The sequence below is a fragment of the Triticum urartu genome, chromosome 3A (assembly GCF_056163025.1).
Source record: "Triticum urartu cultivar PI428250 chromosome 3A, HENAU_Tu73, whole genome shotgun sequence".
NCBI lineage: Eukaryota > Viridiplantae > Streptophyta > Magnoliopsida > Poales > Poaceae > Triticum > Triticum urartu.
In genome coordinates, this window is record NC_141875.1 from 526,651,199 (window position 1) to 526,723,287 (window position 72,089).

Below are 72,089 nucleotides of genomic sequence, written 5' to 3' on the forward strand. Positions count from 1 at the left end.
TAGACACCGGATAGGGTTAGGGTTACATAGAGTCGGTTACAATGGTAAGATATCTACATATCCGTATCGCCAAGCTTTCCTTCTACGCCAAGGAAAGTCCCTTCCGGACACGGGACAGAGTCTTCAATCTTGTGTCTTCATAGTCCAGGAGTCCAGCTGAAGGTATAGTCCGGCTATCCGAACACCCCCTAATCTAGGACTCCCTCATAGGGGCTTATAGTTTCGCCTCCCAACATATTCACCTCAAGGGTGATGTCAACAATAATAACTCATGCTGCCCATATCCAACTGGATATATGTGCCTAGATCTTTCCTCACCACATGATGCTTGCCAAAAGAGAAAATAAAAAGGAATAGAGAGAATTTTTTTGACTCTTGCATGAAAGTAAATACATAAAAGTACAAGATAGGCCCTCCGTAGAGGGAAGCAGAGGTTGCCATGCGCTTTTTGTTTGTATGCTCAATCTCTTAGTGCAAAAGAATGTCACGTTATATTGCCCCTTATGATAGCAACCTTTATTATGCAGTCTGTCGCTTTTATTCTTTGCCATCACAAGTTCGTACAACGCTTGATTTTCCCTTACACTAAATGATCTAACACTTTTAGAAGCAATTTTTATTGCCTTATTGCACCGATGACAACTTAGTTGAAGGATCTTACTCAATCCATAGGTAGGTATGGTGGACTCTCAAAATGAGATTTGAGTTTAAGGGTTTTTGGATGCACAAGTAGTATCTCTCACTGGTGTAGAGACCTGCTATACAAATAGTTTTTAACCCCTTTCGGCGAGGCGCTTGGAACCGTCGCCAAGTGAGCATGGGAGATAGGGGGTCCTTCCCACACGACCCAGAAACCGTCGGGGATAGGACCTCCTGGCACACAAAATGAGCTCGTGTGTGATCTGGCGAGGCATCGAAACCCAATCGTTTCCGTTCGTATGTACATCCCACACGACGAATCCCAGAAAAATATTTCCTTTCATATGTATATCACACACAATTTTTTGTGTGGAAACGTTTGTGCAAGGTGGCCTAATGCAAACAGTTCTCTGCCGGAAGCCGTGTGTGATTGTTAATTGATCGAACACGCCTACTTTCTAGGAACCATGTGGGTTGTTTGAGTTCATCGCCCACGGTGTTGTCTGAGTAACCGTCTGCAATAGAAAACCCCAATAAGCAGGGTAATTAGTCTATTATTAATAATCCATGTAGTAAAAATTGATATTTCTTATAAAACACACCAGATATTTCATATCCATATAACGGCAACCAGGATTTCATAATCGAATTACATCAGATAGCTTCGGCACTCAGTTATGCCATTACACAACAACACAAAGTTTCACATGCAACATTGAAAACCTATGAAAAGTAGCATCATACACGGTAAATAGAGAGATGAATCTCATCTGGGAAACTGCAGAAGCGGAAGGCAGATATTGAGCCTTCAGTGATGTTGAATGTCCTTGCAACTCTAGGTCAGTGGCTATGGATAATTGCTCACCCAACCTTCATCCTCTTCAGGAAGACTTCAATATTGTACCATGGGCGTTGAATGAATACCTTCCTTGCCTCTTGACCATGCAGGTGGTTTGAGAGGTAATCATCAGTGAACTGCTTTGAAAAGTACTGAAAACAAATATATGCATAAATCGCTGTTATAAATTTTGGAATGGCGCAAGGGGTAAAAACAAGGTAAAAGAGTTAGTACCATCCTATAGTTGACTAATGTCTTCTTCATTGTGCAAACAAAGATCTTGCTGTTATTCCTCGCATGTTTCTTCATCTTAACAATCTTTCTGAGTTTCTAGACATGACTGATATTCATGGACATCTCATTTCCCCATATGCAAAATGGGTCGAATAGTGGGTCTAAGCCTCTGACAGCAGGACCTACATGTGCAAGGCAAAATTGTAAGAAACCTACATATTAGAATGATTCCTGCAACTGCACAATAATGTGCTATTAGCGAAAGGACCATGCATGAGCATACCTCGATGGTAAACCGTTGTGTCTCCCATTGTTTCCCTGCAACACACATAAGGAAGATCTTGATCAGGTTAACTGAGAGTTGCCATACTATTAGTAGAATATGTATTGAGTACAGGCAAATTCAATTTATTTCACATGCATAATTAACAATACAAAATTGTACCCACAACAAATGAAAATCAAATTGCGGAATTGAACCAAACAGTTAAATGGACAGCAGACCAAATGAACCAAAACAGTTAATTGAGCACGACATTGCAGAATAGAAACATGTACTAGAAGATAAGACAGTTAACAAAAAAATAATGCTTGAGAACGGTAATACGAAATGTAGCAATTGATGGAACAAACTGTTAACTGAACATTACATTTCAGAGGACCAAACTATTAACTGAACATTACATTTCAGAGGACCAAACTGTTAACTGAACATTACATTTCAGAGGACCAAACTATTAACTGAACATCAGATTGCATGTTAACATTACAAAGGACAAATCACTAGAAGGCACTGGCGGTGGCCTCGAGGAAACAACACGAACTCTGTTTTAAAGTAGACAACCGCGTGGCGGTGTCAACGGTGGCCTCGAAGACGAGGTGCTCCTCCAAGATCTGGCGGTCGGCACGCATGGCAGCCATAGTGACCTCGTGCGCGTGTGTGGCCACGATTTGCTTCTCCGCTGCCAGATGCTACTGAGCTCCATGTTATACTGCATGCAAAATGGTTGTGGGTGGCGCTTAACTGGAGGAGGGGGCACTGATTTTGGCGGAAGGTGTCGCATCGTCGGTCGGGGCATGTGTGACATGGAAGGAGGAGGATGGTGTGGGTGGGGTGTGGATTACCTGACCATATCGACGAGGCCACGCAGCAAGAAGAAGGGTTGGTGGCGAGGAGGCCACGCAGCAAGAAGAAGGGTCGCCGGTGAGGAGGCCGCATAGCAAGAAGAAGGGTCACCGGCGAGGAGGCGGCGCTACAAGAAGAAGGGTAGCCGGCGAGGAAGCGACACTGCAAGAAGAAGGGTCGCCGGCGAGGAGGCTGAGCTGCCAGTAAGCAACAATGAAGGTTTTAACTTGGAAAGCAAGGAGGAAAAGTGGAAATGTGGCTTTTGGTGGGAGGGAGGGGCGGGGAGATAGATATTTCCACGGTGGCAGAAAAATTTCGCTTGGTGCCACGAGAAACTGGCGCGTAAGTGTGGTTCAAGCGGGGACGGTGGACTGTAGATGATGAAACTTCCCGCGTAAGCCAGACAAGACGGTGCGCCAAGATATTTTATATCGCATCCCACATGATTCTTTCTAGTAAACCGTTTGTGGTATACCTGATTTTTTCATTATGTTTTAAAGACAAAATGGTGTTACAGAGGGAAAGCATGGTGAAGTGTATACTAGAACATTTATGTACAGTGAACATGCAACTACATGAGTGTCGTGTTTAAATTTGGAATTATTCCGGGTTCGTTTGGCATTTTATGCATTAATTGAGTTTCTAGGCATTTAATGTGCATAATTCAAATTTGAAATACAAGCACATGCTCGAGTGCACCAAAGTTTGTTGAAAAATCACATGTGTGTCTTTGGGTGAATTTATAGGTCCCATGCAAGAAATGAGAATGAAATTCAAACATCTGGGCATCGTGGCTCAGCCGGGAACATTGAGAAACTTGGTTTTTAAATTCCTGGAAATTCAAAACTAGCCTGAAAATCATGAAATTGGCATGGTGTTATTTCATGGCACCAACATGATGTGGTAAAAAATTGGCCACATTTGGACAACTTTTGGGGTATAAGCTTCTTGCAAACCGGAGCTTCTCTCGAGAAGACTCGTGGTTCTCGAGGGGGGACATGTCACCTTTGTGTGCGAAATGATATACGTTGCCTCCCCCACCCCTTGATTTTTTACAGAGGCAACATAGAACTATATGAGTATCATGCTAAATTTTGGAATTATTCCGGGTTCATTTGGACTTTCTTATACATTAATTGAATTTCTGGTCATTTAATGTGCATAATTCAAATTTGAACTATAAGCACATGCTGCAGTGCACCAAAGTTGGTTGAAAAATCACATGTGTGTCCTTGGGTGAATTTCTAGGTCCCATGCAAGAAATGAGAATGAAATTCAAACATCTGGGCATCGTGGCTCAGCTGGAAATATTGAGAAACTTGGTTTTTTAATTCCTGTAAATAAAAAACACGCCTGAAAATCATGAAACTCGGCATGGTGTCATGACATGGCACCAACATGCTATGGTAATTTTTCTATCCGATTTGCGAAGGTGCACACATTAACAATCAACAAAGTCATTTTGGAACAAGTGTTGTCACGTTACAAATCAGAAACACAAGTATTATTGAAACCGTGGGCGTTCTACTTACCAATTACGTGCCGCCATGTGTCCCCTTTTTTATTGGCTTGGAGGTGCCGTGCGGGGTAGCTATTTGAGTATGGGAGGTGTGCAATCAGACCCCTACACGTGCTCATAGGTAAGAGAGCCCTTTGACCTCTATCCGCCGCGCACCTCCCACCCAATGTCTCCATTAATGGCGCCAGAGCCCCTGTTTCACAATGTGGCTATGTCTCACTGGACTGAGATTGAAAATATGAAAAGAAAGTTTTGCACGGATCTTCATGTAAGATCCTACAGACCTATATAGCATCGAATGCGACTTTTAGCAAGACTGATGAATATAAGGACGATGACAGTGCATAATAACTGTCTTACATATTTAGGAACATAATTAAAAAAGACACATGCGGCAATGCCCGAAATGCACAAGGGCTAAAGAAGAAGGAAGACAATGATCTGGCTCGCTGATCTCTACTTTCTTGATGCATTGCTGCAGGCCGCGGGAACTAGTCAGCGCGGCGAGCGGCGATGAGCTCTTTCTTGTCCTCAAGATGCTACTTGAGAGCATCCACGAATTCCTCCATCAGCCTTCTGCGCTTGATGCGCAGCATGACATTCTCGTCCATAAGTTTCTCGACAATAACGCCGGTCCTCTTCAACAAGGCAGTGGTATCCTCCTGCTACTCAGCACTTTCGACAATCTTCGCCCTCAGCAGGTCGCGCTTGGTCCGGAGCTTCGTATTGCTGTCATTTAGTTGCCGGATGACGCCGGTAGCCTGTTCAAACGAGGCTTTCATGTCATCCTGCAACCTCACCCAACCGGAGATCCGATCCATCTGGCTATGGATGATCGCGTGCATGCGCCTGTAAGAGTCCTTGCCTGCCCGCGGGACATTTTCCCAGGCCGCTGTGGCGCGGGAGGACATCTCTGCTGCATTCGCAGCGCGGCGGGACATCTCTTTGCTGCCTATTGAGCTTGTGTTGGTTTTCCCTTGAAGAGGAAAGGGTGATGCAAAATAGTAGCGTAAGTATTTCCCTCAGTTTTGAGAACCAAGGTTCAATCCAGTAGGAGATAGCACACAAGTCACCTAGTACTTGCACAAACAAACAAGAACCTCGCAACCAACGCGATAAAGGGGTTGTCAATCCCTTCACAGTCACTTACGAGAGTGAGATCTGATAGAGATAATAAGAGAAATATTTTTGGTATTTTTGTTGTATAGATTGGAAAATAAATATTGCAAAATAGAAATAGCAAATTGATAGGAAAATAATATGATGGAAGATAGACCCGTGGGCCATAGGTTTCACTAGTGGCTTCTCTCAAGATAGCAATTTCTACGGTGGGTGAACAAATTACTGTCGAGCAATTGATAGAAAAGCGAATAGTTATGAGAATATCTAGACATGATCATGTATATAAGCATCACGTCCACGACAAGTAGACCGAAACGATTCTGCATCTACTACTATTACTCCACACATCGACCGCTATCCAACATTCATCTAGAGTATTAAGTTCATAAGAACAGAGTAATGCATTAGGCAAGATGACATGATGTAGAGGGATAAACTCAAGAAATATGATATAAACCCCATCTTTTTATCCTCGATGGCAACAATACAATACGTGCATTGCTGCCCCTGCTGTCACTGGGAAAGGGCACCGCAAAATTGAACCCAAAGCTAAGCACTTCTCCCATTGCAAGCACGATCAATCTAGTAGGCCAAACCAAACTGATAATTCAAAGAGACTTGCGAAGATATTTAAATCATGCATAAAAAATTTCGGAGAAGAATCAAATATTGTTCATAGATAATCTTGATCATAAACCCACAATTCATCGGATCTCGACAAACACACCGCAAAAAAGAATTACATCGAATAGATCTCCAAGATAATCGAGGAGAACTTTGTATTGAGATCCAAAGAGAGAGAAGAAGCCATCTAGCTAATAACTATGGACCCGAAGGTCTGTGGTAAACTACTCACACATCACCGGAGAGGCTATGGTGTTGATGTAGAAGCCCTCCGTGATTGATTGCCCCTCCAGCGGAGCACCGAAAAAGGCCCCAAGATGGGATCTCACGGGTACAAAAGGTTGCGGCGGTGGAAATAGGGTTTCATGGTGCTCCTGGATGTTTTTGGGGTATATGGGTATATATAGGAGGAAGAAGTACGTCGGTGGAGCTGCGAGGGGCCCACGAGGGTGGGGGGCGCGCCTGCCCCCCTGGGGCACCCCCTGCCTCGTGGCCTCCTCGCTTCTTTCTTGACGGCCACTCCAAGTCTCCTGGATCACGTTTGTTCCAAAAATAACTCTCCCGAAGGTTTCATTCCGTTTGGATTCCATTGGATATTCCTTTTCTGCAAAACAGTGAAATAGGCAAAAAACATCAATTTGCACTGGGCCTTTGGTTAGTAGGTTAGTCCCAAAAATAATATAAACAGGTAAATTAAAGCCCATTAAACATCCAAAAGAGATAATATAATAGCATGGAACAATAAAAAATTATAGATACGTTGGAGACACATCACTCTTCTGCTCCCGCGGCGCGGCCGGACCAGTCTGCTGCATCAGCGATGCTACAGGACCTCCGTGCTGCTTCGGCCGCACGGCGGGACCTCGGTGCTGTTACGGCCGCGCAGCGGGACATGATGGCTGCTTTTGCGGTGAGGCGGGACATCTCTTGTGCTTCTGCTTGCATGCTCGCCTCTCCCTGGTGGCAATCTCTCAACCCAGAACTCACGCTGGCCATGGCAGACGCAAGGGAACGATGATGAATGACTTGTTTGTTTTTGTGGATGAGGAGTTGAGGAGGAATGTGCAGTCATATTGGAGTAGTAGTATTTATAACAAAGTACTAATACACTCCTAAGTGGGAAACCATTTAGGTTTTGATCGATGTGAATAGGTTTGCAATTAAATATATCGTGGTAGTAATTTGGAATGTGATGGGACGCATGCTCAAAATTTATTGACGGTTCTAAGTGCGGCACTATTCCTGGAAGGCGTAACATGGGCATGCTTTCTCGGCCGCGTACGTGGCATTTGCACCATAGGGTGCACCGCAATAGGCAATATCAGCACACGTCTTGTTCCAACAATCGTGCGCGCTCGTTATTACCATCGTGCACGCTTCTTTTAATTAGAATGTGTGCCCATCTAGCGCACACACATTGATCTGTCTAATTGTTTCTGTTTGTTGTGGCTAATCGCAAACAGTTCATCTGTGTGAAGTGTATGCCATCAATCGCAGATACTTTGATCTGGCTGACCGTTTCTGTTCTGTTGCCTAATCACAAACAGTTAATCCTTCTGAAGCATATGCCCTCAATCTCACACACCTTTATCTAGCTGCCCGTTTCTGTTGTTCCTCCTCATCACTAACAGTTCATCCGAGTGAACCGTATGCTGTATATTGCACACACCTTCATCTGGCTGCCCGTTTCTTTTCTTCCTCCTCATCGCAAATAGTTAATTGAAATGAACCATATGTCCTGCATCGCACACGCAACTAAAATCTGAACTGTGTTTGATGCATCCGTCATCGCAAATGTTTTGCACCTTTTTTGATGGGTTTTTTACACCACCATTTGTGATTATTACATCGCACACAGTTTCGCCGAAGGGTCTCTGATTGTAGTGTCGCGTTAGCAGCATCCTGCAGTAGTGTCTACTTAGTGCAAAATTTTTAGCTAGCAAAGATAGGGGCAAGCACCACATGTTAAAGGATCTATGACAATATAACCTCTATTTGAATATGAATAAACATAAATCATTACATTGTCTTCCTTGTCCAACGTCAACAATTTTGGCACATAATAATTTGATGGGGGCTCACAATCACAAAAGATGTCCAAGATAGTGTATTTGCATGTGAATATTCTCTTCCTTATGCTATGAATTGCATCATTGACCAATGCTATGTTTGTAAATATCCAATAAATTTTTCTACTTATACTCTTCCTTATGTGATGTCATTACTTACAATAAGATTATCATATGATCTTTTTCATTTATTTCATTTCTTTTTATTGAAACATGAAAGTAAAGGAAACAAAACTCAAACTAAAATTTATTATATATCTCGAACACAATTACAAGGATAGATCACTAAGAAAACTCTCAAAAAGAAAGGATCAAACTATACTTTTATTCATCTAAAGCAAAAGATAACCATTGATCAAACTAAGATAAGTAAAGGCAAAAGATAGTGGAGGTGATACGATACCACGGCACCTCCCCCAAGCTTGGCACAAGCCAAGGGGAGTGCCCATACCTGATACTCAAGTTTCTTTTGGTGATGAAGAAGGAGGTGGTGGTGATGAAGTAGTGATCTTATCCTCGGGTTTCCATGGCAGAGGCTCACCGTCATAAGAGGAGGAGTGAATCTCACGAGTCCTGCAACTGGCAGCCAAACTCATACCTTTAAACGTCGCCTCATATTCAAAGACTTGATTTTGGAGATCGTACGTAGATCTGGCTTTGGAGGAAGTTGATTTGCTCGTTGAAGGTGAAGACGATTTCCTTCATGGACTTGCCATCCACCTTGAGATCACGGATGTAGTCTACAATCATGAGGTGATTGGCATTGAGTCCACGTTCCACCATCCCCTTGCACCGGAAGACCTCCTGCTCCATAGCTTCAAGCCTGGCCTCCAGGATTCCCATCCCTTTGGGACCTTGCACATCGCAGATGTGAATCACCCGCCTCATGCATCTAGATAGCCAGAGGGTGCTGCATCACCTCCCGCAAATATGGTTGAAGAAGTTCTCGAAGAACTTGTCCTTCAAGGAGCATGAAGCGGCCATGGTAGATGGGATCTGTCAGAAGACATCAAGGAAAAGAAAATGGGAGATTTCTCTGCCATACAGTGGTCAATGGGTTGGGGGGGTATATAAAGATTTTTATCTTGGGAAACAAGCAAACGGAAGAAAAACGGAGTTTGGAAGGTACCGAGGTGGGCACAAGACACCAGGGCGCGCCCAGGCGTGCCCTGGTGTCTTGTGCCCTCTAGGGTCACCTTCCTGGTAGTTTCTTATTTTTCTAAATTTTTATATATTCCAAAACTGACAAAAAATAGTTTTTGCAGATTTTTTGGAGTCTGTTTACTTACCATATCACGTACCTCCTCTATTTTCATGATTTTGGAGTGTTCCCGAAGGTTTCCTTTATGTGCTCTTCCAGTGTCATAGTTTGGATAATATTTCTTTCAACATTAATGGGCATACTTGAGATATAGTGTTTTATTCTTTGCCCATTGACGACCTTTGGGTTAGTACCTTCGGCATTATTTATTTTGATGGCACCCGATCGATAAACCTCCTCGATAACATAGGGTCCTTCCTTTGGAGAGAAGTTCTCCTGCAAAGAATCTGAAACGAGAGTTGCACAAAAGAACATATTCTCCAACTTTGAACTCACGCCTTTGGATTCTTTTATCGTGCCATCTTTTAAATTTTTCTTTATATAACTTGGCATTTTCATAAGCTTGGGTTCTCCATTCATCTAGTGAGCTAATATCAAATAACCTCTTTTCACCAACAAGTTTGAAATCATAGTTGAGTTCTTTAATTGCCCAATATGCTTTATGTTCTAACTCAAGAGGCAAATGACAAGCTTTTCCAATAAACCATTTTATAAGGAGACATACCCATACGATTTTTATATGCTGTTCTATAAGCCCAAAGTACATCATCTAATTTCTTAGACCAATTCTTCCGGGACCTATTGACAGTCTTTTGTAAAATTAATTTTATTTCTCTATTGCTAAGTTCAACTTGACCAGTAGACTGAGGATGGTAAGGTGATGCAATTCTATGGTTAACATCATACTTAGCACGCATTTTACAGAAAGCACCATGAATAAAGTGTGAACCACCATCAGTCATTAAATATCTAGGGACTCCAAACCTCGGGAAAATAACTTCCTTAAGCATTTTAATAGAGGTGTTGTGATCAGCACTACTAGTTGGAATAGCTTCTACTCACTAGTAACATAATCAACCGCAACCAAAATATGTGTATACCCATTAGAGGAAGGAAAAGGTCCCATATAATCAAAACCCCAAACATCGAATGGCTCAACAGCAAGAGAATAAATCATGGGAATTTCCTGACGCTTACCAATATTACCAATTTTTTGACATTCATCACAAGATAAAAGAAACTTACGGGCATCCTTGAAGAGAGTAGGCCAATAAAATCTAGATTGCAATACCTTGTGAGTAGTTATGTCTCTCGCATGATGCCCTCCACAAGCTTCAGAGTAACATTTTCATAGGATTCATCCCTGTTCATGCTCAGGTACATGATGTCTGCTTGAACTACGTCGGTATTTCCCCAAAGAGGAAGGGATGATGCAGCACAACAACGGTAGGTATTTCCCTAGTGATGAGACAAAGGTTATCGAACCAGTAGGAGAACCACACAACACTACGTGAACGGCACATGCACACAAATAACAAATACTCGCAACCTGATGAATTAAAGGGGTTGTCAATCCCTTTCGGGCAACAGCACCAGAAAATGGCAAATGGACGTGAGAAAGTTGTAATAAATTGATAGATAGATCACGCGGGAATGCGAGATAAAATAAATAAGAATAAATTGCAGCAAGGTATTTTTGTATTTTTGGTTTAATAGATCTGAAAATAAAAGCAAATAAAAATAGATCGCAAAGGCAAATATAATAAAGAAGAGACCCAGGGGCCGTAGGTTTCACTAGTGGCTTCTCTCGAGAAAAATAGCAAACAGTGCGTAAATGAATTACTATTGGGCTATTGATAGAACTTCAAATAATCATGATGATACCCAGGCAATGATCATATAGGCATCACGTCGGGCCGTAGGTTTCACTAGTGGCTTCTCTCGAGAAAAATAGCAAACAGTGCGTAAATGAATTACTATTGGGCTATTGATAGAACTTCAAAAAATCATGATGATACCCAGGCAATGATCATATAGGCATCACGTCCAAGATTAGTAGACAGACTCCTACCTGCATCTACTACTATTACTCCACACATCGACCGCTATCCAGCATGTATCTAGTGTATTAAGTTCATGGAGAAACGGAGTAATGCAATAAGAACGATGACATGATGTAGACAAGATCTATTTATGTAGAAATAGACCCCATCTTGTTATCCTTAATAGCAATGATACATACGTGTCGGTTCCCCTTCTGTCACTGGGATCAAGCACCGTAAGATCCAACCCATCACAAAGCACCTCTTCCCATTGCAAGATAAATAGATCAAGTTGGCCAAACAAAACCCAAATATCAGAGAAGAAATATGAGGCTATAAGCAATCATGCATATAAGAGATCAAAGAAGACTCAAATAACTTTCATGCATAAAAACATAGATCTGATCATAAACTCAAAATTCATCAGAATCCAACAAACACACCGCAAAAAAGAATTACATCATATGGATCTCCAAGAGACCATTGTATTGAGAATCAAACGAGAGAGGGGAAGCCATCTAGCTACTAACTACAGACCCGAAGGTGTACAAAAGACTACTCACGGATCATCAGAGAGGCACCAATGGAAATGATGAACCCCTCTGTGATGGTGTCTAGATTGGATCTGGTGGTTCCGGAACTTGCGGCGGCTGGAATTGATTTTCTTCGACTCCCCTAGGGTTTCTGGAATATTGGGGTATTTATAGAGCAAAGAGGCGGTGCAATAGGCCACCAAGGTGGGCCCAACCCAGCTGGGTGCTTGGGGGCCCAGGCGCGCCCTGGTGGGTTGTGCCCCCCTCAGGGCACCCCAGGTGCTTCTCCGGCCCATTGGGTGTCTTCTCATCCATAAAAAATCCACAAAAAGTTTCATTGCGTTTGGACTTCGTTTGGTATTGATTTCCTGTGATGTAAAAAAACATGCAAATACAACAACTAGCACTTGGCACTATGTCGATAGGTTAGTACCAAAAACTGATATAAAATGACTATAAAATGATTGTAAAACATCCAAGAATGATAATATAACAACATGGAACAATAAAAAATTATTGATACATTAGAGACATATCAGCATACCCAAGTTCCTGCTCGTCCTCGAGTAGGTAAATGATAAAAACAGAATTTTTGGTGTGGAATCCTGCCTAACATATTCATCTCATATTCTTTTCTTTATAGCATGGACATTTTGACTTTTATATGGTTCGAAGCAATAGTCTAGTTTTGACATGAGACTTAAATACTCAAGCATATCAACAAGCAACCATGTCTTTCAAAATATGAACGCTAAAATAAGTTATCCCTAGCCCATTATGCTCAATCATTGATCCATTCATGAAACACACTCCCATATTAGCTACACCCAATGCTCAAGTACGATCATCGTGCCCCTTAGTTGGTGCTTTATAAGAGAAGATGGAGACTCAAATTAAAAATAAAAATTACATAAAGTAAAAGAAAGGCCCTTCGCAGAGGGAAGTAGGGATTTTTATAGGTGCCAGAGCTCAAAGCGAAAAAGATAGAGATAAAACATTTTGGGAGGCATGCTTTTCCTGTCAACGAACGATCGAGTAGTTCCGAATACTTTCCATGCTAGATATATCATAGGCGGTTCCCAAACATAAATTAAAGTTTATTCCTTTTTCAACCATACTTTCACTTTCCATGGCTAGCCATATCCACGGATGCCTTCCATACCAAAACTTTCCAAGGAATTTATTATTTGATAACATAAAGTAAATTCATTTTTCATTTCGGGACTGGGCATCCCTAATACCTTTAGCTTACTCTCGTGCAATGAAAAGTGAATAAACACTCATCGTGAGAATAAGATATCTAGAATGGAAACATATTAGCCACCCCCTACCATTTCATAAGCGGTACGAGCACACAAAAGAGAAATTTATTTTGAAAATTAGACATGGCACATACAAATTTGCTTAGAATGGCACAGAAATACCGCATATAGGTAGGTATGATGGACTCATGTGGCAAAACTGGTTTAAGGATTTTGGGTGCACAAGTAGTGATCGTACTTAGTGCAAAATGAAGGCTAGCAAAAGATTGAGAAGCGACCAACCAAGAAACAAAAAACCACATAAGTGATCATCAAGCATAATTAACACCGAATAATGCAACACAAGTAGGATGTAATTTCATCGCATAACTATTGACTTCCGTGCTTGCATAGGGAATCACAAACCTTAACACCAATATTCTTACTAAAGCATAATTACTCATCAATATAACTCACATATCACATCATCATATCTCAAAACTATTACAAGGAATCAAGTTTATTTTGTCCAATGATCTTCATGAAAGTTTTTATTACATCCTCCTTGGATATCTATCACTTTGGAACTAATTTTCATGTGTTGCTTTTGATAAGCTCAAACAAATATAAGTGAAGATCATGAGCATAATATTTCTTTCTCTCAAATTAATTTAAGTGAAGCAAGAGATAATTTCTTCAAAAATACTAAAACACATCATGCTCAAAAAGATACAAGTGAAGCACTAGAGCAATTCCATAGCTCATAAAGATTTAAGTGAAGCATAGAGATCAATTCTAACAAGTCATGGCATAATTTTGGCTCTCTCAAATAGGTGTGTACAACAAGGATTCATGACTAAAAATACAAAGCAAAACAAGCAAAGACTCAAGTCATACAAGACGCTCCAAGAAAAACTCATAGTATGTGACGAATTAAAATATAGCTTCGAGTAAAATACCCATGGTCGTTAGAAGAAAGAGGGGATGCCACTCGGGCATCCCCAAGATTAGTTGCTTGCTTCTCTTTGGATAATAGCTTGGGATGCCATGGGCATCCCCAATCTTAGGCTCTTCTTACTCCTTATTCCTTCATCCATCGTAACATCACCCAAAACTCGAAAACTTCAATCACGCAAAACTCAACAAAACCTTCGCCAGATCCGTTAGTATGAGAAAACAAATAATTACTATAAGTACTGTTGCAAACCCATTCATATTTTATTCTTGCATTATATCTACTGTATTCCAACTTCTATATGGCAAAAACTCTTCAAAGGAAACCATAGAATCATCAAAACAAGCACACAACGCAAAGAAAACAAAATCTGTCAAAAACAGAACATTCTGTAACAATCTGGGTATTTCGAATACTTCTGTAACTCCAAAAATTCTGAAAAACTAGGAAAGCCTGAGCAATTTGTGTATAAAACTTCTGCAAAAATAATTGGTATTTTATTGGCTTTTGTTAATAATGAAAATTATTTCGTGAGTGCATAAGTTTCTGTTTTTCAGCAAGATCAAAGTGACTATCACCCAAGAAGATCCTAAAGGCTTTGCTTGGCACAAACACTAACTAAAACACAAAAAACACAATAATAATAGTAGCATAATTGTGCAAACACTCAAGAACAGAAAGCAAAAGACAAAAATAAATTTTATTCATCGGGCTGCCTCCCAACAAGCGCTATAGTTTTACACCCCTAGCTAGGCATAAAGCAAGGATCTAAGTTTTGTCATCTTTGTTTCTATATCAATAAGATGCCCTCATGATTGATTCATATGGTGGCCTAATTCTTGTTCTAGGGAAGTGTTCCATACCCTTCCTTAGTGGAAATTGAAATTTAATATTGCCTTCTTTCATATCAATCACGACACCAATAGTGCGTAAAAACGGCCTACCAAGAATAATTAGACAAGACGGATTGCAATCAATATCAAGAATAATAAAATCTATCGGAACATAATTCCTATTTTCAGGAATAAGAACATCATTAATTCTTCCCATAGGATTTTTAATAGTAGAATCCGCCAAGTGCAAATTTAAAGAACATTCTTCAATATCGGTAAGACCAAGCACATCACATAAAGATTTCGGAATTGTAGAAACACTAGCACCCAAGTCACACAAAGCAAAACACTCATAATTTTTAATCTTGACTTTTATTGTAGGTTCCTACTCATCATATAATTTTCTAGAAATTGAAACGTCTAATTCCAACTTTTCTTCAAAACCTTTTATCAAAGCATCAACAATATGTTTAGTAAAAGCTTTATTTTGTTCATCAGCATGGGGTCAATTTATCATGGATTGCAACAAAGAAATACAATCAATCAAAGAGCAAATATCATAATTACAGTGTTTGTAATATAAAAGAGTGGGCACATCACTAGTTAAAGTTTTGACCTCTTCAAACCCACTTTTATCAATTTTCTCAACAAGATTTTCACCCTCCAAATTATCGGGACGCCTTCTAGCTAAAGTTGACTCTTCTCCAGTCCCTTTATCATCAATTTTAATTTTACTAAACAGGGGATCAATAGAAGAAACACTAATCATCTTAAGATCTTCATCACTTCTATGAAAGCAATCACTAGAAAATGCTTTTTTCTAAAAATTCTCTTCTAGCTCTAAGCATAGCGGTTCTTTTCTTACTTTCATCCATATAAACATAAAGAGATTTAATTGATTCCTCAACCTTAGGCACAAAAATTTTCATCTTGAGATTTTCCACATCATGAGAAATTCTATCAACACTTCTAGACAAATCATCAATGTTAATCAGCTTTTCTTCCATTGTAGCATTGAAAACTTTTTGAGTGTTGATAAATTCTTTAATATTATTCTCAAGATAAGAGGTGTTCCTATTATTATTATTATTATTATTATTATTATAAGAAGGATTACCATAGGAATTACCATAATTATTATAGGTATTACTAGGAAAAGGCCTAGGATTAAAATTACCTCTATAAGCATTGTTATTGAAATTGTTTCCAGAGATAAAATTGCAAGGAGATGAGATTTGTGATTAGGAACCTTGTAGATGTTTATGATGTCTCCCTGGAAACGGCGCCAGATATTCCTTTTGATGTCTTCTTGAACTACATCGGTATTTCCCCAAAGAGGAAGGGATGGTGCATCACAACAACGGTAGGTATTTCCCTCAGTGATGAGTCCAAGATTATCGAACCAGTAGGAGAACCACGCAATACTACATGAATGACACCTCCACACAAATAACAAATACTCGCAACCCAGTGTATTAAAGGGGTTGTCAATCCCTTTCGGGAAACGGCGCCAGAAATTGGCAAATGGACGTGAGAAAGTTGTAATAAATTGATAGATAGATCACGCGGGAACGCGAGATAAAATAAATAAGAATAAATTGCAGCAAGGTATTTTTGTCTTTTTGGTTTAATAGATATTAAAATAAAAGCAAATAAAAATAGATCGCAAAGGCAAATATAATAAAGAAGAGACCCGGGGGCCGTAGGTTTCACTAGTGGATTCTCTTGAGAAAAATAGCAAATTGTGGGTAAACGAATTACTATTGGGCAATTGATGGAACTTCAAATAATCATGACGATATCCAGGTAATGATCATTATATAGGCATCACGTCCAAGATTAGTAGACCGACTCCTGCCTGCATCTACTACTATTAGTCCACACATTGACCGCTATCTAGCATGCATCTAGTGCATTAAGTTCATGGAGAAACGGAGTAATGCAATAAGAATGATGACATGATGTAGAAAAGATCTATTTATGTAGAAATGGACCCCATATTGTTATCCTTAATAGCAAAAATACATATGTGTTGGTTCCCCTTCTGTCACTGGCATCAAGCACCTTAAGATCGAACCCATCACAAAGCACCTCTTCCCATTGCAAGATAAATAGATCAAGTTGGCCAAAAAAACCCAAATATCGGAGAAGAAATACGAGGCTATAAGCAATCATGCATATAAGAGATCAAAGAAGACTCAAATAAATTTCATGGATAAAAACATAGATCTGATCATAAACTCAAAGTTCATCGGATCCCAACAAACTCACAACAAAAAGAATTACATCATATGGATCTCCAGGAGACCATTGTATTGAGAATCAAACGATTGAGGGGAAGCCATCTAGCTATTAACTATGGACCCAAAGGTCTACAAAAGACTACTCACGCATCATCAGAGAGGCACTAATGGAGATGATGAACCCCTCTGCGATGGTTTCTAGATCGGATCTGGTGGTTCTGGAACTTGCGGCAGCTGGAATTGATTTTCGTCAACTCCCCCAGGGATTCTAGAATATTGGGGTATTTATAGAGCAAAGAGGCGGTGCGGGAGGCCACCGAGGTGTGCACAACCCACCTAGGCGCACTTGGGGGCCCAAGCGTGCCCTGGTGGGTTGTGCCCCCCTCAAGGCACCCCCTAGGTGCTTCTACGGCCCATTGGGTGTCTTCTAGTCCATAAAAAAATCCACAAAAAGTTTCACTGCGTTTGGATTCTGTTTGGTATATATTTCATGCGATGTAAAAAACCTGCAAAAAAGCAGCAGCTGGCACTTGGCACTATGTCAATAGGTTAGTACCAAAAATGATATAAAATGACTATAAAATGATTGTAAAACATCCAAGAATGATAATATAACAGGATGGAACAATAAAAAATTATAGATACGTTGGAGACGTATCAGTATACAACTTCTAATAATACCATCTACTCCTTCTTTATAAAGATGTGGGTCATCCCAAAAGTAATGTATTAAATCATAGAAGAATTTTCTCTTTTGTTGGTATGTGAATCTAGGTGGTATATATTTAGCAACAATGTAAGTAGCATAGTCAACATACCAAGGAGTGTTATGAGAAACATTTATTGCAGCTAATTGCTCATCAGGAAAACTATCATTAATAGGTTGTGGGTCATCAGGAATATTTTCTAGCCTAGACAAGTTATCAGCCACGAGGTTCTCAGGTCCTTTTCTATTAGTGATATGTAAGTCAAATTCTTGAAGCAACAAAACCCACCTAATGAGTCTAGGTTTAACATCTTTCTTTTCCATAAGATATTTTATAGCAGCATGATCGGTGTGAATAATTACTTTAGAATCAACAATGTAAGATCTGAATTTATAACAAGCAAACACCTATGCTAAGAATCCTTTTTTAGTAGTAGCATAATTTCGTTGAGCATTGTCTAGAGTTTTACTAGCATAATGAATAACATTTAATTTCTTATCAACTCTTTGTCCTAGAATAGTACCAACAACATAATCACTAGCATCACACATAATTTCAAAAGGCAAGTTCCAATCAGGTGGTTGAACAATAGGTGCAGAAATCAAGGCTTTCTTAAGTGTTTAAGGCTTCCACACAATCATCATCAAAAACAAATGGAACGTACTTTTGTAAAATATTTGTAAGAGGCCTAGAAATTTGAGAGAAGTCTTTAATCAACCTCCTATAGAAACCAGCATGACCAGGGAAACTACGAATACCTTGATATCTTTAGGACATGTCATTTTCTCAATTGCATCAACTTTATCTTTATCCACCTCAACACCTCGTTCAGAAATTTTATGTCCCAAGACAATACCTTCATTAACCATAAAGTGGCACTTCTCCCAATTCAAGACAAGATTAGTTTGCTCACATCTCTGCAAAAATCGATCAAGGTTGCCTATGCAATCATCAAAAGAAGTTCCATAAACAGAAAAATCATCCATGAAAACCTCAACAATCTTTTCACAAAAATCAGAGAATATAGCAGTCATACATCTTTGAAAGGTAGCAGGTGCATTGCATAAATCAAAAGGCATACATCTATAAGCATAATTTCCAAAAGGACAACTAAAGGTGGTTTTCTCTTGATCAGGTTGTGAGACAGGTATTTGAGAAAAATCAGAATATCCATCAAGGAAACAAAAATGTGTGTGTTTTGACAATCTTTCTAGCATTTGATCAATAAAAGGGAGAGGTTAGTGATCTTTTCTAGTAGCTTTATTTAATTTTCTAAAATTAGTTACCATTCTATAGCCAGTGACAATTCTTCGCGGAATAAGTTTATTCTTATCATTAGGAACAACAATAATACCTCCCTTCCTAGGGACACAATGAACATGACTTACCCATCTACTATCAGCTATAGGATAGATTATACCTGCCTCCAGAAGCTTCAGTATTTCAGTTCTTACCACTTCTTTCATCTTAAGATTTAAACATCGTTGGTGATCAACGACGGGTTTAGCATCGGGTTCCATGTTAATTTTGTGCTGACAGAGAGTGGGACTAATTCCCTTTAAATCATCAAGAGTATACCAAATAGTAGCTCGGTGCTTCTTTAGAACCAATAATAATATTTCTTCTTCATGTTCTAAAAGGTTAGCACTAATAGTAAGAGGATATATCTTTTTCTCATCAAGATAGGCATATTTCAAAGTGTCTGGCAATTGTTTTAATTCAAACACAAGATTACCTTTAGGTGGAGGAGGACCTCCAAGAGTTTCAATAGGCAAATTGTGTTTAAGCAGAGGACGTTGTTCAAAGAAAATCTTATCTATTTCATTTCTTTCATGCATATGCATATCATTCTCATGGTCTAGCAAATATTGTTATAGTGGATTAGTAGGAGGTACAACAATAGAAGCAAGACCAATTATTTCATCCTTACTAGGCAATTCTTCCTTATGATGCTTTCTACTAAACTTAAAAAAAATTTAACTCATGAGACTCATCACCAAAACTAACACCGACATTTTGTTTGTCACAATCTATTTTAGCATTAACGGTGTTCAATAAAGGTCTACCAAAGATAATGGGACAAAAGTCATCTTGTGGGGAACCAAGAATAAGAAAATTAGTAGGATATTTTGTTTTCCCACAGAAGACTTCAACATCTCTAACAATCCCAAGTGGTGGGATGGTGTCTCTATTAGCATGTTTAATAGTAACATCTATGTCTTCTATTTCAGCGGGTGCTATATCGTTCCTAATTTCTTGATATAAGGTAAAAGAAACAACACTCACGCTAGCACCTAAATCACATAAACCATGATAACAGTGATCTTCTATCTTAACTGAGACAACAGGCATGCCAACAATGGGTCTATGTTTATCCTTTTCATCGGGTTTGGCAATTCTAGTAGCTTCATCATAGAAGTAAATAACATGTCCATCTATATTTTCTACCAGGAGATCTTTAACCATAGCAACACTTGGTTCTACCTTGATTGGTTTAGCTGGTTTAGGTGTTCTAATATAGCTTTTATTGACCATGGTTGAAACTTCAGCATGTTCCTTTATCCTAACAAGAAAAGGTGGTTTTTCAATATAAGCAGTAGGAACAACTGGAACAACATTATAGATAACAGTTTCATCTTTAGCTATTACCGGTTCTTTAATTTCTTCTTTAATAGGTGGGTGATATTTAAACCACTTCTCCTTAGGGAGATCAACATTAGTAGCAAATGATTCACAAAAGGAGGCTACTATCTCAGAGTCAAATCCATATTTAGTGCTAAACTTTTGAAAAGCATCGGTATTCATAATTTTTTAACACAATCATACTTAAGATTAATACCTGATTCTTTACCTTCACCGAGTTCCCAATATTCAGAGTTGAATTTAATTCTTTCTAGAAGATCCCACCGGAATTCAATAGTCCTCTTCATAAAGGAAGTAGTACAAGAAGTATCGAGTATGGATCGATCATCATGAGAAATCCGAGCATAGAAATTTTGAATGGTAGTTTATTTTGAGAGCTCATGATTGGGGCATGAATATAACATTGAATTAAGCCTCCCCCAAGCTAGAGCGATACTTTCTCCATCACGAGGCCAAAAAATATATGTGTAATTCCGATCACGATGAACTAGATGCATAGGATATTTTTTTGGTGAAACTCCAATTTCAATCGATTCTAATTCCAAGATCCAATATCATCACATAGCCTATACCATGCAAATGCTTTTCTCTTCAAAGATAAAGGGAAAACCTGCAAGCATAAATAATCCACAAATTTCCTCCACATACATCAAGTGCATATCAGGATGTTCGGTTCCATTTCCTGCATAAGGATTAGCTAGCAGTCGTTCTATCATACTCGAAGGAATTTCATAACTAATATTTTCAATAGGTGTAGTAGGTTGAGGGGTAACTAATTGTGGTTTTGGTCGAGGTGAAGATACCCCGAACAAAACCCTCAAAGGATTGTTTTCCGTAGTAACAAGTGACAATAAATTTCAGCATGCAGTAATAATATTTCCTTACCAATGTCCACTTACCAAGAGTGCTTCACTCCTCGGCAACGGCAACAGAAAAGAGCCTTGATGACCCACAAGTGTAGGGGATCAGTCGTAGTCTTTTCGATTGAAGGAAATATGCCCTAGAGGCAATAATAAAGTTGTTATTTTATATTTCCTTATTCATGATAAATGTTTATTAGTCATGCTAGAATTGTATTGATCGGAAACCTAAATACATGTGTGAATACATAGACAAACACCATGTCCCTAGCGAGCCTCTAGTTGAGTAGCTTGTTAATCAAAGATGGTTAAGGTTTCCTAACCATGGATATGAGTTGTCATTTGATAACGGGATCACATCATTAGGAGAATGATGTGATGGACAAGACCCATCCGTTAGCTTAGCATATTGATCATTCATTTTTATTGCTATTGCTTTCTTCATGTCAAATACATATTCCTTTGACTATGAGATTATGCAACTCCAGGGTACCGGAGGAATCCTTGTGCGCTATCAAACGTCACAACGTAACTGGGTGATCATAAAGATGCTCTATAGGTATCTTCGAAGGTGTTTGTTGGGTTGTCATAGATCGAGATTAGGATTTGTCACCCCGAGTATCGGAGAGGTATCTCTGGGCCCTCTCGGTAATGCACATCATAAGAAGCCTTGCAAGCAAAGTGACTAATGAGTTAGTTACATGATGATGTATTGCGGGACGAGTAAAGAGACTTACCGTTAATGAGATTAAACTAGGTATGTGGATACCGACGATCGAATCTTGGGCAAGTAACATACCGATGGACAAAGGGAATAAGGTATGTTGTCATAATGGTTCGACCAATAAAGATCTTCGTAGAATATGTAGGAGCCAATATGAGCACCCAGGTTCAGCTATTGGTTATTGACCGGAGAGGTGTCTCGCTCATGTGTACATAGTTCTCGAACCCGTAGGGTCTGCACGCTTAACGTTCGATGACGATTTAGTATTATATGAGTTATGTGATTTGGTGACCGAATGTTGTTCGGAGTCCTAGATGAGATCACGGACATGACAAGGAGTCTCAAAATGGTCGAGAGGTAAAGATTGATATATAGGACGATAGTATTCGGACACCAGAAGTGTTCCAGAGGGTACCAGGTACATATCGGGTCACCGGAAGGGGTTCCGGGCACCCCCGACAAAAGATATAGGCCTTATGGGTGAAGAGGGGAAACACACCAGCCACAAGGGGCTGGTGTGCCCACATCTGGGCCAGCCAGGGATGGAGAAGCAAAGGGGAAGGGAGAAAGGCAAGTGTGGATTAGGATTCCCACTTGCTTCTCTCTCTCCCCCTCTTTCCTCCCCTCTCCGTCAAATATGGCAGGGGGTGCAGGGCAAGAAAACCCCAAGGGGGCCGATGGCCAGCCTTTGGGCGCCACCTGGCCTCTCCCCTTCCCCTCCCACCTATATATATGTGGGGAAGGGGGCTCCTAGAACACACAACATCAATTGTTAGCCGTGTGCGGCGCCCCCCTCCACAGTTTACACCCCCGGTCATAGTTTTGCGGTGCTTAGGCGAAGCCCTACGAGAATCACTTCACCGTCACTGTCACCATGCTGTCGTGCTAACAGAACTCATCTACTACCTCGACACCTTGCTGGATCAAGAAGGTGAGGGACGTCACCGAGCTGAACATGTGCAGAACTCGGAGGTGTCGTCATTCGGTGCTTGACCGGTCGGAGCTAGAAGAAGTTCGACTACATCAACCGTGTAGTCAAACACTTTCGCTTTCGGTCTATGAGGGTACGTAGACACACTCTCCCCCTCTTTGCTATGAATCTCCATGGATAGATCTTTGCACGAGCATAGAGTTTTTTGTTTTTCCATGCTACGTTTCCCAACAGTGGCATGCGAGCCAGGTCTACGCGTATATGATATGCACGAGTAGAACACAAAGAGTTGTGGGCGGTGGTAGTCATACTGCTTACCTCCAACGTCTTATTTTGATTCGGCGGTATTGTGGGATGAAGCGGCCTGGACCAACCTTACATGTCCATGCACATGAGACCGGTTCCACCGACAGACAAGCAACTAGTTTTGCATAAAGGTGGCTAGTGGGTGTCTGTTTCTCCTACTTTAGTTGAATCAAATTTGACTGCGGCTGGTCATTGAAGAAGGTTAAAATAGCAAACTTGACGAAACACCATTGTGGTTTTGATGCGTAGGTAAGAACAATTCTTGCTAGAAGCCCGTAGCAGCCATGTAAATCTTGCAACAACAAAGTAGAGGACGTCTAACTTGTTTTTGCTGGGCATGTTGTGATGTGATATGGTCAAGACATGATGTGATAAACGTTATTGTATGAGATGATCATGTTTTGTAAGATATCTGACAACCGACAGGAGCCTTATGGTTGTCTATTTATTGTATGAAATGCAAACGCCATGTAATTGCTTTACTTTATCACTATGCATTAGTGATAGTTGTAGAAGCAATAGTTGGCGAGACAACCAGGACGCTATGATGGAGATCAAGGTGTCGAGCCGGTGACGATGGAGATCAAAAGCACAAGATGACGATGGCCATATCATGTCACATATTTTGATTGCATGTGATATTTATCTTTTATGCATCTTATTTTGCTTAGTACGATGGTAGCATTATAAGATGATCCCTTAACTAAAATTTCAAGGTATAAGTGTTCTCCCCGAGTATGCACCGTTGCGATAGTTCGTCATGTTGAGACACCACGTGATGATCGGGTATGATAGACTCTACGTTCACATACAACTGGTGCAAGACAGTTTTGCACATGCGGAATACTCGGGTTAAACTTGACGAGCCTGGCATGTACAGACATGGCCTCGGAACACTGGAGACCGCAAGGTCGAACGTGAATCATATAGTAGATATGATCAACATAGAGATGTTTATCATTGATGACTACTCCATCTCACATGATGATCGGACATGGTTTAGTTGATTTGGATCACGTATCATTTAGATGACATGAGGGTTGTCTATCTAAGTGGGAGTTCTTAAGTAATTTGATTGAATTAATTTATCATGAACTTAGTATGATAGTTTTTGCATATCTATGTTGTAGATCAATAGCTCGCGACATAGCTCCTATATATTTTTGATATATTCCTAGAGGAAACTAAGTTGAAAGATGTAGTAGCAATGATGTAGACTGGGTTCGTGATCTGAGGATTATCCTCATTGCTTCACAAAAGAATTATGTCCTTGATGCACCGCTAGGTGACAAACCTATTGCAAGAGCAGATGTAGACGTTATGAATGTTTTGCATGCTCGATATGATGACTACTTGATAGTTTAGTGCGCCATGCTTTACGGCTTAGAACTGGGACTTCAAAAACGGTTTGAACGCCATGGAGCATATGAGATGTTCCAAGAGCTAAAAATTGGTATTTCAGATTCATGCCCGTGTCCAGAGGTATGAGACCTCTGACAAGTACTTTGCCTACAAGATGGAGGAAAATAGCTCAGCCAGTGAGCATGTACTCAGAATATCTGGGTACTACAATCTCTTGAATCAAGTGGGAGTTAATCTTTCAGATAAGATAGTGATTTACGGAGTTCTATAGTCAGTATCACCAAGCTACTAGAACTTTGTGATGAACTATAATATGCAAGGGATAACAAAAATGATTCCCAAGCTCTTCGCGATGCTGAAATCGGCGAAGATAGAAATCAAGAAAGTGCATCAAGTGTTGATGGTTAACAAGACCACTAGTTTTAAGAAAAAGGGCAAGGGAAAAAGGCAACTTCAAGAATAATGGTAAGCAAGTTGCCACTCCTGTCAAGAATCCCAAAGCTGGACCTAAGCCTGAAACCGAGTGCTTCTACTGCAAAGGAAATGGTCATTAGAAGCGGAACTACCCCAAATACTTGGCGGATAAGAAGGATGGCAAAGTGAGATATGTATATTTGATATACATGTTATTGATGTGTACTATACTAGTGTTCGAAGTAATCCTTGGGTATTTGATACCGGTCTAATTGCTAAGATTAGTAATTGGAAACAGGAGTTGCACAGACTAGTTAAAAGCGAGGTGACGATGTGTGTTAGAAATGATTCCAAAATTGATATGATCACCATCGCACACTCCCTCTACCTTCGGGATTAGTGTTGAAACTAAATAAATTGTTATTTGGTGTTTGTGTTGAGCATGAATATGATTAGATCATGTTTATTGCAATACAGTTATTCATTTAAGTTAGAGAATAATTGTTATTCTGTTTACATGAATAAAACCTTCTATGGTCATACACCCAATGTTAATGGTTTATTGAATCTTGATTGTAGTAATACACATATTCATAATATTGATGCCAAAAGATGCAAAGTTGATAATGATAGTGCAACATACTTGTGGCACTGCCGTTTAGGTCATATTGGTGTAAAGCGCATGAAGAAACTCCATGCAGATGGACTTTTGGAATCACTTGATTATGAATCATTTGATACTTGCGAGCCATGCCTCATGGGCAAGATGACTAAAACTCCGTTCTCCGAAACAATGGAGCGAGCCAATGACTTATTGAAAATAATGCATACCGATGTATGCGGTCCGATGAGTGTTAAGGCACGCGGCGAGTATCGTTATTTTCTGACCTTCACAGATGATTTGAGTAGATATGGGTATATCTACTTAATGAAACACAAGTCTAAAACATTTGAAAAGTTCGAAGACTTTCAGAGTGAAGTGGAGAATCATCGTAACTAGAAAATAAAGTTTCTATGATCTGATTGCGGAGGAGAATATTTGAGTTACGAGTTTGGCCTTCATTTAAAACAATGTGGAATAGTTTCACAACTCATGCCACCTGAAACACCACAGCGTAATAGTATATCTGAATGTCGTAACCGTACTTTATCAGATATGGTGTGTTCTATGATGTCTCCTACTCAATCCCTCGCTCGCTCGGTGAGATCCAAGGCGGCCGCGTCGGCTGGGAGCGGACCCACGCGGGAGGAGGAGTTCGGCGAGCGTGAGCTGGAGGTGGCAGCCATTCTCGCGGACCTGTCGTCCATCGTGGGCGCGGCCGGAGATCCCCTCGTGGAGCCGGCGCCGGCCGAGGAAGGCCCTAGCGGCTCTGCCGGCCAAGAAGCCCGCGGCCGATAGCCCGGACACCCCGCTCGCCTTCCTCGACGACGACGAGGCGGCGGCAGCGCAGGACAAGGTGAGCCGCCGGGCGCGAGATCTGCACCCGCCCGCCTCCCTCCGCCAATTCGGCCTGCTTCGATTACAATTTCTTGCTGCTCGTTGACGTGTTCCTCCTCTCCCTCTGCCTCCGCTCAGTCGGCGTAGGAGCAGCGTGGCGATTTTGATGAGTAGGAGATGGAGCGCGTCACAAGCACCTTGGCTGCACCCTGAGGTTATCCATCAGGCAAACTGTCATCGCACTGTCGTTCACGATGCTACTCCCAAGCCTCCTGACGAGATTGTGCGAGTTGCAACTTACATGACGCAGATTCTTTTGCTATACTTCGGAAGCCGGCAATAGCAGCGGCAACGTCGACGCAGCCACGGGCTGGACAAAACTTGATTAGCTTATTACTGCATCAATAATTTGTGCCTGTAGGACTCTTTCACAAATCATGTCAACGAGACTAGCAATTTGAAGAGGCTGCTGCACATGATATGAAGATATTGGCATATACAGTCCCAAACATAAGTTTCAAAATAGCAGGTCCGTTGTAGCAGTGAATTTTCCTAATGTACTGTAACCTCATTTGCATCTACCTAACCTTTCATCTTCAATTTTTGTATGCATCTGGGCCCAAGTAGTTAAATAGTACATTAGTGTAGACAAAGAAGAGTTGAGCTTCCAGTACGCCATTATAACCACCTTTCCTAACTAGCTCTCTCTGGTTGGTTGAAGGTGTGGAGTTTAGCCCTGTTTCGCTGTATGGAACGCCATGACCTCCACACAGATGATGCAAGAGGAAACAAGCTAGACTCACAACTTTGGTTTTCAGGCATCTTCACCAACAAATATTACCCTGGTACTGACAGGTTGTTAGTATTATATAAGTATACTTGTTCAGCCTTTCCATGTGCTGGTCTGAATATCTAAACAAGGAAGCAGGCTCAGTTGCTCACCAACCTACTATTGCTGCCAACAAGTAGCCAGAAGCCCATAGAAGACATTTGCATTGATCACAAAAAAATGAAGTATTGAATTTGTAGGACATTGTCATCCTAATCTGGTTCCCACATATTCAAGACGTGGAGATTAGATCTTTGCTCCAACAAAGCCATGACCTTCAATTTTGTTGTTAATTTAACAGCTATTTTGATTTTGCCGATCGATCGGCTTATAAGAGCCAATTTGATTTCTTGTGAACTAGAGCATCCTATTTTTCATGATTATATTAAGAGCTTCCTATTTTTCATGATTATATTAAGAACTCACAGATCTCCTTCACAGCCACACCTAACCTGCACATCATCTAGATTCAAGAGAGCCCTACTACTGCACCCACCCTAAAATCAATGTAAAAACAAGGGAAGTTCTAACCCGATATCTCCGTCTCCCGTGAACAAATTTTAAGCCCGATTGATGGCAAGTGCATTGCATGTGTAAGTAATCTGGGTTGAACGTACTTGAGGTCTTCCATCACTTTTATTACTTGAATAGAAATTGTGCACATTGCACGAACTACCCATTAATGGGCAGCTGATATATATGATGCTTGGTTCATAATAACTACTTCAGGTTATCCCTTCTGCTATATTTTTCGTACTCCCTACTTTTGTGAGATCTGAACTGGTAGAGAAAACAGACCGGGATATTCGGTTCCTACCTAGAGATGCAGTGAGGACTTACTATATTGATTAGTCATTTGAAGAGTTAACTAGAAAGCATTTAGTATGTCTTCAGTTATGTTGTCGTGGGCTGTGCACACGATTCACAGACAAAAAAATAGCACCGTGCATTGTTTTTTTACATGCATGCAGCATGTGCAACAAATTTGCTACTATGGACTAAAAACAATCACCAACTAGCTGAATCAACGGACACTCTGTGGGAAGGAGAACAAGCATACTAAATAACGCGAAGCAGAGTAATTCCAAGATATTTTGAGAATTCATTGCAGTGGACTGTGTTGTGATTCGATTTTTCTTAACCTTGATAATATTATCTTGGATTTGAAATGATGGTATACATTTATTCTTCTTCTTTTGTATAGTTGTGAAGACCAAACTTAGAAAATTGTACCGGTTGTGATTTCAATCGAGTTTGAGGCTTCTGTCAAATATAATTATGTTCCCTGCTGATTATAATTTTGTTCACGTAGATGCATGAAGTTTCTTGTTCGTTTTATTTGGAAATAATCTTGATTTATTCTACCGTCTTGATCGTAAAGCGACATTTTTCTCCTGACACTGTTCGCTGGTCACTGTGGTGAACCGAACAGCAAATCAAGGACTTTAGAGCCCGGCCGCAGACCTCACGGAGCACCAACGATAGCCTCAAGGTGATTCAGCAGAGCAAGGTGATGAGTACTCAGCTGGCTGGTCAATATCAATGATCTTATCGGCCGGCAAAGCAGAGACGGACGGCCACTGTCCCGACCTTGCCAACAGGCGGTGAGTCTTCTCCCTCTAAAACTTGATCGTGGATGCCCGACTAAGTCCGCTGAAACCTTTTTCACTTTGTCGCCGTGGATATGAGACAATAGATGGGATCAAGGGAAATTGGTCGGGCTCCAGGGCACATGCTTAGCACTGCTGACTGTTGCCGGGAAAGGTATGTTGGTTTGATTCTTTCAAGATCCCAAACTAAAACAAGTCACCTATGACATTTGAATGATGCAAAGGTTTGTTGTCTCTTCCCAAGAAATTGTGTGCAGAGAAGCTGCCTTGATTTTACATGCTGAACCTATTTTTGCATAATCAAACACTGACGATAAGAGAGATGAATGTGCAGTATGCTAAATTTGGGTATCCAATTGCAAAAGAATTGGATTATTATTTACATTAGAAGCAATCGGTGGTTTATTAGTAGGTAAAGATGGTGTGTTCTATGATGTCTCTTATCGATTTGCCAATATCGTTTTGGGATTATGCATTAGACACAACCGCATTCACGTTAAATAGGGCACCATCTAAATCCGTTGAGATGACACCATATGAACTGTGGTTTGGCAAGAAACCTAAGCTGTCATTTCTTAAAGTTTTGGGTTGCAATGCTTATGTGAAAAAGCTTCAGCCTGATAAGCTCAAACCCAAATTGGAGAAGTGCTTCTTCATAGGATACCCAAAAGAAACTGTAGGGTACACCTTCTACCACAGTTCCGAAGTCAAGATCTTTGTTGCCAAGAATGGAACATTTCTAGAGAAGGAGTTTCTCTCGAAAGAAGTGAGTGGGAGGAAAGTAGAACTTGATGAGGTAATTGTACCTTCTCTCGAATTGGAAAGTAGCTCATCAGAGAAATCCATTCCCATGATGCCTACACCAACTAGAGAGGAAGCTAATGATAATGATCATGAAACTTCAGACCAAGTTACTACTAGACCTCGTAGGTCAAACAGAGCATGTTCCGCACCAGAGTGGTACAGTAATCCTATTCTGGAAGTCATGTTACTAGACCATGACAAACCTACGAACTATGAAGAAGCTATAATGAGCCTAGATTTCGATAAATGGCTTGAGGCCATGAAATCCGATATAGGATCCACGTATGAGAACAAAGTGTGGACTTTGGTGGACTTGCCCGATGATCGGCGAGCCATAGAGAATAAATGGATCTTCAAGAAGAAGACTGACGCTGATGGTAATGTTGCTGTCTACAAAGCTCGACTTGTCACAAAAGTTTTCGACAAGTTCAAGAGTTGACTACGAAGAGACTTTCTCACCCGTAGCAATGCTTAAGTCTGTCCAAATCATGTTATAAATTGCCGCATTTTATGATTATGAAATCTGGCAAATGGACATGAAAACTGCATTCCTTACTGGATTCCTTAAAGAAGAGTTGTATATGATGTAACCAGAAGGTTTTGTCCATCCTAAAGGTGCTAACAAAGTGTGCAAGATCTTGCGATCCATCTATGGACTGGTGCAAGCATCTCAGAGTTGGAATATACACTTTGATGAGGTGACCAAAGCATATGGTTTTATACAGACTTTCGGAGAAGCCTATATTTACAAGAAAGTGAGTGGGAGCTCTATAGCATTTCTAATATTATATGTGGATGACATATTGTTGATTGGAAATGATGTAGAATTTCTGGATAGCATAAAAGGATACTTGAATAAGAGTTTTTCAATGAAATACCTCGGTGAAGCTGCTTATATATTGGGCATCAAGATCTATAGAGATAGATCAAGACGCTTAATAGGACTTTCACAAAGCACATACCTTGATAAAGTTTTGAAGAAGTTAAAATTGGATCGGTCAAAGAAAGGGTTCTTGCATGTGTGACAAGGTATGAAGGTGAGTAAGACTCAAACCCGACCACGGCAGAATACAGAGAGAGAATGAAAGTCACTCCCTATGCCTCAGTCATAGGTTCTATAAAGTATGCCATGATGTGTACCAGACCTATTGTGTACCTTCCCATGAGTTTGTCAAGGGGGTACAATAGTGATCCAGGAGTAGATCATTGGACAGTAGTCAAAATTGTCCTTAGTTACCTAAGAGGACCGAGGAAATGTTTCTCGGTTATGGAGGTGATAAAGAGTTCGTCGTAAAGGGTTCTGTCGATGCAAGCTTTGACACCGATTCAGATGACTCTGAGTCTCAATCTGGATACATATTGAAAGTGGGAGCAATTAGCTAGAGTAGCTCCATGCAGAGCATTGTAGACATATAAATTTGCAAAATACATACAGATCTGAATATGACAGACCCGATGACTAAACTTCTCTCACAAGAAAAACATGATCACACCTCATTACTCTTGGGTCCTAATCACATGCCGATGTGAAGCATATTATTGACTCTAGTGAACCCTTTGGGTGTTGGTCACAAATCACATGGCGATGTGAACTATGGGTGTTATTCACATGGCGATGTGAACTAGATTATTGACTCTGGCGCAAGTGGGAGACTGAAGGAAATATGCCCTAGAGGCAACAATAAAGTTATTGTTTTATATTTACTTATTCATGATAAATGTTTATTATTCATGCTAGAATTGTATTGATCGGAAACCTAAATACATGTGTGAATACATAGACAAACACTGTGTCCCTAGTGAGCCTCTACTTGACTAGCTTGTTAATCAAAGATGGTTAAGGTTTCCTAACCATGGACATGAGTTGTCATTTGATAACGGTATCACATCATTAGAACAATGATGTGATGGACAAGACCCATCCGTTAGCTTAGCATATTAATCATTCAGTTTTATTGCTATTGCTTTCTTCATGTCATATACATACACTATTGCAAGATGCTGCTAACGCGACACTACGATCAGATACCCTTCGACGAAACTGTGTGTGATGCAATTGTCGGTGTCAAAACCGGCGGATCTCGAGTAGGGGGTCCCGAACTATGCGTCTAAGGTGGATGGTAACAGGAGGCAGGGGACACAATGTTTACCCAGGTTCGGGCCCTCTTCATAGAGGTAAAACCGTACGTCCTGCTTGATTGTTCTTGATGATATGAGTATTACAAGTGTAGATCTACCACGAGATCAGAGAGGCTAAACCCTAGAAGCTAGCCTATGGTATGATTGTATGTTGTCCTACGGACTAAAACCCTCCGGTTTATATAGACACCGGAGGGGGCTAGGGTTACACAAGGTTGGTTACAAAGGAGGAGATATACATATCCGTATTGCCTAGCTTGCCTTCCACGCCAAGTAGAGTCCCATCCGGACACGGGACGAAGTCTTCAATCTTGTATCTTCATAGTCCAATAGTCCGACCAAAGGATATAATCCGGCTGTCCGGAGACCCCCTAATCCAGGACTCCCTCAGTAGCCCCTGAACCAGGCTTCAATGACGATGAGTCCGACGCGTAGTATTGTCTTCGGCATTGCAAGGCGGGTTCCTCCTCTGAATACACCATAGAAGATTTTGAATACAAGGATAGTGTCCGACCCTGCAAAATAAGTTCCACATACCACCGTAGAGAGAATAATATTTCCACAAATCTAATCTGCTGACACGTTTTGATAGCATGACATCATGCCACGGCCCGGTCATTATTCGAACCGTTCTTTAACTAGCCCCGCACATAATGTGAGGCGGTTTCTTGACACGTCTTGTCCAAGCAGAGATCGTGTTCCCCTTATCACGGGATCTCATCAATACAAACGTGGGTAACCCAATCGTGCCTGTTGGTATGACTCCTAGATCTTAGGTAAGTCTCAAACGGCCACGAGGAGGACGCATGATATTCAACCCCTTTATAAAGGGACAAGGCTTTTTCTTTCCCCCCTGCGCTCAATCGAATCCTTCCCCCGCCTCGAGTTCTAACACCCAAAGCTTAGGTCAGGTGCTTCGGACCTTCAATCATGTCCGGATCCAGCCTTCAAGGCCAGTGGATGCGTTCCTCCATCATGGAGGAGGACATCGAAAGGTTGAGGGAGGCCAGATATCTGACCACCGAAATTTCGCATAGGCTACCCGCCCGAGGGCAGATCGTCCCTACTCCCGAACCCAATGAAAGCGTCGTGTTCGTCTCCCACTTCCTCCGAGGTCTAGGACTCGCTCTGGATCCATTTGTTAGGGGTCTTATGTACTATTACGGGCTGAATTTTCATGATCTGGCCCCAGATTCCCTTCTTCACATCTCATCATTCATTGTCGTATGTCAGGCCTTCCTCCGCATTGCCCCTCACTTCGGCCTGTGGCTCAAGACCTTCGATGTTAAGCCGAAGATGGTCGAGGGGCAGTACGCAGCGTGCGGAGGTGCTTTAATAAGCGGCCAAAGGGTTCCTTTCCAGAGGTGTCCGTATTGTGGCAGCGGGAGTGGTTTTACATTACAGCCCCCCGAAGTGCCAAATGGGTAGCTGACCCCACCTTTCGCTCGGGCCCCCCACCACAACTGATGTCATGGATCAGCAGGGGGCTGAGCTGGGGTCCGGCCAAGGACGTGCCAGTACTGCAGAGCCATATCCGAGATCTCTTCGAGGGAGACCTTAGTCTGGTTATGGTAATGCAATTTATGCTGGTTCGTCGAGTCCAGCCTTGCAAACGCCGACCCCTCCGTATGTGGGAATTCAATCCAGAAGGACCGCGCATTATTCAGCATTTCCTCGGCATGACGCAAGAAGAGATGTACAAATCGTTCTTCGGACCCAAAATAGAGTGTCCGAACACCACCGAGGACGTGGGCCTAAGCTGCAACTGCCCCGCTGCCCAAGTAAGTAATCCCATGGACGAACACACTGTCCTTTTATTTATCATGACATCATTCTGAAGAATCGTTCTTTGACCAGGACTAGATAACAAAGGCGAAGATGATCCGGTGTTCGGCCCCCTTCCTAAGGGCCTGGACAATCCGGTGCTGGAAAAGATCCGGTATTGTCTAGTGCCCTCAAAGGAAGATGAAGGGGGGAGTAAAGAGGGCGAAAGCGTGCCTCCTTCGCTACCTATTCCAACCGAGGGAATGAGCGCCTCCGCGAGGGAGGATAACACAGGGGAAGAATCTGACATTCTTTCTCCCCGGGGAAGGAAGAGCACTACCACTGAAGATCTGGAAACTAAGGTTTCCAAACGGGAGAAGAAATCTCAGCCAGAGGGTCCTGCCTCGGAGGGTATTCTTGCCGCACAATGTCTGCACGGGGATCAGCCCTCTACCGAGCTGTAAGTAATCAAAAAGTACTTAATAGTGAAGATATCCTACCTTACTTCCGAAGACAATAACCGATGCTTATAAATTATAGTCCAGATAGCAGCCCTTCTCGACAGAGTTCATCTTCGGGGGATCTTCTTCCGGAGATGATGGAGAGCGAAACGCCTTCCCCGGACTCCCCAACTCAAGAAGCGGGCGGCCTTGAAGTGTCGTCGCGAAGGGTATCTCTGGATCCACTAGGGCCAGAGGATAACCCTTTAGCTACCCGGAATCCCCGGTATCCGGCTCATAAGGAGAGTGACAGCAAGGGTCCGTATAGCGCGTGGTCGGACGCGCTGAAGGATCTTCTGAGGCAAGCTGCCATCTCGGAAGTGCATCGTATGCTAATGGGTACGGTAATTGAGAGGATCTCATCCGCTGAAAGCGGGTTGCATGAAGCTTTTATGAGTCTGCTGAAAGGCTTTGAGGTATGTGAAATAATGTATGCTTTAAACAGTACCGCATACATTAGGTATGCCCATGATGATAGTAGCCCCTGAGACTCTGGTTGTCGTCGAGAACGGCGGCAAATAGAGGATCATAGTCCCAGGTAATAACCAGTCCACCTTTATGTGCAGGTGGTTGAAGCTCCGGTGGCTAGCCGGACTGATGGGTTTACCAAACTAAGGCGACAACTGGATGCGGCAGATGCCGACATCGTGCTTGTCAACAAGCGGCTTGACGAGGCTCAGGGTGAGTGATTTTTCTAGTGATTGTCACATAATAAGAGCAGCATGATGCCAGTATCTTTAATATGTTGTGACTGCAGATGAAGATGCCACCGTGGAGACCCTTCGAGCGGAGCTTGCCCGAGCCAAGGAGCAAGCAAGGAGTAGCATTGCGGCCGCTTTAAAGGCGGCCGAAGAGTTAAGGGCCGAACATGCCGCGCATTGCGAGAGCAAGGAAAAAATAGCCAAGATGGCTGTAGAGTTAAAAGATGCTCTGACCGTTACCAGCTTCTTGAAGAAGAAAACCGGGCGAAGGCGACGAACCTGGAGAAGGCCCGGGTGGCTGCCAAGGAAGCCCGCTCCAAAATTAGAGCGACGAAGGAGGAGCTGAATCAAGCTGCATATATCGTGTCTGGGAAGCCCTTCTTATTGCGGACTAAGTTCGGAGATTCGAAGTATGCTCCTCTGGACCGGCTATGGAGTTCTGCGGACGCGTATATGGATTTGGCTGCAAGTGCTGCTGATGCGGCCGTGTACTTCAAGGATCAGAAAGGTCCCGAAGTGGAAAAGCTGTTTTGGTCACAGTTTCACGCTCCAGTCTGTCCGCTGCTGCTAAATGAGCGATTGACCGGTTGGGCCGAGCTCCATAGGTTGTCCGGACTTACCATGAGGTCCATTGTGGATCATCTGTGGCCGGGAGGGCCAAGACCGAATAACTACTTTAGCTTAGTGCAACAATTCCTTGATGTTGTGCCACGCATCGATGCTGTAAAGAGATCGGCGTGCATAGAATGCTCGCGGATGGCCCTTGACCGTGTCAAAACATACTGGGCGGAGATGGATGCCACTACTGTTGCGGCAGAGGGTTCGGCCATAGGTCGATTGGCTGCCGAGCACTACTTTGAAGAAGTCCTTGAAGGCGCTCGTTCGATAGAGGCTCAGTGCTCGAAGAATATTATTTTCTAGTGACATGTAGTCCCATTGTGCAAACAATGTTTTTCTGAATTAATCAAGGCTGTATTTATACTTTTGCCCGAAAGTACTATGATGCCTCCTGTGCGGCCGTTTATGTATATATGTATATAACCTGAAAGTTTGCACTCGTCGGCTTCCGCCCCCATGCATATAATGCGGGGGTGTTCGCAAAAGATGCATATCCACACTTGATCCAACGTCTTGGTCCGTTAAGGAGGTGATAGCGTAGCGAACGAGGCAATCAGACTATATTGCTTTAACACTTTCACTTAGCCATAGGAGTTTGACAGTGGGGCTACTATATAGCCCCTGGTAGTTCTGCGCTCGTCCGAATACGGGGCGCGTACGTACATGACCAGGGAACGGCCCTTCGTTAATGCGGAGGAATCCCGAAGATTCCGATTAGTCATCGAGTGGTTGACCAGTCTCTTGCTATATCATGACAGTCAGTTTTCGGCTTTCTCTACTGAGGTGATCATCCAGATGAACCAGGGCACAATCGCAGTAGTTCTCCCAGTGCTACCTTAGCCGATATAACGGAACGTAAGGTACCAAAACGTGGGAGCTGGGCAAACCCAACATTTGACCAAAGACATGATTCGGAGTTGATGCATATAGGTCCAAACTCGCGACACCGAACACTCCCTAAGGTGTTTGGTCTTTATAACATATACCGGGCTAAACAATGTCCTTTATAAGAAACCCCATGTGTCCAGGTACGTGCAAAATCCTGGCATGGCCACATGCCAATAACGCCGGCATCCTTCTCGGCTGTGTTGAGTATCCGGAGGATGTTAGCAACAAGAGACAGTAAAAAAGGTTTACACAGGGCCTTAATATAAAAAGAAACCTTTGGGCGGGTCCCTGTTGCATGTTTGCGCCTGTGTCTCCGTTGTGCCATATCCTGGACGGGTATAGCACGATTGTCACCTGCAAAAGGAAAGAACTTAGGTGAAAGTTGCTGTGCCAAAAAGAAGAATAAATTATCAAAATTCCAGAGAGGCCTGGTTGAGCCGAGCTGGCCTTAAATACACGTGGGAAGCCCCTGGTATTGTTTTATGAGGGTTCGAAAACCAATCTCATGCATGCATGATGGAACGCCGGACTCGTCTAACCGTGTCAGTGGTCTTGACGACCTGCCATCTTTTCTGGTTGTTGAGGCCGTCTAGTGTGCGACTGTTAGAGCCGCCACGTCCTCTTCCGTACGTAAAGAACGGTTGGCATTTCCGCTAACTGTGATGACGCCTCGCGCACCGGGCATCTTGATCTTGAGAAAAGCATAATGCGGTATTGCGTTAAAACGAGCGAAAGCCGCTCTTCCGAGCAGTGCTTGATAATCACTTCGGAATGGAGCGATGTGAAAAGTTAACGTTTCGCTTCGGAAGTTATCGGGAGAACCGAATACCACCTCTGGTGGTAGAGAGCCCGTACAGCAGGCCTCTTGCCCTGGTATTACTCCCTTGAAGGTAGTATTACTGTGGCTTATTTGTGTTGGGTCTATCCCCATTTTGCGGACTGTGTCCTGATATATCAGATTTAGATCACTGCCGCCGTCCATTAGGACCCTTGTGAAATGGTACCCGTTTATTATTGGGTCTAACACCAAGGCTGCCAGTCCTTTACGCCGGATATTTGTATTGTGATCCCTACGATCAAAAGTGATCGGGCAGGCCAACCAGGGGTTGAGCCTGGGGGTGACGGGCTTTATGGCGCGTGTGCATCGGGGTGCGTGATTGCTTCTCCCCTTTGTCACATGGATCACGTTTACTGTTTTAACCTTTGGTGGGAACTTTTTCTGTCCTCCGGCGCTTTGCTGGCAAGGTTCATCCTCGTCTTCGCTTGGTGTCTCTTCCCCTTTGTGTTCGGCATTTAGCTTGCCGGCCTGCTTGAAGACGCAAAATTCTCTGTGGATATGATTTGCAGGTTTGTCTGGGGTGCCGTGAATCTGACAGAGTTTGTCAAGAATTTTGTTTAGGCCAGATTGTCCTTCTCTGCTGCCTTTGAAAGGCTTTTTCCGCTGACCTGGTCGAGAGCCCCTGAATCCGGCATTTACCGCCGTGTTATCTGGGCTACCTTCTTTATTTCGACACTTGTTTTTGTTGCGTCGTGGTTTACCATTGCCATCCCTGACTTCGGATATGCTTGGGTCGCTGGTGCTGCTACGGGCCAACCAGCTGTCCTCACCCGCGCAAAAGTGGGTCATGAGGCTTGTTAGGGCTGCCATTGTTCTTGGTTTTTCTTGACCAAGGTGTCTGGCGAGCCATTCGTCTCGGACGCTGTGTTTGAAAGCCGCTAAGGCTTCGGCGTCCGGACAGTCGACAATTTGATTCTTCTTGGTGAGGAACCTGTTCCAAAGCTTTCGGGCGGACTCTCCGGACTGTTGTATTACATGACTTAAATCGTCTGCATCCGGAGGTCGGACATAAGTCCCTTGAAAATTGGCCCGGAAAGCGTCCTCGAGCTCCTCCCAACTTCTAATTGAGTTTTCGGGGAGGCTTTTCAGCCAGTGCCTAGCTGTCCCTTTAAGCTTGAGGGGAAAGTATTTAATGGCGTGTAGATCGTCTCCACGAGCCATATGGATGTGGAGGATGAAGTCCTCTATCCAGACTCCAGGGTATGTGGTTCTGTCGTACGCCTCTATGTTCACCGGTTTGAATCCCTCTGGGAATTCGTGATCTGGCACCTCATCAGTGAAACATAAAGGATGTGTGGCATCCCTGTATTGGGATGCGCCATGGTGTTCGGACGGTTGTAGTATTCGGTGTTGGTTGTGTACCGTAGCGTGCTTCCTAGATCCATAGATAGATCTGGTCACGCCGGATTTTTGACGCAAGTTCTCACGTAGATCGTGTGTTTACTTATGCGTGACTTTGTTAGCTGTTCTATCGCGTTCACAGGGTGGTGGATCCGGCCTGTTGGCCGTATCACTCTTCAGTTGTATGGGCTCGAAGGCCTCATCGTTGAATTCCGGTAATAGCTTGCGCTTTGGATAGCTATTTGGATGGTAACTTCCACCATACTTTGTTACTTTGTTCCACTTGCTGTTGAGCGTATTTTGTGCGACCTTGAGCCTTTGCTTCTGTTTCTTCAGGCTTCTCACTGTGGTAATAAGCCTTCTGCGGAGGTTCTCTTGCTTCAAGTGTGTTTCCGGGATGATGGGTGCATCTTCGTCCGGACTGTTTTCTTCCCTAGTCGGGGATTGATGAGGCGTATCTTTGACGTCATCGTGTTCGGACGTCGGATCCGTACTATGTGTGCAGTTTGCATCTTGATCGCGTTCTACCACCGGGGTGGTGCAGTTGTCGTCTTTTTTGCTATGGCGGGACTTAGAGCGGCGCCGCCGACGTCGGCGCTTGGGTTGCTTCTTGGAGGGGTGATCCTCCGCTTTCTCATCACCATTGGCTTCGTTGGGGGTGTCCACCATGTATACGTCATGTGCTGAAGTAGCGGTCCAGCGCCCTGTGGGCGGTGGTTCCGGTTCGTCTCCGGCTTCGTCGTCCATACTGTCGAAGTCTTCGGAGCCAAAGTCGATCATGTCGGTTAAGTTGTCGACAGTGGCTACTAAGTGGGTGGTGGGTGGGCAGCGAATTTCTTCGTCGTCCGCATCCCATTCTAGCCGGACATAGTTCTTCCAAGGTTCTCCTGACAGGGAGAGAGACCTTAATGAGTTTAGCACATCTCCGAAGGGTGAGTGCTGAAAGATATCCGCGGAGGTGGAATCCATGATCGGCGCCCAGTCGGATTCGACGGGCACGGGTGTGAGCGGCTCGGAGTCCGTGGCTGGAGGTGAATCCAGTGGTTTAGCAACACGACTCTCGTAAGGGGTGAAGTCAGTATCCGGCTCTATCGCCACTGAGAGTGCAACCTCCAAGGCGGGGTCCATCCTCCGCTCTCATATGGCGCGACTTGCTCCGGGTTAAAGGCCGGAGCAGCTGCGGATGCGATCTCCCGAACACTGTCCGACGATAGAGTTACATCATGCTCGTTGCGACTGCGCGGCGCGTCCGGCATGGGATCGAATCCATCGAAGATCAAGTCTCCGCGGATATAGGCCGTGTAGTTCAATTATCCAAATCTGACCTGATGGCCAGGGGCATAGCTCTCAATCTGCTCCAGATGGCTAAGCGAATTGGCCCATAGTGCAAAGCCACCGAATACGAAGATCTATCCGGGGAGGAAAGCCTCACCTTGGACTGCATCGCTAGCGATGATCGAAGGGGCCATCAAGCCTTATGGTGATGACAGAGTGGAACTCTCAATGAAAGCACCAATGTCGGTGTCAAAACCGGCGGATCTCCGGTAGGGGGTCTCGAACTGTGCGTCTAAGGCGGATGGTAACAGGAGGCAGGGGACACGATGTTTACCCAGGTTCGGGCCCTCTTGATAGAGGTAAAACTCTACGTCCTGCTTGATTGTTCTTGATGATATGAGTATTACAAGAGTAGATCTACCACGAGATCAGAGAGGCTAAACCCTAGAAGCTAGCCTATGGTATGATTGTATGTTGTCCTACGGACTAAAACCCTCCAGTTTATATAGACACCGGAGGGGGCTAGGGTTACACAAGGTCGGTTACAAAGGAGGAGATATACATATCTGTATTGCCTAGCTTGCCTTCCACGCTAAGTAGAGTCCCATCCGGACACGGGACGAAGTCTTCAATCTTGTATCTTCATAGTCCAACAGTCCGGCCAAAGGATATAGTCCGGCTGTCCGGAGACCCCCTAATTCAGGACTCCCTCAGCAATAATCGCAAACGGTGGTGTAAAAAACCGTCAAAAAAGGTGCAAAACGTTTGCAATGACGGATGCATTAACCATGATTATGATTTTAGTTGCGTGTGCAATGCAGGGCATATGGTTCAGTTCAATTAACTGTTTGCGATGAGGAGGAACAAAATAAACGGGCTGCCAGAGGAAGGTGTGTGCGAAATACAGCATACGATTCACTCGGATGAACTGTTTGTGATTAGGCAACACAAAAGAAACGGGCAGCCAGATGAAGGTGTGTGCGATGTACAACATACGGTTCACTCGGATGAACTGTTTGTGATTAGGCAATAGAAAAGAAACAGTCAGCCAAATCAAGGTGTGTGCGATATACGGCATGCGGTTCACTCGGCCTTGTTGTCAGTGTGTGACCTCTGTGGCAACCGTTCGCTCCCCACTGGCCTCTTCTTGTACCGTGGCAACCGTCCACCGCCTCTTCGTCTTTCCCTCTCGATTAGGAACTGCTGTCGCACGCTCTTCCTCCCTCCATTTGCCTTCACCCTTCCTTCTGCCATTGTTCGATCATCTTCTCCATGGAGGGAACAGGCCGGAAACGACCCTGTTATTCTTGCCCCGATCTGAAAGATGACGCGGTGGAGGAACTCATTGATCGGTGCGACGTCATCACCTCGGCTAGCATGGTAGGTTCGTTCAAGACCATTCTCGACTCAACTAATAACATCATTACAAGGAACCCAATGCAAGGGTCCAGGAGCGGTTTATCTCCCCTATCTTCTTCGTCGTGACCCTGCTGACTTGCGCGCGGACGATGGAAGCCTCGCCTTGTGCAAGTTGATGCCGCTTGATAATGATACGTGTGAAGTTAAGATGCCATCGCTTGAGGGAAAGGCTTGGGCAGGCGCAAATGGAGATTGGGTTGTTTATATTGGGTACAACTGCGAGTGGGAACTTGTGAATGTGTACACTCGTCACCGGGTTCCAATTCCAAAAACCTCAGACTGCCCAGAGGTTGAGTACACCGGTATTCTACGTGAGTTCAAATACGATCACAGTGACTGTCATCTATGGAAGATAACAATTTGTCGAGTTCCCAACCGCTCTTGGGATTACACAAGCTATGAAGTTGTTGCTATCTTCGACAAGCTTGTTGCTGTTCTTACTTCCACGCCTCGATGGATATTGCTCAAAAATCAATTTCTGTACACGGATGAGTACTGTGATGCAATTCAATACGAGGGTCTTGTGTTTGCTGCCACCACTCATGGCATTGTTTTTGCATGGAATCCTGATGCTTTCGGTATGTCTGTCTTCCATCGTAATTATAATTGTTTCACCCACATGCATGCGGGTTAGCTAGTTTCCCTTTACTAATTAACCTTCTTGTGTTTCCAAGGTCTTGTGAACATTCCACCACCTATACTTGAAACTTCTATAACCAAGGGGGAGATGACGATGCTGATGATCACAAGCATGAGGATGAGGACCCATATACTCAGTGGCGCCTGGCAACTTATTCCGACGGATCACCTCTTCTTGTCTGTATACAAGGCACTGCTGATGTTACTAAGGAAGAGGTGTTGTCTCGCATGGTCGCACTCTCCGGACCTATTCCAACATCTGTTGCAGGGTATTCGGGATGGATACTAGTGTACTAGCGCCAACACCTTATCCATGGTTCAGTATTGAAAGTCTTTGAGGAAACTCGCTCTTCCTTGGACAAAACTATCCAATGATGGTGAAAGGCGATCCAGCTGCTGTTGACACAACGTTACTACCATTTATGAGAAGCAACTGTATCTATACCTCAAACATTGCTATGCTTCCCTACCATCACAATATGGGTCCTGACATAGGCCGCTTCAGCTTGGATGACAAGTCTTGCAGTGGTCTTGAGATTGACAATAGCTGGCCCTTCCTAGAGAATCACTTCTGGTTCAAAGAAAGCATTTCCAATGTCGACGAGTGGTTGAGCTGAAGTTCATTTCGTCGCTTTATTATTTTTTGTGTGAGAAAAACTTTACTTTACTAGAATGTTTTGTTGGAAATGATCTATAGTCCAACGTGTATACTCGTTTTCGTTGTGGGTTGATGACTTGTTGTATGTAATCAATGGTACATTTGCATATGCATCCATCAACTCACGCCTGCTAGTGGTGTCCATATGAATAGTGCTAGTGATTTTAGTTGCAAAAATTAGATAGTGCTAGTGATTTTTAGCTGCATATTTTGACAAATCACAGTGTTACAAGGTTGAAAAATGGCAATGTTACTAGATAAACAAATGTCAATCTCTCCAGTTTGACAAATGGCAACATACCCAAAATGAGAGATGAAAATCTTTCCCAATTGTTTCTACGTGGTTGCACACGGGTCATCCAAAACAACCGTTTGCGTTGAAGGGATGCACAAATCTGCACTGCGAGGGACGACCATAGCTCTCACTTTGCATACAGGTGTTCTATCTAAAACGTTTGCGATCAAGAGCTGCAGAAATCCTGCTCGGCACATTTTCCCTTGGCTTCCTGGGGAAGTTATCGGTTTGCATACGGGTGTTCTAACTAAAACGCTTGCGATGAGTGTTTTATATTTAAAAACCATTGACATTTTTTCCAAAAGAAAATTGTTTGATAAGTCTGTACATTAAGGGAGAAAATGCAAGTTCGTTTAAATCATATCTTTCATTCAGTCACACTGTTAATTTATATTCATATGATCGAGAATTCAAGATACAGTATTAAACCCCAAAAAAGTATTTCTGGCGGCGGCGGAGGCGGCGTGCCGCGCCATCATTGTCGTTGTCGTCATCTGGGACGCCATTGTTGAAGTCTTCAAGGCAGCACAAAATGTTCTTCACTTGTAAATCAAACATCATGTCGTCGCGCGATCGACGGGCGGGGTGTGGGAGGACGACAACTGGCGCCGCTGAGAGATAGCGGTCGATGGCAGCGTCCCATGCCGCCGAGGGGGGCGCGCGCATGGGCACGGGAGCGGCGGGTGCAGCCAAACGCACGGGGACCGGTGCCGTGGTGGGTGGATGGGCGCGCACGGGCAGGGGCATGGGCGCGGCTGGTGCAGCCAAACGCACGGGGGCCGACGCCATGGTGGGTGGAGGGGCGCGCACGGGCCCGGGCACTGGCGCTGACATGTACACGAGCTCGCGCGGGTCCGCGGAGACATCGCTAACGCCCGCGGCTTCTAGCTCTGCGATAGTGCTCGGCGACTAGCCCGTCAATGCTACGGGGATGGTCGCTGGCGCGGGCGCGGGGATGGTAGCTGGGACGGGAGCAGGGCAGCAACCGCCGCGCCTAGCTGGTTATGGGCCATGTCCATGAGGCCCCATTCCTCCTTAATTTCTATCTCCTCTGGCTCGCAGTCGACTTCACCAAACTTGAAGACTAGTGGCAGATGATCATTCTGCGCCATTGCGTTGGTGGAGGTCTGCGGGAGGGAGGGGAATGGGAGGCGAACAGTAAGGCCGCCCGTATTAAACAGCGGCTTGGGCGCCATTAATGGAGAGGAAGGCGGACGACCATGGAAGTCAAAGGGCTCGTTTCCCAGTGAGCCTGTGCATCAGACAATTCGCACGCTTCCCGGTGAGCCTACGCATTGGAGGACAGCTTGCACGCCTCTTAGTCAGCCAACGCACCGGACTCCGCTCGCACGCATCCTGTTCAGTCAACGTCAAGCAGTTGTCCGCACGGCACCTCCTATAGCCATCAAAACGAAGAAACGTGGTGTCACGTGAATGGTTAATAGAACGCGCACGATTTGAATTATACAAACGTTTGAGATATTAAAGTGGCAACTATTTTTTCAAAATGCCTTTGTTGGCTGTTATTCGAGTGCGCCTTCTCTCAGAATGGACACGAAAAATACCATAGCTTGTCGGGTGCCATTCCATGATAGCATGCCAAGCTTCATGAATTTCACACGAGTTTTGGATTTACTAGAATTGAAAAACAAAGTATCTCAACGTTTTGCCGGCAATCAACGGTGCCCTGGTGTTTGAAATTCATTCCCATTTCATGCATGGGACCTAAGCATGCACCCAAGGACACAGATTTGATTTTCAACCAATTTATATGCATTAGAGCATGTGCATGTAGTTCAAATTTGAATTATGCACATAAATGCATTGAAAACTCAATTAATGCATAAAAATATCCAAACGAACCCCGAAAAATCCCAAAAATTAACACAACACTCCTGTTGTTTTATGTTGACACGAGAAAATTTTTGAAAGCAATAAGAGGCAATGGATATCGTTTCGTCCCCAAAGGTGGGACGTTCCCTACCGAAACCATCAGGCTTGTTGTGAGAAGCTCTAGTTTGTGAGAAGCATATCCCCAAATCTGCCCCAAATGGGACAAAATATTTATCACGGTATGTTGATGCCGCTCCATGATAGCATGCCAAGTTTCATGAATTTCAGACGAGCTTTGGATTTATTAGAATTTAAAAACCAGGTATCTTAATGTTTGCAGCCAAGTGACCATGGCAAGGTGTTTGACATTCATTCCCATTTCTTGCATGGGACCTAAGCATGCAACCAAGGACAAACATTTGATTTTTCAACCAATTTATATGCATTAGAGCATGTGCATGTAGTTAAAATTTGAATTATGCACATAAATGCATTGAAAACTCAACTAATGCATAAAATGTCCAAACGAACCCCGAAAAATCCCAAAAATTGACACAACACTCCTGTTGTTCTATGTTGACACGGGAAAAAATTGAAAGCAATAAGAGGCAATGGATATCATTTCATCCCCAAAGGTGGGACGTTCCCTACCAAAACCATCAGGCTTGTTGTGAGAAGCTCTGGTTTGTGAGAAGCATATCCCCAAACCTGCCCCTAATGGGACAAAAAAATTACCATGGCATGTTAATGCCGCTGCATGATAGCATGCTAAGTTTCATGCATTTCATACGAGCTTTGGATTTACTAGAATTTAAAAATAAGGTATCTCAATGTTTGCGGCCGAGTGACCGTGGCAGGGTGTTTGACATTCATTCCCATTTCTTGCATGGGACCTAAGCATGAAATCAAGGACAAACATTTGATTTTGCAACGCGTTTTTATGGACGACGCACGTGCATGTAGTTCAATTTTGAATTATGCACATAAATGCCTAGAAAACTCAATTAACGTATAAAAATGTCCAAACGATCCCCAAAAAATCCAAAATTTAACACGACACTCCTGTTGTTATATGTTGACACGAGAATTTTTTTGAAAGCAATAAGAGGCAATAGATATCGTTTCGTCCCCCAAGGTGGCACGTAGCCTACTGAAACCATCAGGCGTGTTGTGAGAGAAGCTCTGGTTTGCGAGAAGCTTATACCCACACCTGCCCCAAATGGGACGATATTTTTACCACGGCATGTCGCTGCCGTTCCATCATATCATGTGAAGTTTCATGAATTTTAGATGATTTTTCGATTTACTAGAATTTTAAAACCATGTATCTCAATGTTAGCGGCCGAGCGACAGTGTCAAGGTGTTTGACATTCGTTCTCATTTCTTGCATGTGACCTAATCTTGCAACCAAGGACAAACATTTGATTTTGCAACCCATTTTTATGGACAGAGCACGTGCATGTAGTTCAATTTGGCTTATGCACATAAATGCCTAGAAAACTCAATTAATTAATAGAAAATGTCCAAACGATCCCCGAAAAAAATCCAAAATTTAACACGAAACTCCTGTTGTTCTATGTTGACACCAAGGAAAAAAATGAAATGAAGAAGAGGCGGCGAATATCGTTTTGTCCACAGAGGTGACACATTTCCCTAACGGAATCATGCGGCATTCTTGTGAGAAGCTCTGGTTTGTGAGAAGCTTATACCACAACCTGCCCCAAATGGTACTATATTTTTTACCCCAGCATGGTGATGCCATTCAATCATAGCATGCCAAGGTTCATGAATTTCAGACGGGTTTTGGATTTACTAGAATTACAAAAGCAAGTACCTCAACATTTGCTGGAGAGCCACGGTGCCGTGTTGTTCAAAATTCATCCCCATTTCTTGCATGGGATATAAGCATAAACCCATGGACACATATATGATTTTACAACCCATGTTGGTGCACTGGACCATGTTTATGTGCTTTAATTTTGAATTTTGCACCTGAAATGGCTAGAAAACCAATTTAATGTATAAATTTCCAAACGAACCCTAAATAATTCTATTTTTTTACGACACACGTATAGTTGCATGTTCACTGCAGATAAAAGGTCTAGCAATTCAAACACCATCCATTGCCGCTGTGACCCCATTATGTAATACAAATCAAGACGAAAAATCAAGTAGATCCCACACAGTTTATTATCACCAACCGTGTGAGATGCAACACAAAATATCTTGGAGCACCGTCGGATTATAGTACGCATACGGCTTACGTGAGAAGGTGCGACAACTACACTCCATAGCCCGCTCTGAATAAGGGACCATGTCTGATGACACTTTGTGCGCCAGTTTTTTCGCTGAAGCGATTCCAAATTTTTGGCTTCCGTGGAAATACCTACCTCCCCGCCCCTCCCCTTACCAAAAACCACATTTCCCCTATTTCCACCTTCCTTCCCAAGTTGGAACCTTCACTCCTTGCTTGCAGCGCCGCCTCCTCGCCGGCGACCCTCCTTCACGCTGCTCGACCTCGCCTATCCAGGCAGGTAATCCACACCCTACCCCCATCCTCCTCCTCCTTCTACATCCCACATGCCCCGACCGCCGGCGCGAGCGCGACACCTTCCACCCAAATCACCGACCCCTCCACCAAATAAGCGCCGCCCTAAGCCATGGTGCACGCAGTATAGCCAAGATCTCAAGGAGCATTTGGCAGCGGAGAAGCAAATCGCGCCTGCACGCGCGGATGAGGTCGCGATGGCTGCCATTCGTGCCGACCCCCAGATCTTGGAGGCGCACCTCGCCATCGACGACACCGTCAACGCCTCACGTGCCGATGCCACGACGCGGTTGGCTGCTTTAAACGACAGTTCGTGGCGTTTTCTCGAGGCCACTGTTAGTGCTTTCGACGAAGACTACGAGGTGTTTTCTCAGCGTGCACGTGCTTACCTCATCTCGAGAGCCAGCAGCTTGGTGCCCGGAGCGGCTCAGGTAACTTACCACTACAAAGAGGGCACCCATGAAGCGGAGGCCTCGCCCTCTTCCATGTCCAAGGAGCCAATAGTCATCGATACTCCGACAATGAGGAGTAGCTTGTCTTATTAGCTCACTATAAGGACCCATGTTCAGTTTGCTAGCTACTGCCTTTGCTTAACAAATTCTAGTGAATTGTGCTATCTACTTTTACCATGCAATCTTCTGCTCTAGAGTATATGTTCTATATGTCGTGCAATGTGGTGTTCAATTAATTGTTTGGTTCAATTCAGCAAATGTGATGTTCAATTCTTTAGGGTGCAATTTTCCAAGTTATCAAGCATGCTTGGTTTGGCTAACTATCTGATCTTCTATTAGGAGTATGTTATATTGTGCAATGTGGTGCTTAGTTAACGTTTGGTTCATTTGTTGTGGTGTTTAGTTAACTGTTTGGTTCAATTCTGCAATGCGATGTTCAATTGTTGTGGCTGCATTTTGTTATTGTATACCATGTGAGAAATAAATCAAATTTGGCTATACTAAATACATGAAAAAAATACAATTGCTATATTTCCAAGTTGTTAAGCATGCTTGGTTTGGTTAACTGTCTGATCTTCTATTAGGAGTATGTTATATTGTGCAATGTGGTGCTCAGTTAACATTTGGTTCATTTGTTGTGGTGTTTACTTAACTGCATGGTTCAATTCTGCAATGCGATGTTCAATTGTTGTGGCTACATTTTGTTATTGTATACCATATGAGAAATAAATCGAATTTGGTTGTACTAAATACATGAGAAACAAATACAATTGCTATATTTCCAAGTTGTTAAGCATGCTTGGTTTGGTTAACTGTATGATCTTCTATTAGGAGTATGTTATATTGTGCAATGTGGTGCTTAGTTAACGTTTGGTTCATTTTTTGTGGTGTTTAGTTAACTGCACATGCATGGTCCGTTGTCTAATAGCACATTATTGTGCAATTGCAGGAACATTCTAATATTTAGGGTTTTAACAATTTGGTCTTGCACATGTAGGTCCCGCTGTTAGAGGTTTTGACCCACTGTTCGACCCTTTTTGCTTATGGGGAAATGAGTTGTCCATGAATATCAATCAAGTCAAGAAACTCAGAAAGATTGTTAGGATAATGAAATTAGCGACAAAAAACAACAGGATCTTTGTCTACACAATGAAGAAGACATCAGTTCACTACAAGATGGTACTAACTATTATAACTTGCATTTTTTATTCCTTTGCCCCATTTCCAATATAGAGAAGATATTTATGCGCATCCTTGTTTTCAGGCCTTTCCAAAGCAGTTCACTGATGATTACCTCTCAAACCACCTCTATGGTCAGGAGGCGAGGAAGGTTTTCATACAACACCCACGGTTCAATATTGAAGTGTTTCTGAAGAGGACGAAGGACAGACGGTCAATCATCCACAGGCACTAGCCTAAAGTTGCAAAGACCTTCAACATGAATGAAGGATCAATATTCGCCTTCCGCTTCAGCAGTTTTCCAGATGAGATGCATCTGTCTATATACCGTCTATGATGCTAATTTCGAAAGGTTCTACATGTTGCATGTGAAACTTGGTGCTGGTGCAGTTGTGTAATGGGGTAGCTGAGTGCTGAAGCTATATCATGTTGTACTCTGATGTAGTTCAATTATGAAATTTTGCTTCCTTAATACAGAAATGAAATATATTATGTGCTTATTATGAATGTCGATTAGATCAATAAATGGATTATTAATAATAGGGCAATTAGCCTGCTAATTGGGTTTTGCTATTGCAAACGGTTATTGAAAAAAATACGGGGGTAATGACCTCATGCAATGCACACAGTTTCTAGGAATAAACCGTGTTGGATCAATGAACAATCACACACGACTTTCTCTTGAAAACTGTTTGCGTTAGGCCAGCTTGCGCAAACGTTTACCACATAAAAACTGTGTGTGATGGACAACCTTTGCCACACAGTTTCTTCTATGGACCATGTGTGATGCATTCAATAACGCAAATAATAAAATTGTTAATATCATGTGCAATGGCAACGCTATCACAAATGATTTAACAGGAAAATTGTGTGTGATGCACCTGTGAACGAAAATGTTTTCCTTGGAGCGACTGTGTGGGATGTACATACGAACAAAAACGTTTAGTGGGGACTGACTGTGTGGGATGTACTTGCGACCGGAAACAATTTCACCTGTATAGTTGTATTTTTAGCTCTACTGTACGTATTTCCGTATTTGAGCGCTCGCCGGTCGCACACGACCTCATTTTGCTGAGCATGTGTGCCAGGAGGGCATATCCCCGACGGTTTGTGGGTCGTGTGGGAAGGACCCCCTATCATCGTCACTCACTAGGCGACCGTTCCAAATGCCATCACGGAAAGGGGTTAAAAACCGTTTATATAGCACCGACGAGTACCAGTGATATTCCTTTGACTATGAGATTATACAACTCCAGGATACTGGAGGAATGCCTTGTGTGCTATCAAACATCACAATGTAACTAGGTGATCATAAAGATGCTCTACAGGTATCTCCAAAGGTGTTTGTTGGGTTGGCATAGATCGAGATTAGGATTTGTCACTCCGAGTATTGGAGAGGTATCTCTGGGCCCTCTCGGTAATGTACATCATAAGAAGCCTTGCAAGCAAAGTGACTAATGAGTTAGTTATAGGATGATGTATTGCGGAACGAGTAAAGAGACTTGCCGGTAATGAGATTGAACTAGGTATGTGGATACCGACGATCGAATCTTGGACAAGTAACATACCGATGGACAAAGGGAATAATGTATGTTGTCAAAACGGTTCGACTGATAAAGATCTTCGTAGAATATGTAGGAGCCAATATGAGCATCCAGGTTCCGCTATTGGTTATTGACCGGAGAGGTGTCTCGGTCATGTCTACATAGTTCTTGAACCCGTAGGGTCCGCATGCTTAACGTTCGATGACGATTTAATATTATATGATTTATGCGATTTGGTGACCGAATGTTGTTCGTCGTCCCAGATGAGATCACGGACATGACGAGGAGTCTCGAAATGGTCGATACGTAAAGATTAATATGTAGGACGATAGTATTCGGACACCGAAAGTGTTCCGGAGGGTACCGGGTACATATCGGGTCACCGGAAGGGGTTCCGAGCACCCCCGGTAAAAGATATGGGCCTTATAGGCCAAGAGGGGAAACACACCAGCCACAAGGGGCTAGTGTGCCCCACATATGGGCTAGCCAGGGATGGAAAAGGAAAGGGGAAGGGAGAAAGGCAAGTGTGGATTAGGATTCCCACTTCCTTCTCTCTTCCCCCTTCATCAAATATGGCAGGGGGGCGCAGGGCAAGGAAACCCCAAGGGGGCCGGCGGCCAGCCTTTGGGCGCCTCTTGGCCTCTCCCATTCCCCTCCCCCCCCACACATATATATACATACATACATACATACATACATATATATATATGGGGAAGGTGGCGCCTAGAACACACTACATCAATTGTTAGTCGTGTGCGGCCGTCCCCTCCACAGTTTGCACCCCCGGTCATAGTTTTGCGGTTCTTAGGCGAAGCCTTGCGAGAATCACTTCAACATCACCGTCACCACGCTGTCGTGCTGATGGAACTGATCTACTACCCCGACACCTTGCTGGATAAAGAAGGCGAGGGACGTCACCGAGCTGAACGTGTGCAGAACTCGGAGCTGCCGTACGTTTGGTGCTTAATCGGTCAGAGCTAGAAGAAGTTCGACTACATCAACCGCGTTGTAAAATGCTTCTGCTTTCGGTCTATGAGGGTACGTAGACACACTCTCCCCCTCGTTTCTATGCTACGTTTTTCCATGCTACGTTTTCCATGCTACGTTTCCCAACATTGATAAGTAAGAGTGTCAAACCCAACGAGGAGCAGAAGGAAATGACAAGTGGTTTTTAGCAAGGTATTCTCTGCAAGAACTAAAATTATATGTAACAAGTAGTTTGATAGCAAGATAATTTGTAACGAGCAAGTAACGATAGTAGTGACAAAGGTGCAGCAAGGTATCCCAATCCTTTTGAGGCAAAGGACAAGCCAAAATGGTCTCGTATGATAAGCAAAGCATTCTTGAGGGTACCGGGGAATTTCATCTAGTCATTTTCATCATGTTGGTTTGATTTGTGTTCGCTACTTTGATAATTTGATATGTGGGTGGACCGGTGCTTAGGTGCTGTTCTTACTTGAACTAACCTCCTACTTATGATTAACCCCCTCGCAAGCATCCTCAACTACGAGAAAAGTATTAAGAATAAATTTTAACCATAGCATTAAACTTTTGGATCCAAATCAGTCCCTTACGAAATAACACACAAACTAGGGTTTAAGCTTCTATCACTCTCGCAACCCATCATCTAATAACTACTCCACAATGCATTCCCTTAGGCCCAAATATGGTGAAGTGTCATGTAGTCGACGTTCACATGACACCACTAAGGGAATCATAACATACATACCATCAAAATATCGAGCACATATAAAATTCACATGATTACTTGCAACAAGATTTCTCCCGTGACCTCAAGAACAAAAGTAAGTACTAACAAATTATAATCGTGCTCAAGATTAGAGGGGTATTAAGTAGCATAATGGATCTGAACATATAATCTTCCACCAAATAAACCATGTAGTAATCTACTACAAGATGTAATCAACACTACTAGTCACCCACAAGTACCAATCTATAGTTCCGGTACAAAGATTGAACACAAGAGATGAACTAGGGTTTGAGAGGAGATGGTGATGTTGAAGATGTTGATGGAGATTGCCCTCCCCAAGATGGAAGAGTTGTTGGTGATGATGATGACGATGATTTCCCCCTCCGGGAGGGAAGTTCCCCCGGCGGAATCGCTCCGCCGAAGGGAAAAACTGCTCCTGCCCAAGTTCCACCTTGAGACGGCAATGCTTTGTCCTGAAAGTCCTCTCCTTATTTTTCTAAGTCAAAATGACTTATATACCACAAGAGGGGCACCAGAGGTGGGCCGAGGAGGGCACAACCCACCAGGGCGCGAGTGGGCCTCCTAGCGCACCCAGGTGGGTTATGCCCACCTAGTGGCCCCCTCTGGTATTTATTGGCTCCAATATTTCTTATATATTCCATAAAAATTCCCTATAAAGTTTCAGCTCATTTGGTGTTTTGTAGAATAGGTAGCCTGACGTAGCCTTTTCAAGTCCAGAATTCTAGCTGCCGGTATTCTCCCTCGTTGTGTGTACCTTGCATAATATGAGAGAAAAGGCATTATAAATACTCCAAAAAGAATTATTATACATAAAAACAATATAAATAACAGTAGGTAAACATGATGCAAAACGGACGTATCACAACCACACTTGCCTGGACGGGGAGGCCCTAATTCGGTCTATTGTCATGCCTCTCGTCGGTGCCTCCAACTAGGGAAGGTTATGCGCTTTCGCTACCCAGGACCGGTAGGCGATCATAACCTTGTGTTCCTGAGTTTTATAGTACCGATCTCCCCGTTTGGAACGATTATGTTTTAGTTTTGCCACGACGGTGACTGCCACATAGGTGGCGGATGTCACAAGTTGACATCAGGGCTACCCATGACATAGCCCAAAGGGGAGTTTGTCAGAGTGCCCGGGAGGGTGTCATGCAATAGATTGGTTTTGTTGGAACATCATTGGTACACCCGAATGGGAGCACGAGGCCATGAGCTCCATGGTGTGGGTACAGTGTACTAACCTCTGCAGAGTGTATAATCTATCGATAGCCGTGTCCTTGGTCCTAGACATAGTTCATAGTAGGTCTCACTATGGGTCAATAGAAATAATTAACCTGCACACTTAATAACACCAATATGGCACATGTAGAAGTTGGTGATCGGGTGAAGATCACTATGATTACTTTTGTTGTGATTAAGTGATGATCACGTTGGTAAGATACCGAGGGAGGTTACAAGGTAACTCCGAGACGGTAAGTTGGTCCAGTGGACTAGAACGGTAATCCATGTACACATCATGTATGGTAGCATCATGTTCATGCTCATACTTTAATCTGTGTGGACAAGAAATTCTTGCCCCACTAGGACATCCAATTTGGCTCTCCTCTGCTAAAAGAAAGAAAAATAGAGTAGAACTACTACCATACTATTAAATTTAGAAACTACCATTTACACTGGTACAACTACATGCTATACAAATGGTTTTTAACCCCTTTCCGTGACGACATTTGTAACCGTCGCCTAATGAGTGTGGGTGATAGGGGGTCATTCCCAGACGACCCAAAAACCATCAGGGATAGGGCCTCCTGGGACACCAAATGAGCTCGTGTGCGATCGGGCGAGGCATCAAAACCCAATCATTTCCATAGGTATGTACATCCCACACGATGAATCCCAGAAAATCATTTCCGTTCGTATGTATATCACACACAGTTCTTTGTGTGGAAACGTTTGTGCAAGGTGGCCTAATGCAAATAGTTCACTGCCGGAAGCCGTGTGTGATTGTTAGTTGATCGAACACGCCTACTTTCTAGAAACCGTGCGGGTTGTTTGAGTTCATCGCCCACGGTGCTGTCTGAGTAACCGTCTGCAATAGAAAACCCCAATAAGCAGGGTAATTAGACTATTATTGATAATCCATGTACTAATCAAATTGATATTTCTTATAAAACACACCATATATTTCATATCCGTATAACAACAACTAGGATTTCATAATCGAATTACATCAGATAACTTCGGCACTCAGTTACGCCATTGTTGGGGAACGTAGTATTTAAAAAAATTCCTATGATCACGCAAGATCTATATAGGGATGCATAGAAACAAGAGGGGAGAGTGTGTCCACGTACCCTCGTAGATCGAAAGCGGAAGCGTTAAGTAACGCGGTTGATGTAGTCGAACGTCTTCGCGATCCAACCTATCAAGTACCGAACGCACGACACCTCCGTGATCTGCACATGTTCAGCTCGGTGACGTCCCTCGTACTCTTGATCCAGCTGAGGCCAAGGGTGAGTCCTATCAGCACGACAGCGTGTTGACGGTGATGATGAAGTTACTGATGCAGGGCTTCACCTAAGCACTACGACAATATGACCGAGGTGTAAAACTATGGAGGGGGGCACCGCAGATGGCTAAAGATCAACTTGTGTGTCTATGGGGTGCCCCCTCCCCCATATATAAAGGAGGGGAGGAGGAGGAGGGTCAGCCATAAGGGGCGCGCCCAAAGGGGGGATTCCTACTCCAAGTAGGAGTAGGTTTCCCCACTTTCCTAGTCCAAGTAGGAGAAGAAGGAAGGAGAGGAGAGGGAGAAGGAAAGAGAGGGGCGCCGCCCCCTCCCTAGTCCAATTCGGACCAGCCCATAGGGGGGCATGGCCTCCCCTTGTGTCCCTTCTCTCCTTTCCACTAAGGCCCATGAAGGCACAATACTTCCCCTGGTGAATTCCCGTAACTCTCCTGTACTCCGGAAAATATCCGAATCACTCAGAACCTTTCCGATGTCTGAATATAGCCTTCCGGGACTCCTCGTCATGTCCATGATCTCATCCGGGACTCTGAACAAACTTCGGTCATCTAATCACATAACTCATAATACAAATCGCCAACGAACGTTAAGCGTGCGGACCCTACGGGTTCGAGAACTATGTAGACATGACCGAGACACATCTCCGGTCAATAACCAATAGCAAAACATGTATGCTCATATTGGCTCCTACATATTCTACGAAGATCTTTATCGGTCAAACCGCACAACAATATACGTTGTTCCTGTTGTCATCGGTATGTTACTTATCCGAGATTCGATCGTCGGTATCATCATACCTAGTGCAATCTCATTACCGGCAAGTCTCTTTACTCATTCCGTAATGCATCATTCTGCAACTAAATCATTAGTCACGTTGCTTGCAAGGCTTATATTGATGTGCATTACCAAGAGGGCCCAGAGAAACCTCTCCGACAATCGGAGTGACAAATCCTAATCTCGATCTATGCCAACTCAACAAACATCAACGGAGACACGTGTAGAGCATCTTTGTAATCACCCAGTTACGTTGTGATGTTTGATAGCACACTAAGTGTTCCTCCGGTATTCGGGAGTTGCATATTCTCATAGTCACAGGAACATGTATAACTCATGAAGAAAGCAATGGCAATAAACTAAATGATCATAGTGCTAAGCTAACGGATGGGTCTTGTCCATCACATCATTCTCTAATGATGTGATCCCGTTTATCAAATGACAACACATGTCTATGGCTAGGGAACTTAACCATCTTTGATTAACGAGCTAGTCAAGTAGAGGCATACTAGGGACACTCTGTTTGTCTATGTATTCACACACGTACTAAGTTTCCGGTTAATACAATTCTAGCATGAATAATAAACATTTATCATGATATAAGGAAATATAAATAACAACTTTATTATTGACTCTAGGGCATTTTTCCTTCAGTCTCCCACTTGCACTAGAGTCAATAATCTAGTTCACATCGTCATGTGATTTCACACCAATAGTTCACATCTTTATGTGATTAGTTCACATCTCCATGTGACTAATACCCAAAGGGTTTACTAGAGTCAATAATCTAGTCCACATTGCTATGTGATTAACACCCAAAGAGTGATCATGTTTTGCTTGTGAGAGAAGTTTAGTCAACGGGTCTGCCACATTCAGAGCTGTATGTATTTTGCAAATTTTCTATGTCTACAATGCTCTGCACAGAGCTACTCTAGCTAATCGCTCCCACTTTCAATATGTATCTAGATCGAGACTTAGAGTCATCCAGATCAGTGCAAAATCTTGCATTGGCGTAACTCTTTACGACGAACTCTTTATCACCTCCATAACCGAGAAATATCTCCTTAGTCTTCTAAGGATAATTTTGACCGCTGTCAAGTGATCCACTCCTGGATCAATATCGTATCCCCTTGCCAAACTCATGGAAAGGTACACAATAGGTTTGGTACACAACATAGTATACTTTATAGAACCTATGGCTGAGGCATAGGGAATGACTTTCATTCTCTTTCTATTTTCTGCCGTGGTCATGTTTTGAGTCTTACTCAACTTTACACCTTGCAATACAGGCAAGAACTCCTTCTTTGAATGTTCCATTTTGAACTACTTCAAAAATCTTGTCAAGGTATGTAATCATTGAAAAATCTTTATCAAGCATCTTGATCTATCTCTATAGATCTTGATGCCCAATACTTAAGCAGCTTCACTGAGGTCTTTCTTTGAAAAAATCCTTTCAAACACTCCTTTATGCTTTCCAGAAAATTCTACATCATTTCCGAACAACAATATGTCATTCACATATACTTATCAGAAAGGCTGTAGTGCTCCCACTCACTTTCTTGTAAATACAGGCTTCACCGCAAGTCTATATAAAACTATATGCTTTGATCAACTTATCAAAGCGTATATCCCAACTCTGAGATGCTTGCACCAGTCCATAGATGGATCGTTGGAGCTTGCACATTTTGTTAGCACCTTTAGGATTGACAAAACCTTCTGGTTGCATCATATACAACTCTTCTTTAAGAAATCCATTAAGGAATGTAGTTTTGATATCCATTTGCCAGATTTCATAAAATGTGGCAATGTGCTAACATGATTCGGACAGACTTAAGCATCGCTAGGAATGATAAAATCTCATCGTAGTCAACACCTTGAACTTGTCAAAACTGTTTTTCAACAATTCAAGCTTTGTAGATAGTAACACTACTATCAGCGTCTGTCTTCCTCTTGAAGATCCATTTATTCTCTATGGCTTGCCGATCATTGGGAAAGTCCACCAAAGTCCATACTTTGTTCTCATACATGGATCCCATCTCAGATTTCATGGCCTCAAGCCATTTTGCGAAATATGGGCTCGTCATCGCTTCCTCATAGTTCGTAAGTTCATCATGGTCTAGTAACACGACTTCCAGTACAGGATTACCATACCATTCTAGTGCGGATCATGCTCTGGTTGACCTATGAAGTTCTGTAGTAACTTGATCCGAAGTTTCATGATCATCATCAATAACTTCCTCTCTAGTTGGTGTAGGCATCACAGGAACATATTTTTCTGATTAAGTACTTTCAAGTTCGAGAGAAGGTACGGTTACCTCATCAAGTTCTACTTTCCTCCCACTCACTTCTTTCGAGAGAAACTCATTCTGTAGAAAGAATCCATTCTTAGCAAGGAAAATCTTGCCTTCGGATCTGTGATAGAAGGTGTACCCAACAGTTTCCTTTGGGTATCCTATGAAGACGCATTTCTCCGATTTGGGTTCGAGCTTATCAGGTTGAAGCTTTTTCACATAAGCATCATAGCCCCAAACTTTAAGAAACGACAGCTTAGGTTTCTTGCTAAACCACAGTTCATATGGTGTCATCTCAATGGATTTAGATGGTGCCCTATTTAACGTGAATGCAGCTGTCTCTAATGCATAACCCCAAAACGGTAGTGGTAAATCGGTAAGAGACATCATAAATCACACCATATCTAATAAAGTACGTTTATGACGTTCGAACACACCATTACACTGTGGTGTTCCGGGTGGCGTGAGTTGTGAAACTATTCCGCATTGTTTCAAATGAATACCAAACTCGTAACTCAAATATTCACCTCCACGATCAGATCATAGAAACTTTATTTTCTTGTTACGATGATTTTCCACTTCACTCTGAAATTCTTTGAACTTTTCAAATGTTTCAGACTTATGTTTCATCAAGTAGATATACCAATATCTGCTGAAATCATCTATGAAGGTCAGAAAATAACGATGCCCTCCGCGAGCTTCAACACTCATTGGATCACATACATCAGTATGTATTATTTCTAATAAGTCAGTTACTTGCTGCATTGTTCCGGAGAACGGAGTCTTAGTCATCTTGCCCATGAGGCATGGTTCACAAGCATTAAGAGATTCATAATCAAGTGATTCCAAAAGCCCATCAGTATGGAGTTTCTTCATGCACCTTACACCAATATGACCTAAACGGCAGTGCCACAAATATGTTGCACTATCATTATCAACTTTGCATCTTTTGGTATCAATATTATGAATATGTGTATCACTACGATCGATATTCAGTAAACCATTCACCTTGGGTGTATGACCTCAGAAGATATTATTCATGTAAATAGAATAACAATTATTCTTTAACTTAAATGAATAACCATATTGCAATAAACATGATCCAATCATATTATGCTCAACACAAACACCAAATAACATTTATTTTAGGTTCAACACTAATCCCGAAGGTAAAGGGAATGTGCGATGGTGATCTTATCAACCTTGGAATCACTTCCACCACACATCGTCACCTTGCCCTCAACTAGTCTTAGTTCATTTTGTAATTCATGTTTCAAGTTACTAATCGTAGCAACTGAACCATTATCAAATACCTAGGGGCTACTATGAACACTAGTAAAGTACACATCAATAACATGTATACCATATATACTTTTGTTCACTTTGCCATCTTATCCGTCAAGTATTCGGGGCAGTTCCGCTTCCAGTGACCATTTCTTTCGTAGTAGAAGCACTCGGTTTCAGGCTTGGGTCTATCTTTGGGCTTCTTCATGGGAGTGGCAACTTGTTTGTCATTCTTCTTGAAGTTCCCATTCTTTCCCTTGCCCTTTTACTTGAAACTAGTGGTCTTGTCAACCATCAACACTGGATGCTTTTCTTGATTTCTACCTTTGTCGATTTCAGCATCACGAAGAGCTCGTGAATCATTTTTGTCATCCCTTGCATATTATAGTTCATCACGAAATTCCAATAACTTGGTGATAGTGACTAGAGAACTCTGTCAATCACTATTTTATCTAGAAGATTAACTCCCACTTGATTCAAGTGATTGTAGTACTCAGACAATCTGAGCACATGCTCACTGGTTGAGCTATTCTCCTCCATCTTGTAGGAAAAGTACTTGTCAGAGGTCTCATACCTCTCTACTGGGGCATGAGTCTGAAATACCAATTTCAGCTCTTGGAACATCTTATATGCTCCATGGCGTTCAAAGCGTTTTTGAAGTCCCGGTTCTAAGCCGTAAAGCATGACGCACTGAACTATCAAGTAGTCATCATACCGATCTTGCCAAACATTCACAACGTCTGCATCTGCTCCTGCAATAGGTCTGTCACCTAGCAGTGCATCAAGGACATAATTCTTCTATGCACTAATGAGGATAATCCTTAGATCACGGACCTAGTCACTACTAGGGAAAAGCCTATACACAGAATCTTACCAGCAGCGCGCTTTAAAATAAGGCGCTGTTGCTAACTAGCAGTAGCGCTCGTGCACAAACCTCGCTGCTGAAATGAATGTATCAGTAGCGCGCCCACTCTAAGACACGCTACTACTATAATTGCCACGACGCCGCCGCGAGGCTAGTTCTAGCAGTAGCACGCTTGTATGAAGAGCGCTACTGCTAGGGACCATAGTAGTAGCGCATTTGCACAATAACCGCTACTGCTAAGTTTACTAAAAAAATTAGTCCCACCTCGCTTCGTGAAGAGAGTTTGTACCACCTTAAATATGTTACTTCTCAAACTTTCACAACCACTTGGTCTTCATTGAACTCTATGTGTAAAATTTGTGGCCGCAATATGAGTCTTCACCAGTTCCTAAACTGGTGAGGACTCATATTGACAAATCAGATTGTACACAAAAAGATCATTGATGATTAATGTATTTTTATGTCTATTTTTACATGCTGACACATAGCAGTAGCTCGCTCTTTGTGAAAGGCGCTACTGCTAGGTCGTTTAGCAGTAGCGCCTTTTGCTATAGCGCGCTACTGCTAAGCCATTCCATCTCCCCCACTCTCCGACCTATCCGATCCACTCACACACACTCACTCGATCTCCCCCTCAACCCCCCACACCGGTCCTCCCCCGTCGCCCCTCCTCCGATCTGTGCCACCGCCACCTCCTCCTCCTCGCTGGACTCAGTACCAGCCTCCTCCTCCGTCCTCTAGTCACCGCTCGCCGGCCCCTCCTCACTTCGCCTTCCTTCTCTGTCCTCCCTCCACTCGCTGCCGGCTGGCCCCTCCTCGCTCCATCTTCCTCCTCCATCCTACTCGCTTCTCCCTCCTCGAGTTTCCCCTCCTTCTCCCTCCTCCCTCCTCCATCCACAACCCCTCCTCCCTGCTACATTTTGATTTAGTAGGCTAGTTGATTTAGTTGATTTAGAACATTTTAATTTAGTTGATTTAGTATGTAGTTGATTTACTTGATTTAGAACATCTTGATTTAGTTGATTTAGTAGGCTAGTTAATTTAGTTGATTTAGTAGGCTAGTTGATTTAGTTGATTTAGAACATTTTGATTTAGTATGCTAGTGGATTTAGTAGGCTAGTTGATTTAGTTGATTTAGTATGCACCATTTTATTGTTATTTTTCTATACATGGATAGGTAGATGCTTTTGTTTTTTGTAATAAGTTATTTTTTGGCAAAATGTAGGTGCCAATTTAGTTAAATTTGCCACTTGTTTTTTTAATCAATTATATTAGGCAATAGGGGCCAGATGAGATGAAATGTCTTGGTAGTTGGTACCCTTATTTGGTAGATATTTGTGAAAATTTTTTTCGGCAATAGGTGCCACCGAAATGCTTTGTCCATAAAATTGCTTCTTGCAGAAGAACCAAAAATATCACATGTTACTGTTTTTCTTTCCTGTGAAGTGAATTGTTAATCCTTTGCTCATATTGCTTTAGGAAAATGGCGCCACCACCACCACCACTATGTCGACTGTGGCCACCACCACCACCACTATGTCGACTGTGCAAGTCAAGGTGCACCAGCAGCCTTGCAACTGGCAAGCTGTTCGGCATCTACTTCCAGCCGAGTTTTTGTCATGCGGCGGTAAGAAATTAGATGAAATGTAACAACTATTTTATTTTTAGTGTTGGCATTACTGCATTGTGTCATTTTGCTTTTTTACACAGATCGTCCCATGCAATGTGAGGTTGAAATTAAACAAGCTGACAGGAGACACTGTGACATTTGAGGCTCCTGGGGGTCCGTACACTATGGAGGTCGAGAAAGGATGCAATATGTCGCAGATTGGAGGAGATGGATGGGCCCGTTTCCTTGCCCACATGCGTCTTACTGGTGGTGAGTTAATCAGCTTCTCCTTCAGAGCAGAAAGACCCAAGATGGCTGTCATTTATCTCAACCTGGTGGAAGATGACGAAGATGATGAAGATGACGAAGATGATGAAGATAATGAGGACCCACTCGATGAAGATGATGAGAACCCACTTCATGAAGCCATCATAGCTCAAAGAATGAGGCTGAGCGAGGAGGAGGTGTGCAACCTATGGGACATAATTCCGCCACGTGATGACTTTGTCGGGGTGCCATTCGTGACCCGCCTGACAAGTACCATGGTCGATCGGCATGAAATGGTATGTTCTACGTACTGCCTGTAGTAATTTGATGATATATATGTGCTTTATTGTTATACTTACAAATGCAAATTATTCGATGATATGCTTAGTGAATCCGATGATATGCTTAGTGTAGAGTCCAATGATATGCTTTGTGGAATCTAGTCGATGATATGCTTTAGTGTAGAGTCTGATCACATGCTCTTATTAGTGTAGAATCCAATGAACTATTAATAGTGTAGATAATCCATATATACTTATTAGTAGAATTCATGATTAGTTAGTATAAATGGGTAGTACTGTGTCTTTTGATAGTGTAGAAATCTAGACTTAATAGAAATATATTTGCAAGAGTATGTGCGAGGCTATTTATTAATTGACATGTTTTTCTTATTCAGAATTTGCCAAAGAACCTATATGTGAGTTGTGGTATCGAGCCTGATGAAGAAGGCTCAGCTGGACTACGCCTTACCGCAAGGGGCTCCGTCACCACCTGTACTTATCGCATGGACACAGACGACCGCACACACTTAAACTCGGTTGGGTGGAAGAGATTCCTCGTTGGCAAGAATCTTCGAGTTGGACATGCCATCCTAATTACTATCAGGAACACCCACCGCCCAGGCTTGAGGATGATGATCGTCGTCGATATCATCTATAACTACATGTGTGTGTGGCTATATCATCTAGAACTACATATGATGATCATCATCGATATCATGTAGAACTACATATGATGATCGTCGTCGATATTATCTAGAACTACATATGATGATCGTCGTCGATATCACCTTGTATTGCTTGAGGATGCATGTTGAGTATATATGAAATTATTATCTAGTACTCCCTCCATTCCAAATTACTCGTCATGGTTTTAGTTCAAATTTGAACTAAAACCACAACGAGTAATTTGGAACCAAGGGAGTACTACCTAGTACCTATAATGCTTTATGAAATTGATATCTAGTAGTACCTAGTATCTGGAAATTGCTGTTTATTGAAGCTAAAACGGGGTAAGAAGCCATGGGGAAATGATGAAAGATATAGCAGTAGCGCGGGGCAAGGAAATCGCTACAGTTAATTAATAGTAGTGCGTTCCGAAAATGCGCTGCTGATACAGTCCAGAGTAGTAGCGCGTGTACAGACCGCACTACTACTAACAGTTAGCTGTAGCGCCTTATTGGTAGCGCGGCTGCCCGCGCTGCTAATAGCCCCAAAACCCACGCTACTACTAGGGTTTTCCCTAGTAGTGAGTCCGCACCATTGCTACTATCATCTTTCAACATAGTTTTTCTCTAGGAACATATCAAAAATAAACGGGGAGCTACATCGCGAGCTATTGATCTACAACATAGTTATGAAAATACTATCAGGACTAAGTTCATGATAAATGAAAGTTCAATTAATCATATTACTTAAGAACTCCCACTTAGATAGACATCCCTCTAGTCATCTAAATGATCACGTGATCCAAATCAACTAAACCATGTCCGATCATCACATGAGATGGAGTAGCTTTCAATGGTGAACATCACTATGTTGATCATATCTACTATATGATTCATGTTCGACCTTTCGGTCTCAGTGTTCCGAGGCCATATCTACATATGCTAGGCTCGTCAAGTTTAACCCGAGTATTCTGCATGTGCAAAACTGGCTTGCACCCGTTGTATGTGAACATAGAGCTTATCACACCCGATCATCATTTGGTGTCTCAGCACGAAGAACTATCGCAACGGTGCATACTCAGGGAGAACACTTATACCTTGAAATTTTAGTAAGGGATCATCTCATAATGCTACCGTCGTACTAGGAAAAATAAGATGCATAAAAGATAAACATCACATGCAATCAAAATATGTGACATGATATGGCCACCATCATCTTGTGCCTTTGATCTCCATCTCCAAAGTACCATCATGATCTCTATCGTCACTGGCATGACACCATGATCTCCATCATCTTGATCTTTATCAATGTGTCGTCACATGGTCGTCTCGCCAACTATTGCTTTTGCAACTATTGCTATCGCATAGCGATAAAGTAAAGCAATTATATGGTGCTTGCATCTTATGCAATAAAGAGACAACCATAAGGCTCCTGCCAGTTGCCGATAACTTTAACAAAACATGATCGTTTCATACAACAATTTATATCTCATCACGTCTTGACCATATCACATCACAACATACCTCGCAAAAACAAGTTAGACGTCCTCTACTTTGTTGTTTCAAGTTTTACATGGCTGCTACGGGCTTCTAGCAAGAACCGTTCTTACCTACGCATCAAAAACCACAACGACTTTTCGTCAAGTTTGTTGTTTTAACGTTCAACAAGGACCGGGCGTAGTCACACTTGATTCAAGTAAAGTTGGAGAAACAGACACCCACTAGCCACTTGTGTGCGAAGCACGACGGTAGAACCAGTCTCATGAACGTGGTCATGTAATGTCGGTCTGGGCCGCTTCATCCAAAAATACCACCGAATCAAAGTATGACATGCTGGTAAGCAGTATGACTATTATCGGCCACAACTCTTTGTGTTCTACTCGTGCATATAACATCTACACATAAACCTAGCTCGGATGCCATAATTGGGGAACGTAGTATTTCAAAAAAAATCCTACAATCACACAAGATCTATCTAGGGATGCATAGCAATGAGAGGGGACAGTGTGCCCACGTACCCTCGTAGATCGAAAGCGGAAGCTTTAAGTAACATGGTTGATGTAGTCGAACGTCTTCGCGATCCAACCGATCAAGTACCGAACGCCCGACACCTCCGTGATCTGCACATGTTCAGCCCGGTGACGTCCCTCATACTCTTGATCCAGCTGAGGACAAGGGTGAGTTATGTCAGTACGACAGCGTGTTGACGGTGATGATGAAGTTACTGACGCAGGGCTTCGCCTAAGCACTACGACAATATGACCGAGGTATAAAACTGTGGAGGGGCACCGCACATGGCTAAAGATCAACTTGTGTGTCTATGGGGTGCCCCCTCCCCCGTATATAAAGGAGGGGAGGATGAGGAGGGCCGACCATAAGGGGCGCGCCCAAAGGGGGGCTTCCTACTCCTAGTAGGAGTAGGTTTCCCCCTTTCCTAGTCCAAGTAGGAGAAGAAGGAATGAGAGGAGAGGGAGAAGGAACGAGGGGGGCGCCACCCCCTACCTTGTCCAATTAGGACCAACCCATGGGGGGGGGGCACGGCCTCCCCTTGTGGCCCTTCTCTCCTTTCCACTAAGGCCCATGAAGGCCCAATACTTCCCTCGGTGAATTCCCGTAACTCTCTGGTACTCCGAAAAATACCCGAACCACTCAGAACCTTTCCGATGTCCGAATATAGCCTTACAATATATCGATCTTTACGTCTTGACCATTTCGAGACTCCTTGTTATGTCTGTGATCTCATCCGGGACTCCGAACAAACTTTGGTCATCAAATCACATAACTCATAATACAAATCGTCATCGAACGTTAAGTGTGCGGACCCTACATGTTCGAGAACTATGTAGACATGACCGAGACACATCTCCGGTCAATAACCAATAGCGGAACCTGGATGCTCATATTGGCTCCTACATATTCTATGAAGATCTTTATCAGTCAAACCGCACAACAATATACGTTGTTCCCTTTGTCATCGGTATGTTACTTGTCCGAGATTCGATCGTCGGTATCATCATACCTAGTTCAATCTCATTACCGGCAAGTCTCTTTACTTGTTCCGTAATGCCTCATCCCGCAACTAACTCATTAGTCACATTGCTTGCAAGGCTTATAGTGATGTGCATTACCGAGAGGGCCCAGAGATACCTCTCCGACAATCGGAGTGACAAATCCTAATCTCGATCTATGCCAACTCAACAAGCACCATCGGAGACACCTGTAGAGTATCTTTATAATCACCCAGTTACGTTGTGACGTTTGATAGCACACTAAGTGTTACTCGGGTATTCGGGAGTTGCATAATCTCATAGTCATAGGAACATGTATAAGTCATGAAGGAAGCAATAACAATAAACCAAACGATCACAGTGCTAAGCTAACGGATGGGTCTTTTCCATCACATCATTCTCTAACGATGTGACCCCGTTCATCAAATGACAACACATGTCTATGGCTAGGAAACTTAACCATCTTTGATTAATGAGCTAATCAAGTAGAAGCATACTAGGGACCTTCTATTTGTCCATGTATTCACACATGTACTAAGTTTCTGGTTAATACAATTCTAGCATGAATAATAAACATTTATCATGATATAAGGAAATATAAATAACAACTTTATTATTGGCTCTAGGGCATATTTCCTTCAGCCATTACACAACAGCACCAAGTTTCACATGCAACGTCAAAAACCTTTGGAAAGTAGCATCATACATGGTAAATAGACAGATGAATCTCATCTGGGAAACTGCAGAAGTGAAAGGCAAACATTGAGCCTTCAGTGATGTTGAATGTCCTTGCAACTTTAGGATAGTGGCTATGGATAATTGCCCCCAGCCTTCGTCCTGTTCGGCAAGACTTCAATATTGTACCGTGGGTGTTGAATGAATAACTTCCTTGCCTCTTGACCATGCAGGCTGTTTGAGAGGTAATCATCGGTGAACTACTTTGAAAAGTACTGAAAACAAAGATATGCATAAATCGCTGTTATAAATTTTGAAATGGCGCAAGGGGTAAAACAAGGTAAAAGAGTTAGTACCATCCTATAGTTGACTGATGTCTTCTTCATTGTGCAAACAAAGATCTTGCTATTATTCGTCACAAGTTTCTTCATCTTAACAATCTTTTCTTGACTGGTATTCATGGACATCTCATTTCCCCATGTGCAAAATGGGTCGAACAGTGGGCCTAAGCCTCTGATAGCAGGACCTACATGTGCAAGACCAAATTGTAAGAAACCTAAATATTAGAATGATTTCTACAACTGCACAATAATGTGATATTAGCCAAAGGACCATGCTTGAACAAACCTCGATGGTAAACCGCAGTGTCTCCCATTGTTTCCCTACAACACACATAAGGAAGATCTTGATCAGGTTAACTGAGAGTTGCATACTATCAGTAGAATATATATTGAGTACAACCAAATTCGATTGGTGTCACATGCATAACAATACAAAATTGTACCCACAGCAAATGAAAATCAAATTGCAGAACTGAACCAAACAGTTAAATGGATAGCAGACCAAATGAACCAAAATAGTTAACTAAGCACGACATTGTAGAATAGAAACATGTACTAGAAGATAAGAAAGTTAACAAAACAAAGATTTGCTTGAGAATAGTACTACGAAATGTAGCAATTGTTGGACCAAAGTGTTAACTGAACATTACATTTTAGAGGACCAAACTGTTAACTAAACATCAAATTGCATATTAACATTACAGAGGACAAATCACTAGAAGGCACTGGCAGTGGCCTCGAGAAAACAACACGAACTGTATTTTAAAGTAGACAACCGTGTGGCGATGTCGGCAGTGGCGTCGAAGTCGAGGTGCTCCTCCAAGATCTGGCAGTCGGCATGCATGTCAACCATAGCGACCTCGTGCGCACGTGCGGCCGCATGCTACTGAGCTCCATGTTATACTGCGTGCAAAATGGCTATGGGTGGCACTTAATTGAAGGAGGGGGACAATGATTTCGGTGGAAGGTGTCGCGCTTTCGGTCGGGGCATGTGGGACGGGAAAGGGGGATGATGGTGTGGGTGGGCTGTGGATTACCTGACCATATCGATGAGGCCGCGCAGCAAGAAGAAGGGTCAGCTGTGAGGAGGCCGCGCAGCAAGAAGAATGGTCGCCGATGAGGAGGTGGCGCTGCAAGAAGAAGGGTCGCCGGCGAGGAGGCTGAGCTACCAGTAAGCAGCAGTGAAGGTTTGAACTTGGAAAGCAACGCGGAACAGTGGAAATGTGGCTTTTGGTGGGAGGGAGGGGGCTGGGAGATAGATATTTCCGCGGTGGCAAATTTTTTTCGCTTGGTACCGCGAGAAACTGGCGCGCAAGTGTGGTTCAAGCGGGGGCGGTGGACTGTAGACGACAAAGCTTCCTGCGTAAGCCAGACAAGACGGTGCACCGAGATATTTTATATCGCATCCCACACGATTCTTTCTAGTAAACTCTTTGTGGTATACCTAATTTTTTCATTATGTTTTGAAACACAAAATGGTGTTACGGAGGGAAAGGATGGTGTTTGAATTGCTAGAACATTTACGTATAGTGAACATGCAACTAGTACATGAGTGTCGTGTTTAAATTTGGAATTATTCCGGGTTCGTTTGGCATTTTTATTGTGCATAATTCAAATTTGAATTACAAGCACATGCTCCAGTGCACCATAGTTTGTTGAAAAATCACATGTGTTTCTTTGGGTGAATTTATAGGTCCCATGCAAGAAATGGGAATGAAATTCAAACATGTGGGCGTCGTGGCTCAGCCGGAAAGATTGAGAAACTTGGTTTTTTAATTCCTGTAAATCCAAAACACGCCTAAAAATCATGAAACTTGGCATGGTGTCATGACATGGCACCAACATGCTGCGGTAATTTTATTGGCCAAATTGGAACAAGCTTTGGTGTAAGCTTTTTGCAAACCGGAGTTTCCCTCAAGAAGCCTCGTGGTTCCGAGAGGGAACGTGTCACCTTCGTGTGCGAAACGACATACGTACACTGCCTTCTCCCGCATTAATTTTTTTACACAGGAAGATTAGACCAAATGGAAGTATCGTGCTAAATTTTGGAATTATTCCGAGTTCGTTTGGCCTTTTTTATACATTAATTAAGTTTCTGCGCATTTAATGTGCATAATTCAAATTTGAACTACAAGCACATGCTCCAGTGCACCAAATTTGGTTGAAAAATCACGTGTGTGTTTTTGGGTGAATTTATAGGTCCCATGCAAGAAATGGGAATGAAATTCAAACATCTGGGCGTCGTGGCTCAATCAGAAAGATTGAGAAACTTGGTTTTTTTAATCCTGTAAATCCAAAATGCACCTGAAAATCATGAAACTTGGCATGGTGTCATGACATGGCACCAACATGCTGCGGTAAATTTTTTGGCCGAATTGGGGCGAGCTTTGGTGTAAACTTCTTGCAAACCGGAGCTTCCCTCAAGAAGGCTCGTGGTTCCGAGAGGGAACGTGTCACCTCGATGTGCAAAATGACATACGTACACTACATTCTTTCGCCTTAATTTTTTTACATAGGAAGATTATACCAAATAGAAGTATCGTGCTAAATTTTGAAATTATTTCGGGTTCGTTTGGCCTTTCTTATACATTAATTGAGTTTCTGCGCAGTTAATGTGCATAATTGAAATTTGAACTACAAGCACATGCTCCAGTGCACCAAAGTTGGTTGAAAAATCACATGTGTGTCTTTGAGTGAATTTATAGGTCCCATGCAAGAAACGGGAATGAAATTGAAACATCTGGGCGTCGTGGCTCGACCAGAAAGATTGAGAAACTTGGTTTCTTAATTCCTGTAAATCCAAAACATGCCTAAAAATCATGAAACTTGGCATGGTGTCATGTCATAGCACCAACATGTTGCGGTAAATTTTTTGGCCGAATTTGGGCTAACTTTGGTGTAAGGTTCTTGCAAACCGGAGCTTCTCTCGAGAAGGCTTGTGGTTTCGAGAGGGAACGTGTCACCTCAGTGTGCGATACGACATACGTACACTGCCTTCTCTCGCCCTATTTTTTTTACAAAGGCAGATTAGACCAACTAGAAGTATCGTGCTAAATTTTAGAATTATTCCAGGTTCGTTTGGCCATTTTATGCATTAATTGAGTTTCTAGGCATTTAATGTGCATAACTAAAATTTGAACTACAAGCACATGCTACAGTGCACCAAAGTTGGTTGAAAAATCACATGTGTGTCCTTGGGTGAATTTCTAGGTCCCATGCAAGAAATGAGAATGAAATTCAAACATCTGGGCGTCGTGGCTCGGCCGGAAAGATTGAGAAACTTGGTTTTGTAATTCCTGTAAATCCAAAACATGCCTCAAAATCATGAAACTTGGCATGGTGTCGACATGGCACTAACATGTTGCGGTAATTTTTTTGGCCGAATTGGGACAAGCTTTGGTGTAAGATTCTTGCAAACCGGAGCTTCTCTCAAGAAGGCTCGTGGTTCCGAGAGGGAACGTGTCACCTCCGTGTGCGAAACAACATACGTACACTGCCTTCTCCCGCCTTAATTTTTTTACACAGGCAGATTAGACCAAATAGAAGTATCGTGCTAAATTTTGGAATTATTCCGGGTTCGTTTGACCGTTTTATACATTAATTGAGTTTTTGGGCATTTAATGTGCATAATTCAAATTTGAACTACAAGCACATGCTCCAGTGCACCAAAGTTTGTGGAAAAATCACATGTGCGTCCTTGGGTGAATTTCTAGGTCCCATGCAAGAAATGGGAATGAAATTCAAACATCTGGGCGTCGTGGCTGGCCATATACTCTTCTCCTGGTGAGCTTACTAACAAGGGTGTCCTAAGGCCTAAGGTGGATAACTTAAACTTGTCCACAAATCCCCTTGAAATGTATGAATGCGATGCACCAGTATCGAAAAGAACGAGAGCGGTAAATGACTTAACCAAAAACTTACCGATAACTGCGTCTGGCTGCTCTTCAACCTCCTCCACGTTCATGTGGTTCACTTGACCCTTATTGAAAGGGTTGGGCTTCTTCCTAGAGCTTCCATTGTCATTTCCATTCTTGAGTTCAGGACACTCATTGGCATAGTGTCCAGTCTTCCCGCACTTAAAACAAGTAACATGACTTTGGTCCTTCTTGGCGGGTGTGCTTGGGTTAGAGCGGTTCTCACTGCTCGCTCCACTCCCATTTCCATTCCTAGGGCCACTGTGGTTATGCGAACTTCCTCCATTGTGGTTATGTCCTCCATGGTTATGGGTATATCCTCCCGAGTTCGGGGTGAACCGAGGTTTCTACTGAGCTCCTGAATTGTACTTCCCTTGTCCATTCTTCATTTTGAGGCTCTCAATCTGTTGCTGCTTCCCTTCAATCGTAAGAGCCTTATCTACAAACTCCCGGTAGTTGTTAAATGTCTCCACCATTAACTGCATACTCATCTCATCATACAGCCCTTCCATAAACTTCTCTTGCTTCGCGGCATTTGTGGCCACATCATCTGGGGCATAGCGGGCTAACTTACTAAACTCATCCACGTACTGCCCCACAGTATGGTTGCCTTGGCGTAAGTTGCGAAACTCACGCTTCTTCATGCTCATAGCTCCAGTTGAGACATGAGCAGTACGGAACACTTGCTGAAACTTCTCCCAAGTAACATTGGCTATAGGGAAGGTGGTTGTGTAATTCTCCCACGATGAGGCTGCAGGTCCATCCAATTGGTGTGCGGAAAAACGTACCTTCTTAGCATCTGTGCAACCTGCAATGGTCAACTCCCTTCCAGTCCTGCGTAGCCAGTCATCGGCAACCATGGGCTCGGTGCTACTGGATAACACCAGCGGTTGTAACCTCAGAAAACGGGCTAAGTTGTCAACTGGAGGGGGTGGCGGTGGGTTGTTGTTATTGTTGTTGTTGTTGCCTTGGTTCTGGATTAGCAATTGCATCAGTGTATTCTGCTATTGAATCAACTGAGTGAGCTCCGGTGGGAAAGAAAATCCGGGGTCACGTCTCGGAGGCATCTGATGGGTTCAGAGGGGAGAGATCAGAATAGAATGAGGTCTATTGACAAGACACTACCCATATGCATGTGAGACAAACACAAACATATCACACCAAAACAATTTGAAGCAAGGGCATACAATCGATCTAACTATCATTACAGTGCTCGAACTATTAATATATACATGGGGGAAATACTACTAATAGTATGGTGGTCTACTAGAAATTTTGATTGGTAGAAGACTCCATGATATCTGCTCTAGCTTCGTCTTCATAATCATAATCACTGGGGTCGGAGTCGGTGCCGTCGATAATGATGTAGTCCTTGGGGTGGTTGTCATCTCCTCCTGGCGCAGGGTCTCCCATGAATACTCCTAGCTTCCTTGTCAGGTCGTCGTTCATCTCTACTAATACGGTGATTTCCTCCTCATAT

General features: G+C 43.0%; 1 protein-coding gene across 4 annotated transcripts; it reads left to right on the forward strand.

The window, feature by feature from the left end:
- The first annotated feature begins 26,217 nt into the window (after window positions 1-26,217).
- On the forward strand, window positions 26,218-49,326 carry LOC125544839 (uncharacterized). Of its 4 annotated transcripts, XR_015619276.1 has the most exons (8): window positions 26,219-26,524; window positions 26,644-26,788; window positions 26,927-27,034; window positions 27,227-27,350; window positions 28,767-28,938; window positions 29,031-29,098; window positions 48,654-48,835; window positions 48,921-49,322. XR_015619276.1 is itself a non-coding variant. In XM_087547566.1 (7 exons), exons 4-7 carry the CDS (start codon window positions 28,877-28,879, stop codon window positions 49,068-49,070), a joined length of 462 nt encoding a protein of 153 aa, XP_087403692.1. In that variant the 5' UTR covers window positions 26,218-26,524; window positions 26,644-27,034; window positions 27,227-27,360; window positions 28,767-28,876; the 3' UTR covers window positions 49,071-49,326. The 4 variants fall into 4 exon arrangements, 2 of the variants coding, with proteins under 2 accessions (XP_087403692.1, XP_087403691.1); XM_087547566.1 differs by having other exon boundaries at window positions 26,218-26,524; window positions 26,644-27,034; window positions 27,227-27,360; window positions 48,921-49,326; XM_087547565.1 differs by having other exon boundaries at window positions 26,644-27,034; window positions 48,921-49,326.
- The last annotated feature ends 22,763 nt before the right edge of the window (window positions 49,327-72,089 follow it).

Excerpts from the sequence above, each read along its gene's own strand:
- LOC125544839 (XM_087547566.1), top strand. The coding sequence starts at position 28,877 with ATGATCTTATCGGCCGGCAAAGCAGAGACGGACGGCCACTGTCCCGAC. Across the intron at positions 28,939-29,030 it reads CCCGACCTTGCCAACAGGCG|ATGGGATCAAGGGAAATTGG; the intron begins GTGAGTCTTCTC and ends ATGAGACAATAG. Across the intron at positions 29,099-48,653 it reads GCTGACTGTTGCCGGGAAAG|GTCCCGCTGTTAGAGGTTTT; the intron begins GTATGTTGGTTT and ends TTGCACATGTAG.